Raw genomic sequence first — 72,089 nt, 5'->3', positions numbered from 1 at the left:
TATGCTGACAATGCACCTACTGGTGCAATGCTGTCTGACTATTGTGACCTTCCACCATTTTTAATATAAGAATGAACTTATATAAGTACAGTGTCTTTCACAACCTCACTCTGTCTCAAATTGCTTTACAGCCGATGAAGTAGTCGCTGTTGTAATGTAGGAAGCGCAACAGCCAATTTGCGCATAGCAAGCACCCACAAACAGCAATGAGATGACCAGATAATCTGCTCAAGTGATGTTGGTTGATGAATAAATATTTGCCAGAACACTGGTGAGAATTTCTCTGCACTTCTTCAGTATAGAACCATAGGATCTTTTAGCTCCACCTGAAAAGGCAGACAGAGCTTTGGTTTAACATGGTATCTGAAAAACAGCATATCCCACAGGGCAGTGCATCCTCAGCACTGCACTGCAAGGTCAAGTTATAACAGATAATAAGCAAAGTAAGCAACATTTATTCATTTGTATTGGCTGAAACAGGAATCACACCATATCTGCAGTTACAAAAGCCTCGATTTTAACTGGGGTGAATGTAGGCTGGTGACATAAGGTTTCATCATTTTAAATTCCAGGCTTTACTCCCGACTGAACCCAGTGCTCATGACTCAGCACAGTGTGTGTGGGAGCGGACAAGCACAGCAGCAAGCCAAAATTGGAACACGCTGGAATGGTCCCCGGTAAAGGTAAGTCATGGTGGGGAAGGGATGCTGGAAGCAGGGATGGAGGAAAGCCTGGCATTGGAGAGGTCACTGTTGTTTGATGTTGTATGTGCCTGCATGCCATTGTAATGTAAAGTTGCTTGGCAGAGTAAGGGTTAACATGGGAATGGAGAATAGCGCCGCCTATGGTATGATGTTCAGATCACATGATAATAGACTAAGAAAACAGTCTAGAAAGAACACTCTGGAACCAGCCTGCATGGAGGCAACAGTACCATGCATGACCGTAACCTGGGATTCGTAAATAGTTAAAGGTTAACAATAAGCAGTTCATGTTTAAATATACAAGTCTCAAGATCTCATCATTGAGACATCTAAGGAACCCATCATACAACATACTAGGTTTCTTGGCCCAGTGACTCCAACCAATGGAGATTATTCCCCCTGATTCCTATTGAATCCAGTTTTACTAGGGCTCCTTCATGCCACACTTGGTTAAATGCTACATCAATGTCAAGGGCAGTTACTCTCACTTCACCTCTGGTATTCAGCTCTTTTGTCCATGCTTGAACCAAGACTGTAATGAGGTCTAGAGCTGAGTGGCTTTGGTGGATCCCAACTGAGCATCAGTGGGCAGGTTATTGCTAAGCAAGTGCCAATTGATAGCACTGTTGATGACTCCTTCTATCAATTTACCGATGATGGAGAGTAGATGGGGCGATAATTGGCCAGGCTGGATTTGTCCTGCTTTTTGTGCACAGGACATACCTGGGCAATTTTCTACATTGCTGTGTGAATGCCAATGTTGTAGCTGATAATGTTCATTTGGACTAAAAGGAGATTTTTTTGTGCCAGATTTTCATGTGCAAAGTTATTTGCAGGGTGTCACACTGAAAATTTGAGAAATTAAGTCATACACGGTCACCCTGATCAAATAGCCACTAAACATTGATGAACCTGACAAGAAAGCAAAAACATTGCTGTTCCTGATTTTGTAGCCTGCTTTCTCTCAGGCACTGACATTACTTGCATCTATAGGCCCAAACCACCCCTGGCTACCTCACTTTACATTCTTGAAATTTCCATTTGTCATACATTAATGAAGAATGAATAATACTTTAAAGAACAAAGAATTGGTGAATAAATACTCCGATTCCTTTTACACTATTTTGGGTTCAGCTCGTTGTTATTGTTCCTTCTTATTGACAATTGTAGATTATGAAAGATGACTTAAAAACACTGAAGATATACATGGGAAACCAATGCTATCTGGCACACTTTACTGAATATTGTATTCTTCTGGAGTGTAACTTTAGCCAAGAGTGATGCCCTTGCAGAATAGTAGGGTTATGTATTTCCAGTTGAAGAGTTATGGGCCCTAATATTTATTCAAAATCTTGAGGAGAGCAAAGGATGGCGATTTCTGGATCGGAGATCCCAAAGTATGGGTTTGCCAGATGTCCTGCTGAAATTAACCACAGGTCATCTTTTAAATTATTTCAAAAGCAAAATACCGCAGATGCTGGAAATCTGAAATAAACATAAAATATGCTGGAAATACTCAGCAGGTCAGGTAACATTTTTGGAGAGAAACAGAGTTAACATTTCAGGCCGGTGACCTGTTCTGATGAAAGGTCGTCGACCTGCAATGTTAACTCTGTTTCTCTCCTAGGTGCTGTCTGACTTGCTGAATACTTCCAGCATATTTTGTTAGTATTTTAAATTGTTTCTGCAACTTTCCCATCCACCAGCCAGCCAGACTATTATGCTGCCTATGTGCTAGGCAAGAAAGCAGCCAGGGAGCTAGTGCCAGGTAAGTGGGTGTGCATGGTGGCTTGGGGAGTCAGAGATCATGTGGTTGGGGGGGGGAATCAGAGAGAGTGTAGTTGGGCAGAGTTGGAGATTGGGGGTGGAGAATTCCAGGTCATAAGGGGAGTGAGAGATTGGGGATGGGGACATTGACGATCAGGAGGGAACTCGGTGATTGCATGGTGGAGGAGTCATCGATCATGGGTTATGTAAAGAGACAAGCCTGTCGAGCCTAGAGGAAACATTCCTCCTTTTGGCCCATATACAATGCCATAAATTCATTCATGTCATGCAACTGATACATCTTGCTTCCTTTTACCTGCTGGGCTTCCCTAATTTCAAGAAACAAGGATTAGAAAGGCCTCTTAAAAGCTTTGATTGAATGAATCGTCTCTATAGAAAGGATTGGTCACCCACTCCCAACGATGTCTTAAAAAACAAAAAAGCCAGAAAGGGGTGTCAGTAACTGTGACAGAAAATAATAGACAGGCTAGTGATTCAGGCAAGAATCCCTGTCAGACACTGTGACACCAACCTCCCCACCTCCCCTGCGTACCCCCCCACAACCTGGTCAGGACTCGTAATGGCCCTTGTCAGAACCCCGACTCTCTCCCAACCCAGTCAGTCTCCTGTAAAACCAGAAGCGGGTGAGTTGGTGTCCAGTTTGGTTGAGACTTTATAAAGAAAGATTTGCATTTATATAGCACCTTTCATAAGCTCAGCATGTCCCAAAGTGCTTTACAGCAAATTAAATGCTGTTGAAGTCTAATCACTGTTGGAGTGCAAGGGAATCAATTTTCACACAGCAGGTTCCCACAACAGCGATATGGCAAAGACCAAATAATCTGTTTTTGTAAAGTTGACTGGAGCATAAATATTGGCCAGGCCACTGAGAATAACTCTCCTGCTCTTATTAGAATGCAGCACTTTGGACCATGTTCTTACACCCATTTTGTTTACAGCCAAGGTCTGATACAAAAGAATCCATGAACCCTATGCACCTCTGCCGTTACTGAAGGTTAATTGTTATACAGGTACTGATAATACCTTGTAAAAATCAACCTCAATTTTAACCTAATCCATTTCATGATAATTTGCACCCAGCTTGATTTCCAATTCCAATTAAGTCAGTAAAGTGTAAAATCAGCCAGGGTGTAAATTGGGTGCCCTTTTCCTGCAGTCTGTGTTAAATTCAAATTGGGGCTCAAGTTGCTGTGCAGATTTGGTTCTCAGATACATAGCATGGTTGAGCTTTTCTACGAAAAGGGTTTTGTTGAATGTCTACTATACAAAGCTGACAATTTATAAAAGTATGAACTGAGATTAGGGAACTTGCTTATTTTAAAAGCTGAACATTAAATTGTCATTTGTATGGGTGTTGTCAGGTAGTCAACTTACTGTGGAAACATGCACTTTTACACATGTTGCAGCTTGGACCTATGGATAGTCAAGACTCCCACATTCTATCCATCACATGGCTGACTAAGAATTCTCCCACTTTTACCACCTACAATTGGCATGCACTGGAAGGATTTGTAGGGTTGATACTCAACTGTTTGGCCATGTTGCAAACTCACCTTCCTTGGACATCAAGGCCTGGGGTGGGACTCAAACCCAGAGCTCCTGGCCCAGAAGCATTGAAGGTACCCACTGTGCCACAGGACCTCCTGGTTAATGATTTTGTTATCATTAAATATTTTTATATAAAAAATGTAACTCACGGTAGATTTCAAAAATCAATTTTCAGATAAAATCTTATATCTTGCTCCTCATCACTCTGAATAAACTAATGCAGCTTATAGAAAAGCGATTGCACTGTACAGTAATTCAATGTGTGAAAAGCTATTATATTTTTTCTGAGAACTGTAATAATGCCTTATGTAAATACAAAGCTTTTTGCTTTCTTTTGTGACATTGCATCAAGCAACAGTATTTTGGAGATGAAAGCAGGATGATTGTACTTGCAGATTTGATATCCATTGTACCTTTTGACTTTTCCCTCCTAGTGCACAGAATCACCTCAAATCCACAAGGACATATATCCAGACATAACCAGACTGAGACAGCAGAACCATCCTTTCATGTTCAACATCTAAGATAACATAATTGGTAGGTGGGTAGATTAAACCTGCCTCTGTCTACTTCACCAATTACTTATCAAAACTACTGACAACATTAAGCGCACCGTTTGGGAGATATTACTTCAATTGACTATCCTTTGGTATTGTATTAACACCAGAGATTTTTCAGAGGACGATGATGAGTATTCTAGAAGAATTAGAAGGGGGTCATCTGTCACATGGATGACATCCTGATCCATGAATCCACTATACCAGAGCATGATGCCAGAGCGAGAGTAGTGTTGCAATGCTTGTAAGAAGCGGAATGAACCCTTAATGTTAAATGTGAGTCCTCGCAACCAACCATTCAATTTCTGGGACACAGAAAAGTTCTTACTTAATCTGGCATATGTAAATGAGCCACTGCAACAATTGTTTAGGTAAAACCAAGCATGGTGTTGCAAAGTAAATGAAGAAATTTCATTCAAAAGGGTAAAAGAGATGTTCATTTCACCAGATATATTGGTTTACTAAGATCCAGATCTGTCAATGATAGTTGCCATGAATACATCATCAACTGGACCGGGAGCAGTAATCTTTAACATTAAGAGACATGGTAAATGCAGACGAGTGCACTACGCATCTCAATCATTGACTGAAACGGAACAATGATACACTGTAATTGAAAAAGAAGCATTAGCAGCAACGTGGACTTACGAGAAGTTTGCCAACTATGTCTTAGGCCTAAAGTTTACCATTGAGACAGACTACAAACCATTGGTTACGTTATTAAATGCTAAAGAATTGGCTGCCAAGATGCTGCCAAGAATGCAGAGATTTCATTTGCAATTGATGTTATAACCGAGTATGTCCAAGGTTGACAATATGAACTTGACACTGTTAAGCTACCATTCCACACTGCTCCAAAATGGTCTGGCTCCATGCAAACTTTCATGGGAAGACAACTATGGACTCAACTTCATGCTCTTCCGCATATGCTTATGCCATGCCTCAAGATAGCAAATACAGAGAAAGGGAGAAGGAGGATGAGCGTCATGCAACTCAAATCAGAAGTGATAATTACTTCCATTGAGTACATAACTTAGCAGAATTCCAGGCAGGGGAGTCAGTGTAGATTTGTAACCAAAATTATGAAGGCCAGGTTTTGGAAAAAAAAACACTACATCTGTGATCTTATCTTGAGGAAACTGAAAATGGAATTGAGAGAAGAACCAGAAGTGCACTTGTTTCTACAAGAAAACCTTCATAGAATGGACCAGTTACCCAGAAGATGAGGGAAACAGCCTCAACAGCGAGCTGGTATTCCCTGAAGATTCACATACTGCTCTATTGAGTTTGAGAGAGAACAATGAAGATCTTGAATTCTATATATCCCCCAAGAGAACTGAGAAGAAGATGGGGGAGATTTGTAAAACCACCACAATTGTTATCTTTGTGAACCAGGGACGTAGGCAGAGACCTTGGGTGGAGATGTAGGGGAATGTAATTAACGTATTGATAAAATCAGAGACCTGGGGAGAGATGTAGTGTAAAGGGTTAACTTTAAACGTGTGAAGTGTTAAACAGTCTACATCAGCAGTGATGTAAGATCACATGACAACAAAGCCTACTGAGGGAAGGTTCTTAGTGACAGAACCCACCTTGCCCTATGTATAGTTAAAACATAACATAAGAACTAGAAGCAAGGGTAGGAAATTCAGCCCCTTGAGCCTGCCCCACCATTCAGTACGATCATGGCTGATCTCATTTCAGCCTTAACTCCAATTTCCCATCCTCTCCCCATAACCTTTCAACCCACTACTAATTAAAAATCTGTCTATCACCTGCTTAAATTCATTCAGCCTCCTGGCATCCACTGCACTCTGAGGTAGTGAATTCCATAGATTCATGGCCCTATGAGAAAAGTACTTCCTCCCCATCTCTGATTTAAATCTACCACCTCTTAGCCTAAAACTATGGCCTCTTGTTCTAGAATGCCCCAGAAGGGGAAACATCTGCTCCATGTCTACTTTATCTATCCCCTTTAGCATCTTATATACCTCAATCAGATCTCCTCTCATCCTTCTAAACTCTAGCGAGTATAGGCCTAAACTGTTCAATCACTCCTCATAAGACAAGCCCTGCATCTCTGGAATCATTCTAGTGAACCTCCTCTGAACTGCCTCCAATGCAACTACATCTTACCTCAAGTAAGGAGACCAAAACTGTGCACAGTACTCCAGGTGCGGTCTCACCAATGCCTTGTACAGTTGCAACAACACTTCCCTAATTTGATACTCTATTCCTTTAGCAATAAATGCCAAAATTCCATTTGCCTTCCTTATTACCTGCTGTACCTGTACACTATATTTCAGCAATTCACGCACGAAGACATCCAGATCCCTCTGGCGCTCAAGCATTCTGAAGTTTCTCTCTATTTAAATAATAAGTCGCCCTTTTATTCTTCTGACCAAAATGGATAACCTCACACTTATCCACGTTAAACTCCTTCTTCCAGATTTAGCCCCATTCGCCTAACCTGTCCATATCCATTTGTAAATTTCTTATTCCTTCATTACAACTTACTTTCCCACCTATTTTAGTGTCACCTGCAAATTTAGCCACAGTACCTTCTATCCCTGAATCCAAGTCATTAATATAGATTGTAAAGAGTTGGGGCCCGAACCTGTGGCACCCCACTAGTTACAGCTTGCCATCCAGAAAAAGGCCCATTTATCCTGACTCTCTGCTTTCTGTTGGTTAGCCAATCCTCTATCCAAGCTAATATATAACCCCTAACTCTGTGTGATCTTACCTTGTGTATTAATCTTTTGTGGCGGCACCTTATCAAAGGCCTTCTGGAAGTCCAGATATACTACATCTACAGGATCCCCATTATCTACTTCGCTTGTCACATTTTCAAAGAACTCTAGCAAATTAGTCAAACACGATTTACTCTTCATAAAACCATGCTGACTTTGATGGTTTGCATTTTAACTTTCCAAATGCCCCATTACTACTCACTTATTGATGGATTCCAACAATTTCCCAATGACAGACGTTAAACTAACTGGTCTATAGTTTTCTACTTTCTGCCTCCCCATCTTTTTGAATAAGGGCATTATATTAGCATTTTTCTAATCCACTGGAACCTTGCCAGAATCCACGGAATTTTGGAATATAATAGCCAATGCATCCACTATCTCTGCTGCCACTTCCTTTAAGACCCTGGGATGTATGCCATTAGGATCTGGGGACTTGTCAACCTTTAATCCCAATAGTTTGCTCAGTACGTTTTCTCTAGTGATGGTGATTGTTCTAAGTTCCTCCCTTTCTATACCCTCTGCTCTACCTGTTACTATTGGGGTGGTACTAGTGGTCCTCCACCTTGAAAACTGAGGCAAAATATTGATTAAGCGTCTCTGCCATTTTTGCGTTCCCCACTATTAACTCCCCAGTCTCATCCTCCAAGGGACCAACATTCACTTTAGCTGCTCTCTTTCCTTTTATATACTTGTGGAAGCTTTTGCTATCAGTTTTTACATTTTGCGCTAGTTTTCTTTCATAATTTACCTTTGCTCTTTTTATTATATTATTAGTAACCCTTTATTGATCTTTAAAAGTTTCCCAATCTTCCAGCCTGCCGCTGACTTTCACAATTTTGTATGCCTTAATTTTTGCTTTTATGTTATTTTTAACTTCCTTGCTTAGCCATGGATGCTTTTTCCCCCTCTTACCATCTTTCCTCCTCTTTGCAATATATTTTACTTGGGAGGAATTGAATATCTCCTTAAATATCTGCCACTATTCATCAACTGTCCTACCTTGTAGCCTTCCTGCCCAGTCCACCAGGGCCAAATCTGCCCTCATGCTTATGTAGTTACCTTTGTTTAACTCCAGAACACTAGTGTGGGACTCAAGTTTCTCGCTCTCAAACTGAACTTGAAATTATAGCATGCTATGATCACTCTTCCTTAGAGGATCCTTTCCTCTGAGATCTTTAATTAATCAGTAATTAATTAAGAAGAATGTTTAATACAAGATAAAGTTTACCAACAGCCTTGTCTCCAGTAATAGCTATCAATCCTGACCATGACCAACCTAAGCTAACACCAACAACAATGATAACAGATTGACCAGTGGCCCTCAAGGTTATTGCAGCACTCAATTTCTATGCCAACGGTGGCTTCCAGGGAGTGATGGGTGAAATTTGTGGCATCTCACAGGTTACCACACATGGAAGGAGGATGAGTATCATGCAAATCACACATAGGTGCATAAAAGAGCATAACCAATGCCCTATTTAGTTGTGCCAATGTTTTTATCCACTTCACCACCGATGAAGTCAGCCAGATGACAAGCTCAGCTGCATTCGGTGTCAGCGCTGGGATTCCTTGAGAGCAAGGGGTCAATGACTGAACTCATATAGCCATAAAAGCTCCCTAGGAACAGCCAGCTGCATTTGTAAATCATAAAGAGCTTCACTCCTTGAATATACAACTGGTACAACCACAGGAGAAGAATTATGCAGGCCTATGCTTGTTTCCCAGTGAGCTGGCACAATACCTATATCCTGCACAACTTATGGCTCTCAGAGCTTTTTGAAGCCCCAGCCAAGGTTGATCAATGGATCCTCAGTGATAAGGTCTTCCCCTGTCAACATGACTGATGACACCAATGAGACATCCCCACAGTGAGGCAGTGGACTGCTCCAATTAAGCTCAGGCATCTACCAAATTCATCATCGAACATACCATTGGGCTTCTTAAAATGCTTCCACTGCCTTGACCAATCTGGAGGGACACTCAAATTGATACTCCAGAGGGTGTCATGAAAAGCAGTGGTCTGCTGTGCATTGCACAAGCTGGCACTGCAACACAGAGAGATGTTGCAAGGGGAAGACCACGAGGAACATCAGCCCCCCTCAGAAGAGGAGGATCTATTGTATCATGAGGATGAGCCCATAAATCCAAATGAGCCTTTCATAGGTGTCAGGGCCATGGAGTGCAAAGGATGCCAGGGACAAATATTCTCCACAATGTTCACAAAACAATAACTCATCTTTTTAACCATCGCTTATCGTCAGACCTCTACCAACTTCTTGGAATTTAGACCTAGCCCTGCCATCCTCCCTTGCCAAGTTAACTCTAAACCTGCATCCTCTACTACCTAGAATAGAATGAAGAGTGGAGCTTTGTCACACACACTCACTAGCGTGTGATAGTACCTTGAAAATCTTAGGGGTACATGGATATATATGTACAGCCTGCCTTGCCCAATTATTCTGATCCGGCATCACCTTTAAAGTTCTTTAATTGTAACTGCGCCTGTCTCATTTGTAGCCACTGAGGGAAAAATGGGCCAATATCCTCGAGAGTCACAGAAGGGGGGCCAGCTGTGGCTGCATTTTAAGCCACATTCCACAGAATTATCATTACAGAAATGACAATTCAAATGAACATTCCATAAAGAATGCGCAAAAACGCAAAACATCTCATTCAGGAATAATGCCTGTGTCCCTATCTCCTCTCAAGCCATCAAATTGTGAGAAACATGAGGCATGCCATGATCATTTAATATGATACAATGACAGGCCCCAACACTTTCCAATAATTATGAATGGTTGTATAAATTACATTGTGTTGTGCATATTTTTATAAGTGATAAACACATGGCTAAGTCACCTGTGTCAATTTGTGCTCATGCTTTTAACTTTTCTTTTTGTTCCACTATGTCTAGGGCAACCCTGACATCAGCAGCTGAGGTGGAGGCAGTCTACTCAGTGTGATGCCTTGTTGCCTTGGATGACTGTGGCGGCCATCCACTGGAGGCATGGGAGCTTGAGGGTTCCAGCCAACTGGAGGTCTCCTGCACTGGTGCAGCAGCGTCACCCTCAGCCTTGCCTACTGGAGCTATTGGGGTCAATGGTGGCGGGAGTGATGAGACACCGTTAGCTCTAGGAATGTCCTAAGAGGAAGGCATTAGGCAGCTGACACATCTTCTTCCTCCATCTGGGTACTCAATGGCATCTCCCTGTCTCTTTGAAGGGAAGGGGCTCTAGGAGGTAAATCCAAGGGACTTTTCCCCCTCTCACCTTGCCACCGCAGCACTAAGCCCATAGCTAGAGTGATGGAATGTAAGCCAGAGCACATACAGATTAAATAGCTTGTCCTGGCTCTCCATGGCAGTTGCCATCCTCTCAATGGATGAAGTCATGTGCTCAAAAGCCCAAGACATAGCAGAAGTCACGGCTAACATGGACTCCTCCATACCCCATTCAAAGCTGCACATAATCCCTGGCATCTCTGTTATATTTTCCTCTAGCCTCTGCTGCATGTCAGGCAGGCTTCTTGTGGCTGCGACCAGAGGCCTATCATCAGTGTGGGGCTTAGCAGCGCCTGACCCCCAGCAGTTCTCCAATTGTCTGGGAAAGAGCTGTCACATCCTCCCTCGGTTGCTGGGACATGCCTGCAGTGCGCTCAGCAGACTGTGCTCCGAATCAACATCTGAACCCTCCACGGACCATGTGGGTGTAACTGTGCTGGCAGAGGTTGATGATGAGCTAGATGTCAGTGCATCCTCTGGGGCACTGGCTGCTTCAGCCCCAGACGTGGATTCTTCCGGCTCCTTTTTTGACTGTGACCTGGTGCTTGGATGGTGATGACCTGTAGAGGAAAACAGAAAGAATCACATTAAGAATCATCATAGTTTGAGTACTTCACATTTCATTGCAACCATCCTGATTGCCCATTGGCCACCAATAGGATGGTTGCTTCTTCCTTCTTAACCCTGACTAGTCTCGCCTTACTGTCTGCAACTCCTTCCTCCCCAGTGATTTCCATCACCTTTCCTTCAGTGGCTGTCCAGAGTCTCAGGCCAGTAACTCCCCTTCCTGTGTGTCTCCTCTCCTTGATGTTGTGGGTCTGCTTGTCCTCCACAACAAAGTGCTGATTAGTGACATGTCAAGTAATACCTAACCCCCTTGCCCATCACAAATATTGGCTTGTCAGAGTTACATCGTGTCTGACTGCACACAAATGGCATACTTCCACACACTTTGGCCTCAATTGCCAGGTGTCACTAAGGATGATCATGCATTCACTCTTCTGGCATAGCCGCCTAATTGCAGATTTCACCAATGAAAAGCTTCCCCTGCTGCAGAATCACATGTGTTTCAGATGCCATCAGCACTTAGAATTTTCATTGTAATCGCATGGGATATGGCAGAAAGAGAGTGGAAGTGGTACATAATTCTGGTCACATTGGCAAGCTGTTGACAAAATCCCTTATTAAGTGGAAATGAGATCTTGCATTCAACGTTAAGTCAGCAGTGCATGGGGAACTCATGCCTCCTGTTTCCCAAGAGCTTAACGGTGGCATACACCAGGTGAGTTATTCATTCTTTGAATCTGAGGTGAGATTTTGTCTTTGTTTAGCTCAGTGGCACAGGGGAGGGGAGCAGGGGAAGCTGGATGGTCTGGTAGCAGCAAGGATGGGGTGGGCGGGAGGGAGAGGGTTATTGTTCTTGGCTCCTTAAACGCATAATGATTGGACCGGAAAGATTGCAATGGTGGTCGGGCCCTCAAATTGCAGTGCAGAAAGGCACTGGCACATGTGGGGGCAAGGGGAGAGGAGGTGTCTGAATGGAGTCAGGTTCCAGCCTATAGGGCCGGATCCAACATTGCAGAGATCTGGTCCTGTGTGGCTAAGGGAGGCAGCTGTATCACACATGGCAGGTCAACAGTCAGGAAAGGGATATCAAGCTTGAAGCAGGGCAGGTCCACCAGGAGAAGGGGCCATCATGATCTCTAAGGGAAGGTCAAGGGATACAGAGGGCCAGTCAAGAATGATGGAGGGAGGCTCCAAGCTGATGGCAGGAAGGTCAAGGGTGAGGAGTGGAGTGTCGAGGCTAAGAGATGGAAGCTCGAGGGTCACTGGCTCTGGATCAAAAATAATGGTTCAGGGCTGCAGGATGATTGGGGGTAAGGAGCAGGGTGATGTTTGGAGGTTCAATGGTGATGTGAGGAAGCTTGGGGGTGACAGAGGGAGCGTAGAGGTGGATGGGCTGCAGCTGCAGGCTCACGGTGTGCATGGCCACCGACATGGCTGCTAAAAATGTTTTGAGTTCACAGGAGATCAGGTTGTTGTGGGAGGAGGCTACTATGGGATGGGAGGAGTTCTGAGTGTGGCATATGGGGGTGTCATTCTTTCCTATTGGTCCGCTGCAGCTAATCTTGGGATGAAGGCCATGGAAGCAGAGTTGCTCACATCTTTGCATGCGTTCTCCACACAATCAACTTTGAGGATTTGCATTGGATCTCATGCATCCAATCTTTTCGCAACCCTGGGCAGGGGATTCACCAGATTAGGGCCATGGTTGCATAACAACACAGGCCATAAGACCATCAGCCAGCACCAGCCAACGGGGAGGGTGGTAAGGAGGAACCCACCCAGAGCCGTCTTCATTGATGCATTAGTGTGTTGTCACGGCTAGGTGAAGAGTGGTGGAATGGCTGCCCTCTCTTTCCACCTGTCAGTTGACGGCAACAGGTGTTTTTATAGAATTTTCTTACCAGTTCAGTTTAACTGTTTAATTTCTGCAACTGTAAAAGACACACACATACAGGTTTTCCTGTGTGTTTTAAAAGAAAATGGAAGCAAAGTTTATTGTCCTTAATTCATGATAGATAGAAATAATAAAAATGCTCCAACTTTCAACCACACATGCTTTCAAGAGGTACACACACACACACACACACACCCCTACAAAGAGGGAGACTAGCTTAAATTGTTTAAGAGCCCCAAAAGAAAGTCAATCATATACGAATCCTGTTGATTGATAGCTTTAATGGTTTCAGGCCGGATTCTGTGTCATGATGATTTAAAATGTTGATGGGCGATCTCTGTTTGGTTTATGTTGAAGACGCTACCTATGGAGTTTAACTGATCAAAATACAGGCAGGGCACAAGCTTGCAAAAATGGAGAGAGAGAGAGAAAGGGCCCATGAGTCTTCAACTTACTGTTACCTACTCATGGTCAACTAGGAGAGGATTGCCATGTGAGGACATGGAGGAGCTGCTTTCCTCCTCAGATGATAATGAGGAAGAGGACAGATATTTTGCTGCACCTCTCTTAGATGCCAGAGCCATAGAGAGACATGCCAGGGCTGACAGAGACAACCTCAAAATTGTTTTGCCCAGGAATGAGGCACTTATATGACCATCACCTCATCCTTTTCCTGCTCTGAATGCTGGCTCTGCCAGCCTTTATCTGCAGCTACTCACCACCTATATCCTCTCCCTGCTAGAAGGCCAAGAGTTATGAACCTTTATTACACATGATGAATGGAGATGACTGCCATGAGGATACAGGCTTTGTACTGGCACATCAATTACTGAAGCTATTATGAGCAAACTTTCCGCTCCTTGAACACAGTGGCAGGGCCATGAGTGCGTGAGCCGCACATCACTTCGCTAGTAAGTAACCTCGGCAATCCCTTGGCATGTCATTTATGGGAAGGTCAGCAGATGCTGCATGTTCAACCATGCTGCATTGCCTTGAGAATACACACTCATTATCATCCAATAAAGGCTGACCTCAGACACACTACCTACATAAGTGAGATGTCCCTCAATACCTTTCATTCAGCCAATCATGAAACATGACAGTACAATATACCCCCTGAATTTGGACATTCCAAGAAATGCGTATGATACACACAATAATCAAGTGAAACAAGTATAACCTGAACTTTACACGTGTAAAAATGTACAATGTCCCTACACCTGTACCACCATTGTGTCCTCAAAATATTTTAATTTTTCACTTCTGTCCACTATACGACCCCAACATCAACAATTGGTGAGGAGGCAGGCTGCTGAAACCAATGCCCATTGCATGCAATGCCTTGGTGGACATTGTCTAGCTGTTTGAGGCCTTCAGGGTCCCACCTACTGGAGGCTGTGGGGGTCACTCACCCTGTGAGTATTCTGAGAGGATGGTCCTTGGGCACTTGCTGGAGCTGCTCCCCCCTCTCAATGCACAATGGCACCTCCCTTCCTCCCTGAGGAGAAGGAGAACCTAGAAGGAGGTCCAAGTGCCTCATTTCCCTCTCGCCTAGCCACTAGTGCACAGAGCCTATAGCTAGAGCAATTGAATACAAGTCTGTGTGCATATGGGCCATATGATAGACTTGACTGTCCATGGCAGTCACCAAGCTCTCCATTGAGGAAGCCATGCACTCACATGCTAGAGCCAAGGTAGAACTTGACACTCGAATGGACTCCTCCATCGACTGCACAAGATTCCACATAATCCCTGGCACCTCTGCCAGATTTTCCCCTGCCTATTTTTGCATCTCCAGCCAGCTTATTGTAGTCAAAATGAGGGACTCAGTGTGGGCCTGTTCCCAAATAGATTTCCCACTGTCAGGGATCTTGGCTGACACAACCTCCCTCAGCATGTGCCATGAAGTGATCACCAGCATGTGCCCCAGATTCAATACACAAACCCTTTAAGACCTGTGTGAGTGTAATTGAGCTGGTGGAGGGTGAGGTAGAGGCAGATGATGGTGCATCCTTTGGTTGTTCTTGCTCTTCGTCATCTGAAGTGGAGTCATCACTTTCCTCAATGGGCTTTGATCTTCGCACCCTATGGTGACGACCTGCAATGGAGAACAAAAAGAAAGACACAAAGCAGAAGCTCGATCTATCAGGAAACCACAGCTCCATGCGTGTCTCCTGTATGCCCATGTCTCAACACTAGGTTGGCTGGTTGGCTAATCCAGCCTGCTATCTGCAATGGAATAGCTGCCCTGCTCTCCTGCATGCTCCATGGCTTCATCCTCACATGGCATTAGAACATTCAACTTGGCCACTTCTGCTCCCACTGTGGCCCTCTCCTTGGCAATGACAGAGTGGCGACTTGTCATGTTAAGAGATACCTAACACCCTTGTCCCAGTGCACCACCATGGCCATTTCCTGGCCACACATTCTAACTGGTGCTCCATCACCTGACCATAGTCTGGCCCCTTTTGCCATGTGGTACTGATGATGACCATGCATTTTCCAGCATGGCCTCCCTCCCCACTTGCAAAGTCCCATTGCTTGATACATTCATGTGAGGCCCTTTAATGCAGCAACACAATTGCTACTTAACCTGGCCAATTGGAATAGGTCATTCACCAGCACTGGACCCATGTTCATGTCTGGACCTCATGGCTGCTCACCTCCTCCATGGCCTCTGTCCAGGCTGCCAAGGTCAAGCAAGAGTGGCCTCCATTTCCATGGGCAATGGCACCTCCCGCCATTCCTGGACAGCCTGCAGGAAAACATGCAGGGAGGCATCACTAAGTTGTGGAGCTGCTCTTTATCTGTATCCTATCATGGCTGAATGAGGACAGCATATGGGGGTCCAAGGAGGTTTGACAGAGGAAAGGGGGGTGTGATGGGAATCCAAGAAGACAAATTGACAGAGGAGCAGTGGGGGCCAGTGGGATGCTGGGTGGGTGGTGGTGGAGAGTGGAGAGCAGTGGGGGCCCAGGAAAATGATTTGGCAGAGAAGGAGGGGAGTGATGGGTCTTACTTCCTGACAGCTGCTGAGGTGGGGTGCTGGCTGCGAATCGCTAAATAAATGTTTAATGGCCATGCAGGTGGTGGATTTGGCTGCAAACTTGTTACCAGCTGTCCCTGCCTGCAGAGAATGGATGCTTTGATTCAGCTGATGGCATGGTTGGACACTTACTACCCAGCCCTGCTGCATAATTGCACAATCCCCTTGCATGCCAGTCACGTGCACTTATGATTTGCATTATAACTAAGTGCGTTGCAACTCCCGACACATGAGCAGAAGTGGTATCCAGTTCCAGTCCTTGCCTGTAAAATGTAACCTAGTCAAATATTAACAATTTCTATATTTAAGCACTATCAATTGCTGTCATGTTTTCAGTTTGGAGAGCTACTGGGAGTAGCAGTTCTGAGGAGAAATTTGGGGATTTTGGGGGTCCTTGGATGCATTCCAGTTTTTAAATGTGTTTATAAATACTGGTCTGAGTTTACACAACTGCTAGTAAGAGTAAATTATTTATTTGGGGCATGCCTGGGCTCTTGATGCATTCCAGCTTTTATAATAGGATTTGTGAGTTCATGGGCAGAATTTTACGCTGATTGTTTGGATGCGCTCCCGACCCAAGCAGATGCGAAATGTCATCGAGCGAGCATCCCGACATCATCCCGCGCTCACACGATATTTCGGTTGGCGGGCAAATGCAAAAGTCAGAAGCGCGCCCCCCTGACAATTAAGAAGCCAATTAAGGTTATTAAAGGTGCAATTGTCTCTGGTTTTTCATGGTCTATCCAACCTTACAGTTGGTGGACGGGCGAATCGACCAGGCAGACTTTGCATTTTTCATGAAACCTCCTCCAAGGGCAGGATGAGGTTTCCATTATTAAATGAAAGAAAAATAAAGATCTATGGACAACATTTTTCATGCATATGTTCAGGTGACTGATTGCGATGCTTGGACATTTTTTCCTGATTTTAAAAACTTTATTTAATGCTTTTCAGGCCTTCAGCTCCCTGAGGCTGCTCTCTACCTTCAGAGAGCTTTCTGTCAGCGTTCCCCCCACGCCTGCACTGATGTCAGCGCCTGCCCTCCTCCCAGACCACTCGGCAATGCTGAGCTTCTCAGCGAGTGCTTCATGCTGGCTGGCCCTTAATTGGCCAGCCAGTGCGAAATTGCGGGCAGGGGCTGATCGCGGTCGGTGGTCCGTTCCTTGGCTGATCCTTGACCCACCGATCGCGCCCACCAGCTGACCTAAAAAGTCTGCCCCCATATGTTTATAAACTAGATAATAGATGGAGGTGGGTTGGTGGAGGGGTTGGCTGGGTGAATGGGTAGGCAATGTGATGAGTTTTAATTGTTTAGCAAGTTCACTCATTAATACATTATGAGGCCTTCCCGATACAGCTCAACATTCACCGCTAATTCCATCAGAAGATCTGAGCCAATGTATGTGGGAACAGAGGCAGATCTTTTAACCTGCCACCCTCCAGAGTCAGCCTGCCTCCACTCCCAGGATGGGTCTGCCAGTGAAGGCTAATTAAGGTCTTGAACCTGGGAAAATCCCACTTCTTCCTGGCAGGCTGATGATGGAGGCAGGATTGCAATGTGGGATCAGACCTACCTCTCGATTCCTCCCTCCATCAGGGAAATTCGGCCTGAGGTTTCAAAATGTGATTGGCTTATAGCTGCTGGTGCCCTCTGTTGTAGTATGGGTTCTTTTAATGTCTCAATGATGAGATCTTGAGATTTGTATATTTAAACATGAAAAATTTATTGTTAACCTTTAACTATTTACAGATCCCAAGTTACTGTCATGCATGGTGCTGTTACCTTCATGCAGGGTGGTTCCAGAATGTTCTTTCCAGATTGCTCTCTCAGACTTTTACCATGTGACTCAATACATCAAACCATGGGCAGTACTATTCTCTAGTCCCATATTAACCCTTGATCTGCCAAGCACCTTTACAATGGTATAGATGCACAACATGCAACATCATACATAGTCCCCTTTCTTTGCTAAGGAAAACTTTTCTCTCTTCCAACAGAGTAATGCAATGCAATCTTTACTTGCTACCCCCGTTCCCCATCTCAAGTCTCTGACATTATAAATTCAGACAGTCTTGAGGCTTGCCAGTTTTTCCACATCTTGGTCTGTCATGTTTGGAGGAATGTGAGTAGTACTCTGTTTCTGGTTGTGAAGATGGATGGTATTTTTAAAAAATATCTTTGGAAATATTGTGTGTGTTTCTGTGTCTGTGTGTGTCCATGGTTAATTAAACTGGGGGATGGTTAGTCAAGATAGCTTGTCTGTGGGAACTGAGAGATGAAAGGTAAAGGTGCTAGATGCACGCATTTTATAATGAGAGGCTCTGGAGTGGATTTATAAGTAAATAGGTTGGGTTTTAAATTTGCATTAGGTGATAGATAAGTACTTGACTTTTTAGCTACTAAATTTCAAAGGGAGTTTAAGGGACTTTTACAACATACAAAGATCTTGTAGGTAAACACAGGAAGGTTATTAAATTTTATTTGACCTGAAAGTGGAGGCAACAGGAAGACATGAAAGATTTTTATATTTTGGAGAAGCTGAGTCCAAAGAGGTTCTTAGGATAATGGACAAAAACAAAAATACCTGGAAAAACTCAGGAGGTTTGACAGCATCTGTGGAGAGGGATACAGTTAACATTTCGAGTCCGAATGACTCTTCATCCCGTTCTGATGAAGAGTCGCTCAGACTTGAAACGTTAACTGTAGCCCTCTCCGCAGATGCTGTCAGACCTGCTGGGTTTTTCCAGGTATTTTTGTTTTTGTTCAAGATTTCCAGCATCCGCAGTATTTTGCTTTTATCTTAGGATAATGGAGTCTAGGATGAAAAGATATAAAAAATATTTAAGGAAGATGTTTAGCTGAGCTGAGGAGGCTGTGTGGGGTAGAAGTCCTGAGACCAGCTCTGTGCTGAGAAAAGTTGTGAATTTGAAGCAGCCATCCAGTTTCAAGCCAGAAAAGTCTTTGTCTTCTGAGAGCAGTCTATTTCTGAACTTCCTTCGGATTTCCACAGCAGAATGGGAGAGAGTGAGAAGTCATGCAATATACTTTATTAAAATAGCAGCAGTTTCTGCCTCTGGTAATATTACTGCACTTCAATGGTTAAAAATCTAAAGGGAGTTGTTGCCAAGCAGTTTACTTGTGTGACAAAAACAAAAATACCTGGAAAAACTCAGCAGGTCTGACAGCATCTGCGGAGAGGGATACAGTTGACGTTTCGAGTCCGTGTGACCCTTCATCAGAACTAAGACATATAGAAATGAGATGAACTGGTAGAGGGGGGTGGATGGGACAGGTAGAGCTTGATAGGGGGTCAGTGATAGGTGGAAGCCAAGAAGAGACTGCCAAAGATGTCATAGACAAAAGGACAAAGGGGTGTTGATGGTGGTGATATCATCTAAAGGATGTGCTAATGGAGACATTAAGGGTAGAAAGCAGGACGAGCAAGTGGGAGATGGCCCTAGTGGGGTGGGGTGGGGGGAAGGGATCGAAATGGGCTTAAAAGATGGAGATGAAACAATAGATCGAAATAAATTTAAAAATAGGAGGGAAAAGAAAAATATGTTTGTAAAAAATTATAAATTATTGGAAAAAGGGGGATCAGAAAGATGGGGATGGAGGAGAGAGTTCATGATCTGAAATTGTTGAATCAATATTAAGTCTGGAAGGCTGTAAAGTGCCTAGTCGGAAGATGAGGTGCCGTTCCTCCAGTTTGCGTTGAGCTTCACTGGAGTTGAGTATACTTGTGTGTTCTGACCAAGTATATTTTTTGATGGGAATGTTTTGTGAGGCTGCTTTAACTGTGTAATTTTACTCTTGTGTACTTAAGTTTTTTTTCTTCTTGTTAATAAATATTTTAACTTTAAAATCCTAAAAGCATTGTGTGATTATATGCTTATAGGATCACTAGTTTTCCCCTTGTTTTCAAATTTCAAAACAAAGAAAAAGATATGGTCAGTAAGAAAAGTTTTCCTCTGGGATTTGGCTTGCTCAGTGAATAACATTGGCCATGGTCATAACAGTGGTACTTGGTTATCTCCATTTGATTCACTTTTTTCACCCCCTCAAGTTGCGTTTCTCTTTATTAACAACCTGTCCGCTTTTATCGGACACTGTAAGTTTGTCCTGTTCCTTCCAAGGGGAATGTGCACTCTGTTCATTCCAAGAGTGGACCCACATTTTTTTCCCATGGTGTCCACCATGTTCTTGCTAGACATATACTTTTTGCAAATAGAACTTTCATTTCCACTTGTTACACACTCTCAGCCAAACATTTGTTTGGTGTTTTATTTTCAAATTGTTTTGCAAGCGTGTGGATCTTTTCATTTAGCTCAATGGTTCTCAGTAAGTCTGAGACATCCAATGTTATTTCCTCTTCTAGTTACTTGCATTTCAGTGTCGGATTTACATTTTCCGATATTATTCCTGTCTTTTGTTTCTCTGTCTGCAACAGAACTTTGACCTTGTACATCATTTTGGATTCACTGTTGGCCAGGTCTATCTCCGGCGAAGTCTTAACTTGATTCAGTGCTGTAATTGTGCAACTCATGGCTTCATTATCTGCTTGCAGCTTGAAAAGTCCTACAGCCTTTACTTTTAATGCTTCCTCTTTTCCATTCAACTGCTTCTTCAGCTCTTCCATCTGTTTCTTGGAGCTTATGGCTTCCTCCTGGAGTATTGAATATTGCTGTGTCTTCCCTGCCAACAGTTCTTCAGTTGGTTCAAAGTGACATTGCATTCATTTTGCTTCTCTTCATAATTTTCCAGAAGACTAAACTTTGTCCTGAAGGATTCTTGTAACATGTGAAGGCTTTTCAACAGGTTTTCCTTTTCTTTGCCAAACTCACTGGTTTCATCTGGAGCTTTCCTGTAATTCAATAGAGTCTCTTTGAGTTCCTTCTGCTATGCTTCCATTCTGCTGTTTAAAACAGGTTTCATTTCTTCATGGGTTGCTGAATTGTTACGCATTCCTTCTGCATTTGATCTTGAAGGACAATCAGCTGTTCTTTCAACTGTTTATTTTCTCATTGACCTCTTGCCAACTCACTCTGGGTTTCAGTGCATCATTTCATTGCTACTGATAGCTCTAATGCAACTTTTTCTGAAGTAATATTCAATGTCCTTTTTAGCTCCTCGTGTTTTTCCATGGCTACATATTGATTCTTCAAAGAGTCCTTCAGGGTTGCAACTTTTTTGCGTGCCTTTTCTGCCTGCTGTTTTTCCTGGCTGTACATCTGGCTGTGTTTTCCCAACTCCTGCTTTGATCTGCCAATAGTGGAATTGAGGGTCATTAACTCCTGCTAGTACCTTTGTGTCATCTCTGAAATTTGTTTATTCAGATCTCAAACAACTTGGTTCATTAAAGATTTCAGCTTATCATGAGTTTTCAAAGCTATATACTCAGCTTGAATCTTGCACTTCAAGTCTTCCAGTTCAGCTCTAATATGAACATTTTCCCGTAGAACAGTTTCATTTACTTTTTGCATGTTTTGCTTCTTTTGAGCTACCTCAGATAGCTTTCCTTCATTCATAGCCATTTGCTCACTCTGCATTGCTATCTGGCTGCCTAGGCTCTGGGGTCTTTTGGTTCCTTCTCATAGTTATAGAGTCATAGAGTTTTACAGCACAGAAAGAGGCCCTTCAGCCCATTGTGTCCACACCGGTCATCAAGCCCCTATCAACTCTAATCCCAGTTTCCAGCACTTATGGGCCCCTCTGTGGGGTTGTCTGTAGCCCTCACTCTGGAGTCTTTATTTTCCCTTGCTCTGGGGTCTTTAGCTTCCCTTCCTCTTGGGTCTTTTGGTACCCTCTCCCTGAGATCTTTTGTCGCCTTCAGCACTTTATTGTGAGTTGCCCTGTCTCTGGGGTCTCTTGTAATTTTATGTCCATGGCCTTTTTTTTTGCTTGTAATGTCATTGCCCCTTTAAGGCTATCCGTGCAGTAACCATTTTTTTTATCCATTCAGGCCGTAGTTGCTAAGATACAGTTGGCTTCTCCAGTGCTTTTTTTGAGACTTGCTGCTCGGGAGATTTTTGGCTCAACTTTGAAAGAAAAGCTTTGCAGATGTTGCAATTTTCAACAAATGTATCAATGCAGGTACAGAGTGTTCCAACTTTTGGTACAGTCTTGTATTGCACTGGGCTGGAAGCCTGAGTCTGCTCTACTTATTTTAAAATTAGGTTGTTTGAAGCTATTTATTTTTAGTTTAGAGTGCTTTTAAAACTGAGATTTCAGCATTTTGCTTTATGCAAGAAGACAGGGACCTAACTGAAAAGGCTTCCCTCTCTCTTAAACTTTGTTGATTTTTTCCTTTTTTCTAACTGTGCTCTGCCAGCCTTTCTTTTGTTTTTTTTTTAAACCTTTGTTTTTAACTTGCAGCACTCTTTCAACTGCCTTCTGGATGTTGAGCCATTGGGACCGTCACCTATTCTAAAATGTAAGCACAGGTAATTTTTTGTAGTTTTGCTCGCCACCTTGTGAACTGTGTCACTTAGGTTCTTGCAATTTTCTGTAATGGACTTGCACTCATTCTGGTGGATTCCTCACTTCCAAGGCTGCAGTGAAGCTTCCTCAACATTCCTTCATGCTTTCTCCTTAGGTTCATGTCTCTAGTTAGGCTTCAGTTGCTTTTAGTTTTTCATATCTTGGAATGCTGTTCTGGGTTCATGCATTTAGCTGTCACCTTTCATATCATCACAGATCACCATGTCAGATTATCGTACTATCTCTGATGTGGTAATTTGTAGAAGTGACCATTGCTGCCAACTGTGTTGTACTATCCTGATAGCGCTTGATATCCCACCGCTGCCAAACATTTTGTATTATGATGCGTGGTTGTGTCTCAATGATGAGATCTTGAGATTTGTATATTTAAACATGAACCATTTTATTGCTAACCGTTAACTATTTATAGACTCCTGGTTACTGTCATGCATGATGCTGTTACCTCCATGCCAGCTGGTTCCAGAATGTCCTTTCTAGATTGTTCTCTCAGACTATTAGCATGTGAGTTTATTCATACCATGGGTGGTGCTGTTCTACAGTACCACATTAACCCTTGCTCTGCTGAGCACCTTTACATTACAGTGGCATGTAGGCACATCATACATCATCATATTGTACTTTCCAACACTGATTCTGTGAGAAGACACAGAGGCAGGGATAGGGGGACTAATGTGCATTGAGCTGGCGAATGCTTGAGCCACCGCAGACACATTTCAGGACAGTTGTCAGGCAAGTTGCCTACCTCACATTACTAGAAAACTACTGGTTCCAGCTAGGGGTTGACCCCCTCCCACAGGGGATGAGACAGCTACATTCAGCCCTGTGATTTTTAGAGTGCTGCTCCCGCTGGAAGAGGCTGTGAAAATCATCCTCAATGTTTACAATGTGGTGTTAATGGTGATATCATTGGGATGATTAATTATTCTATTTCTGTGTCACTGTTACTGAGGTCTAATCTCATGTGTTTAGTGGCTATTTTATGTTTTTATGGAACATTTATATTAATTTAAAAGTGGTGCAGTTGACCCAAAGAAAATTATAGAGGATTAATTACTTAATGTGTGCCTAGTCTACTGTCAAAATCTGATTTTATATACTAATTTAGCTAATTAATTATCTGATGCCAGGCCCGTATTTAGGGCAGACATATTTAATTTATTCAAAAGTAAAATACTGCAGATTCTGGGAATCTGAAATAAAACAGGAAATGTTGAAAATGTTCAGCAGGCAGCATCTATGGACAGAGAAAAAACATTAACAGGCTGAACTTTTAGGCCTTGATAGGGGTGAGCACAGAGGCGGGTGGGCATGTCAATTCAAGCCGCCAACTGGTCCTTGATTTGATCCCTCCATATGTTCAAACCGCTCATGTAGCATCAATTTAGGATCCATGGCTTTTCTAAGGTTTTAGGTGGTTTACCTGAAGTGTTAAAGTTTCCTTCCAGTGTTTGCAGCTTTCTACACTGTTCAGACTCTCACCGATACCTGCTGCAGTAACTGCCTGCCCCTGGGGGATCTCTTAGCTAGACTTGACATTTATTTCTTGAAGGTTGCAAAGCAGTTAAAAACTGCTTTGTTTTAAGTTATTTCCATAATCTCTTCACTCCCTTTCCCTGGAACATCGAGTATTTGCAGCCCCTTTCTTTTTCTTTTCTTTTGTGCTGCCTCACAGTCGCCATGTGTAATGGCGCTGACCTTGGACCCGGACTGCAGGGTTTACTGAAACTTACCCTTGCTAGGGATCTTGTTTTCCCAGTTCTCCCTGCCCAGTGTACCATTAAAATTGATTTCTTAAACCCTTTTTAAGGCTTGCTCACCAGTTTCACAATCTTTGCTTAGTTTTCGGACTCGAAGGCTGTGATTGCTGGTTTGGGGTTCCCTTCAAGACCACTATGTGCCGTGGTGTAGCCCTGAATGACTTTGAAAGTTGATTTTTTGACTATTCCTGTCTCCATTTCATATGTGGAGTACCTTTGGAGTTCATCAACTGTCTTACAGAGATCTGCACTTTTGGTGCCACTTTAATAGGTTTGACATTTAATCTTCTTTAAAGTTGAATTTCAGCATCCCACAGGTTTGTGCACGGTTCCCAAGAAGTGTCCACGACTCCTACATTCTCAGTAGGTTTCAGATCCCTGATGTCTTCCAGGGTCCACAGAGGCTGTAGGATTGGCTCCTTGGGGGAAAGGGTTACCCACTGAGGGCGTGGCTGATCACAGCCATGCAGCAGCCTCAGACTGCAGCAGAGAGAATGTATAACAAGGCTCATGCTGCAACTTACAACTTGTGGAACAAACCATCGGGATATTAAAAATGAGGTTTCATGGCCTAGTGGTAGAACCCTGCAATGCAGTCCACAAAGGATGTCATGCATTGCCATCATCTACTGCACCTTTCACAACCTGGCGCTGCAACAAGGAGAAGAGCTGGCTGAGGAGGAGATGCAGGAGCGGAGGTCTCCTCCAATGAGGAGGGCATCGATGGGGATGAAGGTGAAGAGGTCCTCAAAGGCGAGGATAAAGTGATGAGGCTATCACACTAGCCAGACAAGGCAGACACGCTCAGTAGGTCATCAAAGCTGCTAGATTCATGGAGGATGATGACGACATGCAGTGAGGAGACACCATAGATCTATTGCATTTGACCGTTTTGACTCCTGTCTGGCTGATGGCAGTGCACATACTCTTTGCAATAAGGCCCTTGTTATGGGTGCACAGTGGATGCCCATAGTCCCTACATTCCAGGAGGATGATGACAACATGCAGTGGGGACACTCCATAGATCCTCACATAGCTTATGTGAATGTCTGACTCCTCTCTGTCTGATGGCAGATCATTTGTGCTCTGTGAACAGGGTCATATCATGGAGATGCAGTGGGGAAACTTTAACTTCTCCTGACCCTATGGCATCCTTTGTGAACGGAACCCTTCAGGACCACACTGTCACCGGACACAGGTGCTGAAGAGAGGGAGGGACCAGCCGCACCTCAAAGGTGCTGGGAGCACACGGAGAGAATGATGGAACTCTGTGACACCTGGCCAGGACATTCTGGCAGCAATGATAAGTCCCACTGAGGGGCTTGATTGGTGTGTCCAGTGACAATGAAGGTGTACCATGAGTGCATTGAGAAGGTTGCACAAAGCACAGGGAATAGGCGCTGGACTGAGATAACTGCCTTTATCTTGTATATGAACCAAGGTTTCAAATCTGAGTGACATGAACACTGCTCTCATACTAAGCAGCATTTTGAACAGAGATGAGTGAAGGTTATACAATAAGTCCTCACTTAAAGTTGTGGATGCGTTCCTGGAAATCACGATTTTAAGTGAGACAACTTCAAGTGAATCATAGGTTCCCATAGGAATCGATTTTAAAAATGGAGTTATCTTCCTTCGAAATATTGTACCGTACATGTGCAGCACTGTGCATTCATAGCTGAGATAACTTGCAAGTTAAAATAAATCACTGAATATTAGCAGAAATACTATATACATTCAAATTAGGTAACACCAAATCACCCAAACAAGACCTGTGTAGCACAGCTTCTCTGTCTCACCCACAGCACTTTTGAAACTCAGCTCAATTTTTTACTTGCTTTCCATTCCCACTCTCTCTCTCTCTCCTTTGCCACTCTGACTCTCTCTCTTTTTCTCCTTTTTCACTTTCTCTCTCTCACTCTTTCTCCCCATCCCTCTCCCTCTCTCTCTCCTTTGCCACTCTGTCTCTTTTTCCCTCTCTGGAGCCCGGTCTCCTTTCTGACAGTTTGCAGGGACCAAGCTCCTGTTCTGGGCTGTGGTTTGAGCCAGTGGGAACCACAGATTGAGGGGAGTGATGGTGGATGGGGGGTGGGGGGAGTGGGGAGACCATGGATTGAGCTGGGATGGAGTGCCGTTAATTGGCCAGCCAGCGTGAAATCGTGGTCGGGGACGATCGCGGTCGGCAGTCCATTCCCCGACTGATCCCGGGCCCATCAATCACACCCGCCCGCCTACCTAAAAATTCTGCCCCATGTTATTTTGATCAAATAGGTTAGTTGATTTTAGTGTGTTTTTTCTGAAGCTGTTATCCTCTCCAAATTAAGTGTCAATGCACAGACTGACTGTTATTTGCACTGGATTGACCAGATTATTTACATGCTTAAATTCGCACACTGGCTTGCTTCCAACATCTTTTCTTAAAGTTGCAGTATTAGCATCAGCTCTCACTTCTCAATAAACATGGAGCAAAACCTAAAAAGCCCTTGGTGTCAAATCAGAAATAGCTTCTAAAGAAATATAAAAATTTCTTCAGAAGTCTCCAGAGATGTGATCCAGTTAGGTTATGGGACTCTTATCTGTAGGGATCAAACAAGTTTACTTCATTCTGATATCCTTTGCACTTATGAGTGATATTCGCAAATACAGTGTCCAAAAATGTCGTTTTAAGATCAGTAGTTTTGAGTCATTGAGAATGATTTAAAATAAATGAAAGACCAACTAATTTATTGTTTTCTGTAATTTTGACACTTGAGCAACATGATGAAATTTACCTTTCAAAACAAAATGTTGACAATTATTCATATCTGAATTTCTGTCATTGTGGATTAGGAATTGTTAAAATTGACATCTGATATTAAAGAAGTAAGAGCCAAAATTCTCCAGGGTCTGATCTCAGAGGTATTGATGGGATTGTTTCCATCAGTGTCCTCCAGTGACAACCCCACCACAGTTCTCAGTGTCATAGGGAGGGCACCTCATTTTCATGCCACAGGTGGGCACAAGTGCAACTTTGGGAACATCAGTGGTAATTATTTGTCCAATGTCCCCTCAAAATTCAGCCACTACCTACCTATGGCAAGGAGTGGGTTTCCCAATTCCCTCTATCCCACCCCCAATCCCCTAACCTCAGCCATTGCTCCTTCAGGATCCCCTACCCAACCCCTCCCCACCCCGAGCAATGGGGGTCTGATCCCTTTAATTTTTTTAATGACGTGTCTGACCTGCAACACATGTGCCCTTGTGGAAGTTGGAACATCTTACACAGTGCATAGGCCTTCACTGGTGTGCTAGATCCCTGTCCAGCCTGAAGGCAGGAACTCCCAGTGTAGGAAATCACAACTGCTGGCTCTACCCTGCTTTTTTCATTTGCCTTTTAAGAGGTGGAGGGTGGTTCTACCCCTTAAAGAGCAAGAAAGAAACCCTGGGGAATAACAGGGAGAGAAATGGGACTCTGATGGAATCCTCGAGCAATGTTATAGCTATAAAATTTGAAAGCTCTAATACTCAGTTAAATATACAGGACATTGAAAAATGCAGATAACAAAGACCTAATACTTAATTCCTTGCAGGTGCAAAGCGAGGGGATCAGTTAACTTAGATGTTTAGAGCATGGTGCAGAGTGATGCCAACAGTGTAGGGTCAATCCTTATAATGGCTGTGTCATTTTATGGAATGCTGCCTCCTTGCCTTACCCCATGTTCAATGTTGAGTGACACCTCTCAAAGCTTAATAAGCACTTGTTTCTCTCTAACAGAGATATACTTAGAGACTCTTTTGTGGACCAAGGCTAATTACTTTACCTTACACATGAAGAGAGAAAACCAGAAAAACACCAAAAGTATTTTGGGTTTTGTAAAAAAAAAGAAATCAAGTTCACAAATGAACAGATACATTGTAAGGCAAAATTGTTCGACCATCGTGCAGTTAGAATGCAGTCTTAAGTATCCCATGATAGAAAGGACATTCAAGTCAAAATGAAAATCAAGTGGAGATTTACCAGAGTGATACCAGGGATGAGGAAGTGGCGCAATGAGGAAAAATTTGTGATTCCAGGGCTATTTTCAGTGGAGCTAAGAAGGAGTTTTAATCATTTTGTTCTTAAATTATGAAGGGTTTTAATAGAATGAATGGTAAAAGATTGAGGAGTGTAGGGGTGGAGTTTTTATGACATGTTCAGGTGCTAAAGAGACTCTAAGATGGCCAAATTGGAGTCTTTAGCACAAGGGTTATATTAGCCCATATTTAATGCAAGTTGCTATCTTGGTAAAGGAGTTGAAGCATGCGCTAGGAACAGCCCCCACAGAGGCTTAAGGGACTAATTGACACTTTAATTACCGCTAGCGTTTATTAAAGAGGTTGCATGATATTTTGGTGGCTAGCACTCAACAAACTCAGTGTCCTAACAGCAACCAGCTACTCGAGAGTAAGTCGTTGCTGAGGATTTCACGCACAATTTAGAGTTACATCACCTTTCACTGAACAGTGCTGGAGCTTTGAAACACATTAGGAGATTTCCTCAGACATTTTGTCAAGATTTCATCAACACGCAGACAATATTTATTCTGGAAATTCTCTGATGATTTCACCAAAACAAGTAAGTGCTGTGATACCTGACCTTATTGAAGATCTTATAGGATTGATCAGGAGAAAGGGAGTGTTTGGTCATCAGTATCTTGCAAGGGTTCTCCCTGGTCTTGGCAAGGATTTGAAGGAAGACATGAGTGAAATCAGGATGGAGGGAGATGAGGGCTAGGAGGGTGAGGAGGACTCACTCTCCCCATGTGGATGCAGACATCCACATTCCGATGGCTCTCCTCCACCAGAACCTCCAGTGCCACATTTGTGCGCCCTCTCACTTAGCCTTTGAAAACATTATGAAAGTTGCCACTGCATTGTTATCCAGCAGTCTTTTTTTTTATATTTGACTTGGGATGTGAGCAGCATTGGCAAGGCCAGCAATTGATGTCCATCCTAATTACCCTTAAGGAGGTGGTGGTGATTCGCCTTCTTGAATTGCTGCACTCCATGTGGTGTAGGTATACACCTGGTGCTGTAAGGATGAAAGTTCCAGGATTTTGACCCAGAAGGAACAGTGATATAGCTCCAAGTCAGGATGGTGTGTGACTTGGAGGGGTACTTGCAGGTGCTGGTGTTTCCAAGCATCTGCTACCCTTGTCCTTCAAGATGGTACATGTCGCGGGTTTGGAAGGTGCTGTTGAAGGAGGCTTGGTTAGTTGCTCCTCAATTTCAGTAGAAGTGGGTGCATGGAACCCACACAGGCTGACACATGAAAATCGGATCTAATCAGCATTTGAGTCCTAAACCTGTAGGTATCAGTTCTAACACGTTCAAGCTAGTTCAAATTATGATAATCAGCAGTTAGGACCAAATTGTGTATTCAATCCACATTTGCAAACAGGCATGTCTTATTCATTTAGAACTTATTTTATCCTTTTGACAAAATAACGGCCTATTTCTTCTGCTTTTGGAGTCAGGAATGAGGAATTACTTATTTAAAATTGCCATTAAGAGATTGAAGAGAAAGGTCAGAAGTAACTGGGAGAATTTTATCCCTGTCAAGCCCACTTATTAGGCACCTAGTAAGAGGCTGGGGGACCAATTCCCAAATGCGATTTTGTTTGCTTCATCTCTCTGCCCCCCAGGTGGGCCCAGAATACCTGCACAGAGTCCTCAAATACACCAATCAGTGGCCACTTGGAAAATAGAGCAGGATCTGAGCCAAGTGGTACCTGAATTGGCTAATTTTGAGAACATATTGACCGATCAGCTGCAAACATTGTTTTATCTCTACCTTTTAGCCTATCTCGATACCTTCCCCCCACCCCACCCCCACTAGGGATACTGTACCTTGCTCGGCCTGCTTTCTACCCCTAATGTCACCTATTATCACATTCCTTAGATAATATCACCACCCTCAACATCTCTTTGTCCTTCTGTCTATGACATCTTTTGGTTATCTCCACCTATCACTGGCCCTCTATCCAGCTCTACTTGTCCCACCCCCCCTTAAATCAGCTTATATTTCACCTCTTTTCTATTTTTCCTTAGTTCTGTTGAAGAGTCATTCGGACTCGAAGTGTTAACTGTATCCCTCTCCGCAGATGGTGTCAGACCTGCTGAGGTTTTCCAGGTATTTTTGTTTTTGTTTTGGCTGCAAGCAGCAACTGGATACCATGCTGCATCATTCTCTGTGCTGAGAAACCTTAAGCTGACAGATGTCAGGCCTGATTCATGCTTACTTATCATTTTTATCCCTCTTCTATTTGAGTTTCTCATGATTGGCTTTAACAAACTAAAGGTATTTTTCACCTTACTTATATTTGTGAACTCATTTTAGGATGGCAGTGTTAGTCAGGGTAGGATTACAAATGGTAAGTAGTGAATTACTGCTTTTTTCAGGTATTGCGCCTCTGCTTACACATATTTGAGTTTTCCTGAAAATTAACTTCCAGAGGAAAATATGACTGATAGAGTTAAATTATTTTATATAGTTCAACGTTATAACTTTCAAAATTGGAAGTCTGCCAGAGTGGGCATTTTATTTCATGGACATCAAAAACCTCTCACTGATATTTCAAACCTGTGAAACTGAAACTCTGATTGAAGATTTGTGGAAAAGCAATATTTCAAACAGAACACAAGATGAAACAGTATGCAGTGAGAGTGCAGACGTTCAGGTCACATCATCCATGTGGAAGAGATGTAAAAAACTGTGAATCTATAAATGGGGCACACGTCACACTTTATATACGTAGAAGGAAATATTTATGTAACATACAGTAGCTGAATTTACAAATACACTAAATGCTACATATTTCAAAGCAATTCCAATCAAAGTTTGAGTAGCCCAGCAAGAAAATTTATTACTGGTCAATCACGTCAGACCAGGCTCTAATCATACACCTTGCTATAAGTGCATCATAACAAAATTTTGTCTCTCTCATTTCTATTCAAGTGAACCATGTGCAGTAAACTAATGATGTACGATGAATAAGCATTACAGAAATCATAAATATTACTGACATTGAAAACCTATTCTCTCCAGGTTATTGACTTCATTGTTGAGCAGGTCATAGGGTGAGTTGCCAAACATTAACACAATGTTGTCCCTATACTTTGAATATTATACATTTACAGAATATTCTAATTGGGCTCCATTTGGTCTTCACTTCCACATGGCAATTTGCAAGATTGAATGCTACCCTGTCTAGAAGATACACTGCTTTGTTCCAGTTGTGTAACATGGTGTGAACATATGTTCTCACACTTTCTTCCAAAACTTCATGCCTGGCACTGTCACATTAATTTAATGCCAAGAGTGACTGGAGAGAAGCTGCATTTATTCTTTCAGAAGAGGTGGACACAGCTAATTTATTGCAGCAAATTCTGTGCAGCAAAAGAAATTTGGTTTTCTATTTTGTAAGATTGCTCTCACTGGTGGGAATTCCATCCCTTGAGATTAAATAGCCATTCCCTGACCTAATCTACTTCTTTGATTTTTGTTTTCCCTTTTCCAGTCTGCAGCTGTAGAGTTTCTCTTTCTTTGAGCAGAAGCTAATGCCACCCTACTGCCCAGCACCAATTTGGAGCGGCTGGGGGGCGGGGGGGTGGGGAAGTGGTGTTGGGGGGGTTGCGGGGGTCAGTTAATTTGGCAGGTGGGTGCAGGATGAGGACTCCTGCCTCCATCTGATTAAGTCTGAGATGGAAGGCACATGGAAAGCCTTCCCATTTGGATGCTGATTGATGCCCTTAAGTGGGTAATTAATGCCCACTGAAGTGCCTCACCCCACTGCTGGTATTCAAATGAGAAGCATGAAAAGCAAACCCGGTCAAGTTTGCTTGCAAGCTGCAGAGGGGGCTCCCTCATTCTAAGGCACTCAGTGCCTGATAGACTCGGCATCTGGAAGTGGGGGAGGCACTAAGAGGCGTCCCTGCCCTTTCTTCCAACCCCCTTCTCCCCCTAGTCGGTGACCACCTCCCCACAGCCCCCACCCCGCCCTCACTCACCTGTAGGTTGCGCCCCTCGGCAATTCTAGGCCACTGGCGGGTACATTGCACCGTTCCTGAAGGCACTGTCTGTAATGGAGAGCTGCTGTCCTCTGATTGGCCAACAGCTCTCGGGCATCAGCATTTCCACATTTGGGTTCCTAAATCCTGGGAAAGGCCCACTAATGACCAGGCAAGTGAGAGGCACTTACTACGGTGGGTATTCCCCAATGGAAGTGAGGTAGTGCTCTCGTTGGCTCTCCAGCGGGTGTGCGAGACTCCCGTCACCTGGATTAAATTCCGCTCTTTATTTCTATTGCACTACAAATCTTTGGTACCTCCCTCGATTCCAATGTACCTAACTATACTCCTCCCTCTGTCCCTATGATTCTCCTTGTCCATGTGTATGTGCCTGTGCTTTTGTGTGCAAGTTTGAAACTAGAAGTATTTGAGTGTTGGCATGATTTCCCATCCTTCCTCAAAGGTTTCACGCCCACCTCTTTCTTTGATGCCAGCCCTGAATCCATCCTCCTCTTTCAATAGGAAGGATCTAAGTTTTGTTGTATACTCTCCAGAGTCAGTCTGTCTCTCCTATACAGTAGTAAGTAATCAAACTATTTTAGCGTCTGGGTGAGTGCACTGATCAAATCACTGCTTATGAATAATACAGAACGTCTGCTGGGAGAAAGAATGAAGCCAACACAATTGGAAATTAAGAATCAAGAAAACCTGTAATTTATGTCAGGTGTTTTTAAACTCCTTGGGTTGGATTTTCAACCTACAGGTGGGTATTGGGAGTTCGGGAAATGTCCCGGTTTGGCCAGCCCACCTCAGAAGAAAGTTTTAGCAAAGAGGGGATTTTGGTTCCACCAGTGGATGATGTTGGTGCTAGTCCCAGAACGAGTTCAGAGGTAGCCACAGGGACTGCCATGTGCTGAGGTGGACTGGTTAAAAGGCATGCCTCGATGCGTTGGGACTTCATCCCAGAAGTAATAATGACAGGAAAACAAAGAACAGCCCTCTAGCCCTCACCCCTCACAACCCCTCACTCTCCCATCCACTCTCCATGTCCCATTCATGCCACCTCATTCCCCCACCCAAACCCCATGGCCCCACATACCCTCCATGCCTGGCTATGGCACTGCCATGTCTATTCACCCACTTTTCACTTTGTACAGAATCGATAAACCTTATAACAGTAGGATGTGTGAAAAAGCTTTAAAAAAAGTCATTCATTCATAAATTTCTACTTTCTTAAAAGAAATCTCCTTTCACTACAGCCCTATAAAAGTGTCAATCATCCAGACCCTTTAAAGTATTGACAGGTGAAAGTGCAAGCACTTAAAACATTATTATCTCATGTAAATAAACATTGTGCTCCTTAAAAGAGGATAACGAGCAAATAGATTCCTCCACATGGTAGGAGGATCTGTGGAATTGGGGCTCAAGTGTACAAAAAACCCACGGATTCGGATTATCTCCCGTGCCCTGGTTGTGATTCAGCTGATATTAGTTATATATTTAACATACATGATTCATCATACCCAAAGGTGGCAAAAGAGGTGGCACTGGGAGAATTTTAACAGGTGGAGAAGAGGTTTAGCAAGGCAGAGGCCTGAATTGAAGGGCCAGATGATACAGATGGTCTGACCTAGTACCTTTACAATCCAAAGCTGGATACCTGGGCAGTATCAGTGGGTGGTGGTACATAAAGGAACGGACAGTACCACTATAGTTGGTCAAAAGGGGAGACTTAGGGAGAATACGGTGGAATTTATTGAAAGGGAATTACTTAGAATCTCCAGGCAGACAATGCCATCAAGTACATTAAGAGTTAAGGGTTACCAGATGAACTTTGCACACCCTTAGAGCCTGCAATCACCAGAAAGGCCCTGGGAATAGACTAGAGACGGAGGATGAAAACAAATAGATTAAGTGTGCTCTTCAATAGATAGGGAAAGGACAGATGGTCCCAACTCAGATGGGGGGAGAAGGCTGTGGCTGGGTGAAGGGTGATGTATGTATCTAGAACAGAGATAGCTGTTTAATGTAAACCTATATGCTAACAAAGTTGGAATTTGAACAATGTGCTTGTACTTGATCAGTGATGTATAAATAAGCTGTATGCTTGTAGTTTGGTAGAGTGCTACTTCAAGCTGCTTTGAGGTAGTTCTCTACTTGCAATTGCTCAAATAAACAATTGTATCCTGTACCTGAGCCTCCTGGAGTTCGTTTGTCAAAGGTACCACAACATAGGTATGACTCAATTGGAGATTGCTAATTCTGAATTGACTTCTGCTTTGTTGTATGCATTGTTCTTACCTTCCTTTGAAATACTGTGATACATATGCATCCTGATAACATAGGAATTTAAATATATATTTTCACTTAAGTCAAAAGGAAATTTTACAAAAAATAATTCTCAAACAAATTTTTGAACAATGACACATTACTTGGGAAACCATACAAAACACTTTAATTTTGTTATGACATGGCAGATGATGTGGGCCGGGTGGACCAAATCCATAAGGGAAACTTGGGGCAAAATTTTCCCTCTGTCAGGGGGGATGTGCGGCAGTGGGCACAGGTGGGTAGGTTCCTGATCAGGGCGCAACGCCATTTTACGTGGGCGGGCCAATTAAGGCCCGCCCAGCGTGACGTCCGCTTGGAAGCATGCACTTCCTGTGCAGGGATTGGGGGGGGGGATTTCCCTGAGCCTGGATTGCGCTCTTCCCCGCATGCGTGCAACAGAGCGCACAGATCTCCCTGAGGCAATATGCCACCTCAGGGAAATCGCTGGAAGTTTAAAAAATTTTTGGAAGTTTAAAAAAAATTCCTGACATGTCCCCTCATCTGCCACTATCACATGAGCTGGGCCATGTCAATTTCTTTTATTTCAACGTTTTGTAAACATTTAAAATCCCTCATGAAACCTCATCTCGCCCATGGATGAGGTTTCATGTTTTTTCTGAAGCCCGCCTGGGCTCCAGGCCTGCCCGCCAACTTTAAGGTTGGACAGGCAGGTCCATTGATTACCTCAATTACTTTATTAATGGCCTTAAGTGGCCATTGACAGGTCGGCGGGTGTGCAGCTGACTCGGCTCCGCGCGCACCGGCCTGAATATTTAAATAATGCGGACGCTGGCCCAACGTCACCCTGCGTCATTTTACGTGTCGGCAAGCAGGCCCCGCCCCCGCTTGCAACCGGAAGATGCAGCCCTTGGTCATGCTATCACAGCAGTTTTGCGATTTGTATTTATTACGAGAAGATGTGTGCAATGAATTCAGAAGTGTTGTGGTCACTTTGACAAACAGACCACAGGAGTCTCAGGTACAGGTCACGATCTTTATTTGAGCAATTGTAAGGGGAGAACCATCTCAATGCAGCTTGAGTTAGCACTTTGCTAAATTACAAGTATTCAGCATATTTATACATTATTGATCACGTACAAGAACAGTTTCCAGATTCCGATCTCGTCAACATGTAGGTTTACATTAAACTGGCAACTCAGGTAACAAGTACATGCACCATATGTCCCTATTTGTTTTCACCCAGGCAGTGACCTTCCCTCCTACTTAAACTAGGACCATCTGTTCTTCCCCTATCTGTTGAAGAGCACACTTAATCTTAGTTGTTATTGCCAATGCTTTGACTCCAGTCTGGCTCCCAGGCCTTTCTGTTGTTTGCAGGCCCTAAGGCTGTGCAAGGTTCATCTGATAACCTTTAACTGCCAATGTACTTGGTAGCACTGGCTGCTTGGAGTAATTCATTCCCTTTCAATAAGTTCTTACTGTACTCCTATATTCACCCTAACAGAAGTAATGAGTCCACTAAGACCTTTAGAGATTTTAAAAACTAAATTAAAATATTTATTAACAAAATAAAAGATTTCAAGCACATACATAAGATTATAATTACTTAATACTATAAGGACTTCTAAAATTCCTAATTAACCTGACTCCCAGTTACACCCCCTCTAAGGCAACATTCCAAAATAGATTTTAGATTTTTTTTTTAAAAAGCAAGTTAACACAGTACCCACTTGACAGTGGAATTCCACTGTCTAACTTTAGTTAAAGGATGCAACAGACTTATGCACAAATGGCTGGAAGCTTTTTCAAGGCTGTTTCACACACTCCTGTTAGATCTTACATGGTCCCCCAACATAGCCTTCCATTCTCCTTTATATATTTTTCTCTCTCTTTAATATGTAAATTCCATTGTTCCATTTATCTTTGGAACTGTACCTTCCACATAATATAACAGCTTTCATGTTGCCAATATAGTCAGTAACGTTTGGGAAAAATAAACACATTGCTTAGCCTTGGTAAAGATACCAACATCTCTTTGAAATCCAAACACCCCATCTCTTTTCTAAAAATGCAAATTCCCTTCACACCTTATATGCTAAGACATTGTCTATGCTTACTCATTAGAATTTCAAGTACATTTCTACATCTAGCTTATTTTGATAATTTCAAGCTTGCAGTCTACCTGACTCCACATGTAATTAAATCACACAGACAGAACCATCTATACTCACACCCACAAACTTACTTTACAACAAACCAGAAAAAATTATGAAAATTATCATACTTTCATAACAATATTAGAACTGTCTGAGTTATTTTTCCCATCTGTAATTCAATATTATTCCATTTTGGTATATTTCCCTGGTAGGAGCTGTATGAAAGTAATTTACCTGCCAAGCACTCAGTAGCATTAACACAAAACTCTAACTCAAAAGTCTGTTGATTTGTCATGTGTATAGCAGAGGAAGACACACTCTCAAGTTATTGCTCTATATTGTTCCATTCAGCATTTTTACTTTTAAAACTGCATGTTTAAATTTGATCATTCTGTTAAATAATAAATACAACCCTGTCTATGAGTTTAGGCTGCCAGCATAAACAAAATGAATGCCATACTTTGAAATGCTGTTTTATCAACCATATTTAGTTCTGGTGATTTCAGAGTATATATATAAAAATATTTTTTATTTTGTTTACTAGCCATGTGGAATATTACCAAACTGCCACCAGAGTCATTCTTACAGAAAATGTGAAATTGTCAATTTTGGCAGGATGAATGAAAGAGAGGCACATTATCTAAATGGTGAGAGATTGCAGAGCCCAGAGATGCAGAGGGATCAGGGTGTCTTAATGCATGAATTGTAAAAGGCTAGTATGCAGGTACAGCAAGTAATTAGGAAACCTAATAGAACGTTATCATTTATTGCAGAGGGAATTGAATACAAAATAAGGGAGGTTATGCTTCAGTTACAGAGAGCACTAGTGAGGCCACATCTGGAGTACTGTTTACAATATTGGTCACCTTATTTAAAGAAGGATGTAAATGCATTGGAAGCAGTTCAGAGAAGGTTTACCAGACTAATACCTGGAATAGGTGGGTTTTTTATGAGGAAAAGTTGGACAGACTAGGCTTGTACCCGCTGGAGTTTAGAAGAGTAAGAGACGACTTGATTGAAACATAGAATATTCTGAGGGGACTCGACAGGGTGGATGTGGAGAGGATGTTTCCTGTTGTGGGAGAATCTAGAATTAGAGGTCACTGATTAAAAATAAGGGGTCACCCATTTAAAACAGAGATGAGGTGAATTTTTTTCTCTCAAGTGTGTCGTGAGTCTTTGGAATTCTCTTCCTGAAAAGGCAGTGGAAGCAGAGTTTTTGAACATTTTTAAGGCAGAGCTAGATAGATTCTCAGTAAACAAGGCGGTGATAGGTTAGTGGGGGTAGGTGGCATGCAGGTTTGAGGTTACTGTCAGATCATCCATGATCTTATTAAAAGATGGAGCAGACCCGAGGGGCTGAATGACCTACTGCTCCTTGTTCGTATGTTCATATACAGTATATTGCAACAATGTCATACTACATATTCAAATTCACCACACTCACTGTTAACATATGTTCTAAATTTATCTTAATGAATTTAGTAAATATTTAGTAACACAATTTCTATACACATAAATAATGCCTGATTTTAAGTAATTTCACCAGAAAGCCAACATAATGTTGTAAGCTCTTTCATTCACCTTCACTTGGATGATTAACATGTTGATAGGAGTGTTTAAAAACAAAGTTGGTTATATGTTTTGTTCTAGAGAGCAGCTCTGAATTTGAAACATGGTCAACACCATGTCATTTCATGGAGAGATGCATCCTGTCTGGAAAGCTAATATTGACTTATCATTTGCAGCAATTAATTCAAATATAGGTTTATATACATCATCAATATTCCATTATTCAAAATAGAAATGTTCATGATTTTCTTACACCAGCGTACATACGGGGATAAATCAAACAGTCCCCAAAAATGGCCAAGATCAGCAAAGAGTGCAAGTTTGTGAATGCTAGCACCTTGTAAAGCAAACCTGTAGCTCTTAAAGGAGAGGTCTGGATGGAGCAGGTGCTAGAAATGTTTGTGGGAGGAAGCCTGCAGGAAGAACAATGAATTATGGTGCAACAAGAAAGACAACATGCCTCAAGGTTCTCTGATGCTGCACTGTATACTTTGGTGAGGGAGGTGGATCTATCCACAGGAGGCTAAAAGACCCTCCACTCAAACTTTGTGAAGGCAGTGGGACTGGATTGCCTTGACCATTAATGTGAGGTGTCTAGCCCTGAGGACCTGGATGCAGTACCACAAAATTCTTAGTGATCTCACACAATTGGTTGTCATTCAAATGCCATAGCTAACCAACTGTACCACCTGCCTTGCATACTACTCACCCCATCACTCAACTACTGTCATGAAAATATAATAATTTTTATAATGTTATTGTGATTTATTGTAAAGTTGGTTAATAGTGGGGTTTGGATTAGTTTCTCTGTGGTGGATTAATTGAATTTTGGGCAGCTGGTCTGGAGCTTTTGAGTCATCAAAAGCGAAGCTAGGTTTGATAATAAACATCGCTGAAGTTTTAGAATGTGAAGTGTGAGGAACATTTACATTTTTAGATAAATTAGGTTGGTTTGAATTTCTAAGAGATGGTAAGATGTTACACCTAGCCATAAGAAGCTAAGCCAAACTGTATTTATTTTTGCCAAAGGTTACTGAAAAATGAGTACTATGAAAAATTTATATTATGAGAGAAGTAAAGTTTCAAAGATATATTGGAACAATAGAATTTACATGAAAAGGGGAGAAATATGCATTAAGGAGATGAGGTTATGCATAAGGGAGAAGGCATTCTAAGATCCAACAAGTGTGAAAAGCCCCGAGCCTCAATGCATCAAGTTGCTGTCTACAGGAACAGAAGCTAAGAAAACCCTCCATGAATATCACTGTCCAGGGTATTGTGTTGTTTGCCTGGGTCTGTTGAAACTTATTTGCTTTACTGTTGCCTTAATTGAGGTGTAACCAGGAGTCAAATTAATTAAGGAATTTAGGATTTATTGTAGTAGTAATTTGTAGACCTATGTATATGCTTAAAATCTTTTCTTCTATTAATAAATGTTTAATTTAGTTTTGTAAAAAACCTCTAAGACTCAGGGGACTTATTACTTCTGAATTCAAAAACACATCTAGAAATGAAATACAAATTGCGAAACAGTTGTGGCAGATGTTTCAAGTTTTATTCTGGGATTTGAGCAGCTCAGCATTTACCATCCACTCTGCCATAATACCTACCAACAAACTCTATCAAGTATGACTCATACCGAAAATTCATTTTTTCTCCTCACCCCAACAAAGATAACATTGCTGCAAGCCTCACAGGTATATGTCATAGCTTGTACACACTGCCAGATATCCAGTCATGACAAAGACATCACTCAACCAGAGTTAGCAGGAGCAGGATCCTCTTTCTCATATCTTATTTCCCCTCATCCCATAATTTCTTCTGATTTAAAAGCTGAAAATGGTGTAAGTAAGCATCACATTTCTCCCTACTACCTGCACCCCACCTGACTGCAATCCAACCCTTCTGCTTTTCTCCTTTCAAATGGACCGACCACTCAGCATTGACCTAGGCACTGGAAATGACAATGGCAAACACAGCCCTGTCAAACCTGCAAAGTTCTCCTTTCTAACATCTGGGGGCTTATGCCAAAATTGGGAGAGCTGTCTCACAGACTAGTCAAGCAACAGCCTGATATAGTCATCCTCACAAAATCATACCTTACAGATAATGTCCCAGATGCCACCATCACCTGGTATGTTGGTATGACCTGTACCAACAGCAGGACAGATCCAGCAGATGTGGTGGTACACATTCAGGAGGGAGTTTCCCTGGGAGTCCTCAACATCAACTCCGGACCTCATGAAGTCTCATGGCATCAGGTCAAACAAAGACAAGGAAACCTCCTGCTGATTACCACGTAACGCCCTCTCTCAGCTGATGAATCAGTGCTCCTCCATGTTGAACAGCACTTGGAGGAAACACCGAGGATGGCAAGGGTGCAGAATGTAGTCTGGGTGGGGGACTTCAATGCCCATCATCAAGAGTATCTCGGTAGCACCACTGCAGATCGAGCTGGCCGAGTCCTAAAGAAACTAGCTGCTAGACTGGGTCTGTGGCAGGTTGTGAGGGAACCAACAAAACAGAAAGACATATCTGACCTCATCCTCACAATCCGCCTGCCGCAGATGCATTCACCCATGACAATATTGGTAGGATTGACCACCACACAGTCCTTGGGAGATGAAGTCCCATCTTTACATTGAGGATATTCTCCATCCTGTTTTGTGGCACTACCACTGTGCTAAATGGGATAAATTTTCAACAAATCTAGCAACTCAAGACTGGGCATCCATGAGGTGCTGTGGGCCATCAGTAGCATAATTGTATACAACCACAATCTGTAACCTCATGGTAAGGCATATCCCCCACTCTACCATTACTATCAAGCCAGTGGATCAACCCTGATTCAATGAAGAGTGCAGGAGGGCATGTCAGGAGTAGCACCAGGCATACCTAAAAATGAGGTATCAACCTGGTGAAGCTACAACACAGGACTACTTGTGTGCCAAATAGCGTAAACAGCAAGTGATAAGCAAGCTAAGCGATCCCACAACCAATGATCGGACCTAAGCGTTGTAGTCCTACCACATCCAGTCCTGAATGGTGGTGGGCAATTAACCAACTCACTAGAGAAGGAGGCTCCACAAATATCTCCATCCTCAATGATGGGGGAGCCCAGCACAACAGTGCAAAAGATAAGTCTGAAGCATTTGTAGCAATCTTCAGCCCAGAAGTGCCGAATGGATGATCCATCTCAGCCTCCTCCAGAGGTCCCCATCATCACAGATGTCAATCCTCAGCCAATTCGATTCACTCCATGTGATATTAAGAAATGGCTGAGGGCACAGGGTACTGCAAAGGCTATAAGCCCTGACAATATTTCGGCAACAGTACTGAAGACTTGTGCTCCAGAACTTGCCACACCCCTAGTCAAGCTCTTTCAGTACAGCTACAACACTGGCATCTACCCGGCTATGTGGAAAATTGCCCAGGTATGCCCTGTGCACAGTCTACTCATGATCATTAAAGTAAAGGAAGGGGTCATCAGCAGTGCTATCAAGTGGCATTTGCTTAGCAATAACCTGCTCACCGGTGCCTGGTTTGGGTCCTCCAGGGCCACTCAGCTCCTGACCTAATTACAGCCTTGCTTCAAGCATGGACAAAAGAGCTGAACTCTAGAGGTGAGGTGAGAGTGACTGCCCTTGACATCAAGGTAGCATTTGACCAAGCATGGCATCAGGGAGCCCTAGTGAAGCTGGAGTCAGTGGGAATCAGGAGGAAAACTCTCTTCTGGTTGGAGTCATACCTAGCACAAAGGAAGGCAGTTGTGCTTTTTGGAGGTCAATCATCTCAGTTCCAGTTCATCACTGCAGGAGTTCCTTAGGATAGTGTCCTGGGCCCAACCATCTTCAACTACTTCATCAATGATCTTCCTTTCATCATATAGTCAGAAGCAGGGATGTTTTCTGATGATTGCACAATGTTTGTGACTCCTCAGATAATGAAACAGTCCATTTCCAAATGCAGCAAGACCTGGACAATATCCAAGTTTGGGCTGACAATTGGCAAGTAATAATTGTGCCATGCAAGTGCCAGGCATTGACCATCTCCACCAAAACAGAATGTAACCATCGCCCCTTGATATTCAATGGCATCACCATCACTGAATCCCCCATTATCAACATCCATTGACCAGAAACTGAACTGGACTAGCCATATAAATACTGTGGCTACAAGAGCGGGTCAGAGGCTAGGAATCCTGTGGCAAGTAACTCACCTCATGACTCCCAAAGCCTGTCCACAGCCTGCAAGGCACAAGTGAGGAGTGTGATGAAATACTCTCCACTTAACTGGATGAGTGCAGCTCCAACAAGAAGCTCGACACCATCCAGGAGAAAGCAGCCGGCTTGATTGGCCCACAAATCTTCACACCCACAACCACCAACAAACAGTGGCAGCAGTATGAACCATCTACAAGATGCACTGCAGCAACTCACCAAGACTTCTCAGGCAGCACCTTCCAAACCCATAACCACTACCATCTGGAAGGACAAGGGCATCAGATGGATGGGAACACCACCACCTGGTATTTCCCCTCAGAGTCACCCACCATCCTGACTTGGAAATATATCTCCGTTCCTTCACCGCCGCTGGGTCAAACTCCTGGAACTCCCTCCCTAACAACACTGTGGGTGTACCTACACCACATGGACTGCAGCAGTTCAAGAAGGCAGCTCACCACCTTCTCAAGGCCAATTAGGGATGGGCAATAAATGCTGGTCTAGCCAGCGATGCCCACATCCCATGAATGAATATAAATAAAAAGATACTTAAGAACTGCTACTTGGTTCGATAGTGGTAGAGGACCAAGAGATGGAAGAGCAGAATGATGGTGATAAAAAAGAAACACCATTGCTCGCTCTCACACTCACCAACTCAGATATAGATGCTACTTGTAACCTGGAGGTTACATGGTGCATGGTGAGACATTAGCATAAGGGAGAAAAACAGTGTACATGCTAACACACCAGAGGGCAAGTATGCACATGAGTGCTGTTGCAGAGGACTCAGATGAGCAATTCGAGAAGAAGGCTGATGGGTAAACATAATGACATGCTTGGATCATTGTCAGGCCTGCCTGAAAGCTTGTCGCTGTCAAGGAGCAAGGAGTCCAGCATCAACTTGGTAGAGGGCTTTGTAAGAGCTTGTAGCCCATCCTTTCCAACATGGAGACATGGCCAATTCCATTTGAACACCTGTCACATGGAATCACTTTCATCCCATAGCTGCTCTGTCAGCTTCCTTGCAGCACAGGCAGATGCTTTGCAACATCTGGCTGCTGCAGTGCAAATGCAGACTGCTGTCCTGCAAGATTATTTTGCTGTCATGGACACCTAGATTGCTCTCATTCAAGCTGTACTGCCACAACCCAAGCTACTGCCATCATGATTGCGGATACCAAGTTCAAAGGGGATGGAAGGATTTCACACAATCTTTCCTCCAGCCGATTACTAGGATTACTGATTGCTGGGGTGCTGCCCAAGGGGAATTGCATTCGCTCCAGGGAGCATGAACATGCTTGCTCTCCCAGCATTGTGCTCCCACCACCAGCACTCCACCAGTACTTTACTGTTGCCTGTCAGCCAGCCAGCTCAGAATGTTATCACCCATGCTGAGGTGGTGCAGTCCCAAGCCAGGCCTTCTAAGGCCAGAACTGCTTGAGGTTATCCTCTAAGGCCATGTACAATCTCCTCCATTAAGAGTCAGCAACCTTCCGCTAGCTTTGCAGCAGCCGCTGTGGCACAACAGAGTAGGAGCGCTATGAGAGGCAGAAACACACGGAAGTCAGACACTAAGGGGATGCACAAGGGTAATTAGTTGACATTTATAAGCAATTTGGCACAATGTAATTTATAATGTACAATGTGATTTACAAATTTGGTTTGGAATGTTTATTTTGTTATGGCTTTTACTTTTGCATTACAGTCAAATGGACACTGTCATGGTCAGTGACAGAGGAAAGGTAAGCTCTGGGATTGTTGGTCAATGGGGAATTGGGGTTGCGGTTATTGGTATTGCAGTTGGATGAGTGGATCATGGACAGGCCAGCCAGAAAAGGGCTGTGTTGGTTGTTTTCTCTTACTCTTTCTCTTTTTCCCCTCTTCCTACTCGTCTTCCTCCTCCTCCTTCTCATCCTCTTCCTGATCTTCAGCTGTTCACTGTATAGCCAATAGCTAGACTTGAGCGCACGTGATGGTAAGGTTGTACATCATGCAGCAGCCCACCACAGATCTCTGTTGAGTACTGCAGGACTCCACCAGAGTGGCCTAGGCAGCAGAAGTGTTGTTTCAGCATGCCAATGGTCTGTACTATCACATTTCATGTGGTGACATGACTTTCATTTTACACACGCTGCTTACATTTGAATGGGTTGCACACTGGAATCTTGATCCATGTTATTAAAGGATTGCCCTTGACATGCAGTGACCACCCTCTGGTTTGTAATTTTTGGTTCAAATTCAAATGGCACAATGGACTGTCACGAAATGAAGGCATCAGGAGTGTTACGAGGATACTGGTCACTTACCTGCATGATGTGCAGCATATGGTAGCACAACAACTGGACCTTAAGGGGATAAAATCCCTTTTGCGTGGGGAGCAGCTCAGAGCTGACAGACGGCATGTGTAAAACCATGTGTGTGCAGTCAATGGCTCCTTGCACCATGTGGAAGCTGCAATCCTCAAAAAGGCATGTGCACACTGTGCCTGTTTTTATTTTATCTAGTAAGAGAGAATGAATTGTATTCATCTCTCTTGGAATATAGAGCTTTATTTACCTTCCTTATGAAACAGTGGGCAGCAAATATATCCAGCTCCAGCTGGAAGGAACCGCACATAAAGGTTCATGTCCCCAGTCACCTGCACAGTCATTGGCAATGCTGTCCTCTCCCAGCTCTGAAGTTGAAGGTCTTGCTGCAGCAAGTGTCACATTTCAATGAGGATATCCTACTGAGGCACAGATTTCTGACACTCTTGTTGTTACTAATTGGTTCAGACAGGAGAATTACTCTCTGAACGACTGGGCAGATATAGCCTCCTGCTGAAATCCTTTTACCCTTTCCTCCTCTTCCATCTGTCAGCAGCTGTGTCACCTCTGTTTATTCTCCTTGTCATGTTGTAATCCAAAGGCAATGCAAACTCCTCCACTTATACCTGGGAGAAAGTGGTTTGCACAGAATCCTTGAAGTCAGCATCACGCTCTTCAGCATGTGCCATGTGCAAATTAGAGTCTTCCAGAAACCACCAAAAACTTACACAATTGCTGCAAGTTCCAGTAGAAACCAGCCAGCAACTAAGTAGCGCTGTTGGGGTGTCCTTCCTGCTGTTGAGTGCATGTTCAGCTGTGAGTGTTTGAGTGACAAGTTAGCTGGAGCATTAAGCTCTAAAATAACAGCACTGGTGTAGAATCAGGATTACATTTTGACTGATCTGCCTACGCTTCATACTTCTGATGGACTCTCCCTACATGCATGCTAAGAGCCATACTAAGATGGCGTCCTATATGGCTCATGCCTGGAGAACTGAATTTAATGGCTGGTTCACTGGCTGGAAAACCGGTGACAACCCAACTGGTGCCATTTCCGGGAGTCTCAGTTGAATTAAGTGCCTAACAGGCAGTTAACTGCCTGCTGGTGGAGTTCCCAGGCCTTTCAAGGCGGAGAGCTCACCTCTATGTCCAATCTTCCCTTCAAGCTTCAAACTGTTGACAATGCATCTGCAATCAGAGTTTCTCATCCAGCCACATGTATAATTTATAGATTAAATGGTTGCAGTAATAAACTCCATCTGAATAGCCTTGCACTTGTCTCAAAATTTGTCCAGAAACATTAAAGGATTGTGGCCTATAAACAGTTGTTTCTGATGAATTGTTTGCAATATAAATTTCAAAATGCTGCAATGCTAACATCAATCCCAAAGTTTCCTTTTCGATTGTTGAATATCTTCTCTGTTGTACATTCAACTTCCGTGAAAAATACCTACCAATGCCATCTTCTTGTAACAATATGGCCCCAATAGCTATATCGCTTGCCTCAATAGCCAACTTAAAGTGCTCGGCATAATTGGATACTGCCAAAATTGGTGTCATAGTTAATACAGTTTTCAAATTGTTAAATGCTGTTTGACACTCCTATGTCCGTTGAAACTTTTTGTTCTTTATTAATAGTTCAATCAATGGAGCAACCACACTGCTAAAATTTGGGACAAATTTCTGATGAAACTCACTCATGCCCAGAAATCTCAAAACTTCTCATTTTGTTGTAGGAACAGGGAAATCCACGATAGCCTTGACTTTCTCGGAGGCATTTTGCCATGTCCAATCATATGGCCTAAATACCTAACCTGCGCTTTTGCAAATTCACTTTTAGCCAAGTTCATCACCAAATTAGCTTTTTGTAATCAACAAAACACTTCTTCTAGGTGTTGTAAATGCTCCTTCCGCGTCTGACTGAAAACTATCAAGTCATCAATATAACCAGCACAATTGCTCAGATCTAAAATTACTTGGTTTGTCAGTCTTTGAAATGTTGCAGGTGCATTTTTCATAGCAAATAGCATGACTTTAAACTGATATAGTCTATCTGACATCACAAAAGCTGATATCTCCTTTGCTCTCTCTGATAACAGTACTGGCCAATATCCTTTTAACAAGTCAATCTTTGTGATAAATTTTGATTGTCCCACTTTCTCAATGCAATTTTCCAACCATGGTATAGGATACATATCTGCTTTTGTGACCGCATTCACCTTTCGATAGCTCACACACAGTCTTTGTGTTCCATTCGGTTTTGGTATTAGTACCATAGGAGAACTCCAGTTACTGCAACTAGACTCAATGATGGCATTTTGAAGAATGAATTCAATTTCTTTCTGTACCTGTGATAACTTTGCCAGCTTTAATCTGAAAGGATGTTGCCTCTCAGAAATGAAACTTCTACATATACATCATGTATAGCTAAATTTGTCCTCTCCAGCTTATTCCCACAAATAGCTTTGTATGACTGCAATAGCTTCCCCAAATCACTTTGACACTTAACTGGAAGGTAACTCAATATCACATTCAAATTTTCAAGTACTCCTTCATTATCCAATTTGATCAGAGGAAAATCAATTTCAGAATTCTACATTTCTACCTCTTTCTCATTATCTACCACCACTAATACCTCCTTTTGGCCCTCTTCCCTGTCAAAGTACTTTTAAAGCATATTTACATGACACACTATCTGCTTCTTCCTTCTATCTGGAGTATTTATTAAATAATTTACTTCACTCAGCTTCTTTTCAATCCTGAAAGGCCTACTAAACCTTGCCTTTAATGAGTCTCTCAGTACTGGTAACAGAACTAGCACTTTTCTCCCAGCAACAAAATTACGATCTATCTGCCCTCACTTTCATCACTTGCTATGATATCAATAAATGTTCCCTAGCCAACACACATGCTCTATCCAATCATGCTTTGAAGTTTGATACATAATCCAGGAGAATAGTTTCTGAATTTTGACCCAGCAATTTCTCATGAATCAATTTGTGGTCCCCTTACCTCATGACCATAAACTAGTTCAAAACGACTAAAACCAGTTGATACATTAGGAGTGTCACTAATAGTAAATAACAAGAGTGGAATTCCCCCATTCCAATCTTGTGGATAATCCTGACTATGCACCCTCATCATATTTTTAGAGTTTGATGCTATCTTTCCAAAGCCCCTTGGGACTCAGGATGGTAAACTGTTGAATTAAATTGTTTTATCTCCAAACTGTTCAGTACGTCCTTAAACAGCTGTGACATGAAATTTGAACCCTGGTCTGATTGCATTTCTTTAGGTAATCCATCTCTTGTAAAAACATTAGTCAATTCTTCCACAATTTTCTTGTTGTAATATTCCTCAAAGATATTGCTTCATGAAACTTTGTAGATACAGCCGTTATTGTAAGTATTGATTTCCACTTTTAGTCTTAGGGAAGGGTACTACATAATCAACCATGATGCTAATAAAAGGTTTTTCAAATGCTGGAATTGGAATTAAAAGTGCTGGCTTAATCACTGTTGGTGGTTTCCCTATCACCAGGCATGTATGACATGTTCTACATGTATGACAATTTGACTATGCCCCTATGCAATCCAGGCCAATAAAAATGTTTTTGTATTTTCACCTGTGTCTTTCTAATTACTAAATGTACCCCATTAGAATTTCATGGGCAATTCTCAGAATCTTATTTCTATATCCAAAGGGTATTATAATCTGATGCACCTTCCTCCAGCTTTTATTCGCTGAAACATGATAAGGCCTCTATTTTCTCATTAAAAAATTGCTCTTAAGGTAATAACATTCTGGAATATATTCTGCCTCTGTTTCTGAGTAAGCTGGCTGATAGAGCTGCTTCGTTTATGAATCATTTTTCTATAACTCCACTAAATTTCTTGAGTTAAACACCTCAGCTGCATTGTCTTCCAGCCTTTCTTCCTGAACAACCTTATCAAACACAGTGCCAGCTAATTGGACTTCCACATCTTCTTTCTGCTTTTGAACTTCCTATTCTTGTGTTTCAGCCTATGAGCCCGTGATCTGGTTATCACATAATCTGGAAACAATCCAGGATGCTTCTCTGCAACAGTTCTGTTGTAAAAAAAATTTCTACAGGCTGCTGAACTACCATAGGTATCACCCACACCTGGGACCCAGCTATATCATTACCAAAATTAAATTGGACCCCTCCAATTGGCAATTTTTCCACTGCTACAACAATCGCTTCACCTGTTTTCCACTTACTTTTTAAATTTACCTCTCATAATGGAGTAGGTTTAGCATCTTCATGAAGCCAACTTATTACCACCTGTTCCTGCAATGCTCCCTCTGAACAACAAATATCACTATTCAACATTAAGGATGACTAGCCACTGTGTCTCTTAAAATGTTAACATCTTTACCTGCTCCATCCTATGCATATGGAAAGATTTCCCCTTCACATACAAAACCTTTAAAAAATTCTGCAACCTGCTCCTCAGAATTCTGTTGGGTATATTGTGAAAACATTCTCATTTCTTTACCTATCACTGATTCTTCCTGTTTTACCTGTACACAAACCCTTGTTTTTTTTCCTGTGCCTGAACCACAGAACCCACAGAATGTTTACTTCCAGAACGTTTCTGTACCCCAATAATCTCAAAAGATTTCCCCTGCAATTTCCAACACACTGACAATGAAAACACCTCAAATTTAGAGTGACACTTCTACCCTCAGCACCTTCCTTTTTATTCTGGGAAAAAACTTCCTGGGAATTTCCACCTGCTCCTTCTCTTCCCTAACTACCCACCTTCCTTTCACATTCCCACTTTCTATCCTTCTCTGATTTAAAAGGGGGATGAAAAGAAGGTTTAACTTCATGAACTAACTCATAATCATCAGATATCACTGCTGCTTGTCTTACAGTTTTAACCCTCTGTTCCTCCACATGGGTTCTCACTACCAAAGGAATTGAATCTTTAAATTACTCAAAAAAATTACTTCTCCAAGCATTGCATATGTCATCTCTATCTTTAATGCCCGTATCTACCAGTTTTACTCTTTCAAACTCAATATAAGTTTGCCCAGGCTGTTTTCTCATATTCCTAAATTTCTGCCTGTACGCCTCAGGAACCAACTCATACACACTCAAAATGGCCATTTTTTTTATCACATCATAGTTCACTGACATTTCTTCTGACAATGAAGCATAAACCTCATGTGCTCTACCCACCAACCTGGATTGTAACAACAATGTCCAGTTTTTCTGTGCCCAATTCAGTTGTTTAGCTATCTTCTCAAATGAAATAAAGAATGCTTCAACATCTCTTTGTTCAAACTTTGGAAGAGCTTGTGCAAATTTAAACATCTCCCCACTGGGTTCTGATCTGGAAATAAGTCCTTCTGCACCGCCTGGTGTTTCTTTTTTAACTGCCAGCAGTTTAAGCTGGAATTCTCTCTCTCTCTTGTTTTCTCTTTCCTCCTTTTCTAACTTCGTCATTTCTAATTCCCTTTCCTGTTTTCTTTCTCTCTCCTGCCTTTCTGCCTTTTGCCCTTTGGAATGCCCTTTCTCTTTCCTTTTCTTTTCCTTTCTCTGCCCTTTCTTTTTCTGCTGCCTATGGTTCCAAATTTTTCAATTGCGACTGAATTTGAGCCCATTCCAATGAACCACCCTTTGGAGAACTTGGTCTCTCAGGTATTCCTTCCAATTTCAAATGCTGTGCTATACCTTCAATTAAGTCTGATTTCCTCACCCCTGCAGCTAACCCTAATTGTAACTTATTCGCCAATGCCATTAACTTAGCTTTATTTGCCCTTTGTAAACCAACCAAAGCTATCATTTCAATGCCCAGACAAATCTTAGCAACTGCCAAAGCCATATTGCAGTCTCACCAATTTAAAAAAAAACCTCACATCAGCTCCTGAATTCAGTGTGCTTCTCGTACTCGTAACCTGACAGCTACTGAGAAATAAAGTGGCAGACAAAAACAAATTGACTACTTAAATTGATTCATCACCCATGATAGTGGATGTTAACATCAGAAAATTGACTGGGAAATAATTTATAATTGAAAATTTCTAAGCAAAACATGATAATAAGAAGTAAAGTTTGTAGACAAACAGTGTGCACGGACCATACATCTTGGAACTAATGATCTTAAAAATGATGCATTTCCCTTTTCCTACACTGCCTGAAGTTTACAGGCCATTTATTGGTCTCAACCTGACTTCAGTATATTTCCAAGCTGCTATGTTTATCCAGATTTTGACATAGACTGGAATAGGATTGGAAAAGCATCACACACATATTCCAAACCTCAGTTTGCCTATGAGAAATGGGAGATACATTCCAATTGTAATCCATCTCAAAAAACTTATTTGGTAGAATTTTCCACTCCAGGGACTAAGTGTGGTGACGGGTGGGAAAGGCAGCTGTGTGGCCTCTTGCTGTGCCGGATGGTCTGATTTTTAGCTTATTACTTATGCATAAACGTGCAGTATGCTGTATGCCATGACGGGGCGGGCTAGGATTTGCCCACCCTGCCATTACCTCACTGGCTCTTACTTCCAAGTGCTATATTTAAATGGCAACTGCACACACATTCACTCTCTGCAGCCCAGGATTTGTTATGGCGCGTGACGGCCACTAGAAGAGACAAATGCTGTTTGCCCAAGTTTAGTGACAAAGCACTGGCACTCTAACTAGTTGAGGACCAGCGAAAAATCCTTTACCCCTGTGATGGGAGACGGAGGTTCACCAACATCACCAACAAGGCTTGGGAGGAGGTTGCCAGGGAAGTCAGCACCAATGCCCTGCAGAAGAGGACCACTACCGAGTGCAGGAAGAGGATTAATGATCTCATCCACTCAGCCAGATTAAGTAAAACTTCCCCTCAATCTCAACTCACATTCTCATAAGGCCATCAGGAGTTCGCAGGGTTACAGTCCACAGGGACCTCAGCCTCTATCAGAACAAAGGACATCACCACTGATTTTCTCATGATTTTCTTCATCTCTTGTCACTCCAGCACAACTCATCTCTTCAGCCCTTACAGTGGTCCACTCAGCACATACAGAAATCAGGCATGCTTATCATTTGCGTTGGCATCCGTCCTGCTCACAGTCTGTCCATCTGCCTTTATGCAGAAAAAGATAACCCACAGCAACAGGGAGAGATCTCAGACTGGAGGAGGGATGCCAGAGCTCATGCATCAGAGCAGGCAGCAGAACTGGTTGGTGAGGAGTGGGACTGTGCCTGCACCGAAGATGAGCTTGAAGTCCGCACAAGCCAGTGAGGCATCATCCATTAGTCTTTGACTACCCACCGAAACTGAGTGGTCTGTAACGTAGGTGACCATCCAGACAATCACTAATTATCTCTTCTTTCTATTGTAGGCACCAGCAAGGAAAGGAGAAGGAACACCCCCAGCCAGCCCTTCAGCCTCAGCCCTAGATGAGGGTTCTGAGGACTCTGTAGGGCCATCATAGTGTTCACCTGTATCCTACACTAGAGACATACCCCTTGGTGGTACAATTTTAGGGCAGTCTTGGGCCAAGTGAAGGGGCACCATACTAAGTTGTGTTTAACCAAGTGGAGATCACTGCACATTGGAGACATGTGAGGAATACTCAAATGCCATTGGAGGATTTGGACACTAAAATAAAAGCAAAATACTGCAGATACTGGAAATCTGAAATAAAAACAGAATATGCTGGATAAACTCAGCAGGCCTGGCAGCATCTGTGGAGTGAGAAATAGAGTTAACATTTCAAGTCCGTATGATTCTAAAGGACTTGGGCACTTTAACTTATGGTGCACATTCTTGTGAGCTTCTATTCCACCCTGGGGCAATGTTTTGATTGTATTCCAATGACTGTTTGTTCCTGTCATACAAAAACGCAACCATCAGAAGGATCCAGCTGTGATGGCACAATGGCCAAACAGCACATAATTAATTGTAAGTTTTAGATAATATTTCTAAGTTTTAGGGTTCATTGTTGGTCTGATGTAACATCTATGGATTTTATTTTTTAACCACTTTTTAAAAAGCTCAGTTTGAATTTCTGTTAGTGAGACAATGGGCAGTCAAGGCAGTTGGGGACCAGGAAGGCAGTTGCTTGTGAGAAACTACACAATGGATTTATGGCTTTATGTTGCCTGGGGGTCTGGGTTTGGCAGTTATATGTTGTTTTAATTGTATTATGGACAATTAAGAGTATTTTTATTAGCTTTGAAGAAATGGCTGAAAGGTAGCTTGACCTTAGGATGACACCTTATCTTTAAACAAAATCCATACATTGATTTAATTGATTAACCGTATATTTAGGGAAGAACATCAGCTTTAGAGGGAAACTTTTATCATTATGGTGGGAAGTGTTATTAACATTTGTTCTTAATGGTTTTAGTATTTGTGCAAATGGGTTAGAGTATGTTGATCTGAATGTTTAAGATTGGTACACTATTGACAAGAGGATGTTACATTGTTGTAACTGCTCTGTATCTAAAAAAAAGTGTCATTTGCTCACAATGGAATGTAAACTCTGGGGGCCTAGGGATAAGAGATGGACATTTGTCTTTGGTCTACATTACTCTAGTTACAGAGTTAGGGTGACACCAGATGACCCCCACCCTAAGCCAATGGAAGAGGTGAATTTGAACTATTTCCAAATTGGGGATTCCAGAATAATAAGGTAGGGATAAAAGTTCGAAAATCATAATCTTTGCTAGCACACAGTTACCATGGCTTCTGTGGTATGATTCTGCTGTGACACAGTTCAACATCACTTCTGAGGTAGAAGAAGAGAAAGACATTGCCTTTGCTGGCAACACTCAAGGAATCCTCGGGACTTGAGGGATGAGAGAATTCCAAGTTGTCTTTACTGATTTTTGTTAAGTACATCTGCAGGTTGGAGTCATGCCTAGCACAAAGGAAGATGGTTGTGGTTGTTGGAGGTCAGTCATCTCACCTCCAGGACATCACATCAGGAGTTCCTCAGGGCAGTGTCCTTGGACCAACCATCTCCAACTGCTTCATCAATGACCTTCCTTCCATCATAAGGTCGGAAGTGGGGATGTTTGCACAATGTTCAGCACCATTTGTGACTCCTCAGATACTGAAGCAGTCCATGTCCAAATTCAGCAAGACCTGGAAAATATCCAGGCTTGGGCTGACAAGTGGCAACTAACATTCACGCCACACAAGTGTCAGGCAATGACTATCTCCAACAAGAGAGAATCTACCCATCGCCCCTTAACATTCAATGGCGTTATCATCACTGAAACCCTCAATATCAACATCCTGGGGGTTACCATTGACCAGAAACTGAACTGGACTAGCCATGGCTACAAGAGCAGGTCAGAGCCTGTCCACCATCTACAATGCACAAGTCAGGAATGCTATGGAATACTCCCCACTTGCCTGGATGAGTGCAGCTCCCACAACACTCAAGAAGCTTGACACTGTCTTGGACAAAGCAGCCCATTTGATTGGCACCACATCCACAAACATTCACTCCCTCCAACACCGATGCACAGTAGCAGCAGTGTTTACCATCTACAAGATGCACTGCAGGAATTTACCAAGGCTCCTTCGACATCATCTTCCAAACCCACGGCCACTACCATCTAGAAGGACAAGGGCTGCAGATGGATGGGAACACCACCAACTGGAAGTTCCTCTCCATGCCACTCATCATCCTGACTTGGAAATATATCGCAGTTATTTCACTGTTGCTGGCTCAAGATCCTGGAACTCCCTTCCTAACAGCTCTATGGGTGTACCTACACTACATGGACTGCAGCGGTTCAAGAAGGCAGCTCACCACCACCTTCACAAGGGCAATTAACATATGAGGGACATTTGAGGACTCTGGGTCTATACTCGATGGAATTTAGAAGGATGAAGGGCAATCTGATTGAAACTTACAGAATACTGAAAGGCCTGTATAGAGTGGGCGTGGGGAAGATGTTTCCATTAGTAGGAGAGACTAGGATATGAGGGCACAGTCTCAGAGTAAAGGGAAGACCTTTTAGAACAGAGATGAGGAGAAACTTCTTTAACCAGAGAGTGGTGAATCTATGGAATTGATTGCCACAGAAGGCTGTAGAGGCCAGGTCATTGAGTGTATTTAAGACCAAGATAGATAGGTTCTTAAAAACAAAAAAACTGCGGATGCTGGAAATCCAAAACAAAAACAGAATTACCTGGAAAAACTCAGCAGGTCTGGCAGCATCGGCGGAGAAGAAAAGAGTTGACGTTTCGAGTCCTCATGACCCTTCGACAGAACTTGAGTTCGAGTCCAAGAAAGAGTTAAAATATAAGCTGGTTTAAGGTGTGTGGGGGGGGCAGAGAGAGAGAGAAGTGGAGTGGGGGGGTGTGTGGTTGTAGGGACAAACAAGCAGTGATAGAAGCAGATCATCAAAAGATGTCAACACAATAGAACACATAGGTGTTAAAGTTGGTGATATTATCTAAACGAATGTGCTAATTAAGAATGGATGGTAGGGCACTCAAGGTATAGCTCTAGTGGGGGTGGAGGGAGCATAATAGATTTTAAAATATTTAAAAATAATGGAAATAGGTGGGAAAAGAAAAATCTATATAATTTATTGGAAAAAAAAGGAAGGGGGAAACAGAAAGGGGGTGGGGATGGAGGAGGGAGCTCAAGACCTAAAGTTGTTGAATTCAATATTCAGTCCGGAAGGTTGTAAAGTGCCTAGTCGGAAGATGAGGTGTTGTTCCTCCAGTTTGCGTTGGGCTTCACTGGAACAATGCAGCAAGCCAAGGACAGACATGTGGGCAAGAGAGCAGGGTGGAGTGTTAAAATGGCAAGCGACAGGGAGGTTTGGGTCATTCTTGCGGACAGACCGCAGGTGTTCTGCGAAGCGGTCGCCCAGTTTACGTTTGGTCTCTCCAATGTAGAGGAGACCACAATGGGAGCAACGAATGCAGTAGACTAAGTTGGGGGAAATGCAAGTGAAATGCTGCTTCACTTGAAAGGAGTGTTTGGGCCCTTGGACGGTGAGGAGAGAGGAAGTGAAGGGGCAGGTGTTGCATCTTTTGCGTGGGCATGGGGTGGTGCCACAGGAGGGGGTTGAGGAGTAGGGGGTGATGGAGGAGTGGACCAGGGTGTCCCGGAGGGAGTGATCCCTACGGAATGCCGATAGGGGGGGGGTGAAGGGAAGATGTGTTTGGTGGTGGCATCATGCTGGAGTTGGCAGAAATGGCGGAGGATGATCCTTTGAATGACTTGTCCTCACTTATCACCCCACCAGCCTCCGCATTCAAAGGATCATCCTCCGCCATTTCCGCCAACTCCAGCATGATGCCACCACCAAACACATCTTCCCTTCACCCCCCCTATCAGCATTCCGTAGGGATCGCTCCCTCCGGGACACCCTGGTCCACTCCTCCATCACCCCCTACTCCTCAACCCCCTCCTGTGGCACCACCCCATGCCCACGCAAAAGATGCAACACCTGCCCCTTCACTTCCTCTCTCCTCACCGTCCAAGGGCCCAAACACTCCTTTCAATTGAAGCAGCATTTCACTTGCCTATCCCCCAACTTAGTCTACTGCATTCGTTGCTCCCAATGTGGTCTCCTCTACATTGGAGGGACCAAACGTAAATTGGGCGACCGCTTCGCAGAACACCTGCGGTCTGTGCGCAAGAATGACCCAAACCTCCCTGTCGCTTGCCATTTTAACACTCCACCCTGCTCTCTTGCCCACATGTCTGTCCTTGGCTTGCTGCATTGTTCCAGTGAAGCCCAACGCAAACTGGAGGAACAACACCTCATCTTCCGACTAGGCACTTTACAACCTTCCGGACTGAATATTGAATTCAACAACTTTAGGTCTTGAGCTCCCTCCTCCATCCCCACCCCCTTTCTGTTTCCCCCTTCCTTTTTTTTTCCAATAAATTATATAGATTTTTCTTTTCCCACCTATTTCCATTATTTTTAAATATTTTAAAATCTTTTATGCTCCCTCCACCCCCACTAGAGCTATACCTTGAGTGCCCTACCATCCATTCTTAATTAGCACATTCGTTTAGATAATATCACCAACTTTAACACCTATGTGTTCTTTTGTTTTATTGTTGTTGACATCCTTTGATGATCTGCTTCTATCACTGCTTGTTTGTCCCTACAACCACACCCCCCCCACTTCTCTCTCTCTCTCTCCACCCCCCCCCACACACCTTAAACCAGCTTATATTTTAACTCTTTCTTGGACTGGAACTCAAGTTCTGTCGAAGGGTCATGAGGACTCGAAACGTCAACTTTTTTCTTCTCCGCCGATGCTGCCAGACCTGCTGAGTTTTTCCAGGTAATTCTGTTTTTGTTATAGATAGGTTCTTGATTGGTAAGGGGATCAAAGGTTACGGGGTGAAGGGGGAGAATGGGGTTGAGAAACTTATCAGCCATGATTAAATGGCGGAGCAGACTCGATGGCCGAATGGCCTAATTTCTGCTCCTATGCTTTATGGTCTAATTAGGGGTGGGCAATAAATGCTGGCCAGCCAGCGAAGCCCACATCCCATGAAAGAATAAAAAAAAATTAAAACTATTTTCAAACTGGCAAGAAATTGGCTTTTGGCTGCACTGAAAATTTTCCTGTCCCACCCACCATGATGCCTGCCGCTGGTGGGACCGGGCCCGCTCATTGTAACAATATCATCTCTGTGGACTTAAAACAAACATTTACATTGATTGAATTGCTATTCTCACTTTCCCACTATTGGTTATGTGTCTTTGACAAATGGATGTACGCCAACTCTTCAAACTAAAGGGTACCTCCTGGCCTGTTACCCAAGGAATTACATTGAATGGCAATCCAAGAAGTCTTGTTCAGTTCATTTCTATCAGTGAACAAAAATATGACAGTGCAATATTTTTCACGAGGGTCAATGGAGTAATTGCTGTGATACATCAAAGTCATGCCATAATTCACACAGACACAAAATGCTTCAAAAGCTGTAGCATATGACAAACATATCTCAAATATAATATCACCGCCCTCAGTACATTGTGAAAAATGAAAGGTTTTCCTATTTTGGACATCAAGCAAGGAGTTGCTCGGTCACTTGTTTATTTTCTGCTATACCGTTGAGTGAGATGCACAAGTTCATTTCAGAACCTTTCTCTGTGATGCATGGGCATTCTGATTTCAGCTCAGCTATCTGAGAAACAGGAGATGAAGCATTGCTGCAAAAAGTCAGAGGCTGGCTGCAGTGCAGCATGAGATACCTGGCTATCTTCCAAACTGCGAAGAGACCCGAGGAGAAGAGGGAGAGAAAGAAAGTGTTCAAATAATTGGGTGAATCCTACATAGACTTGATTTTATTTTCAACATGTATTAAATGCAACATTATTTCATCTCATAGAATTCCCAGTTGATTTTGAATCTTCCTCCAAGTTAAGATGTAATTTTATTAGATTGCTTGTACCACTTCACAAACTGATGGATGTGATTGTAGAGAATTTGTTGCATTGAATTCAATTGGAAACAGATAAATGCTTTTAGACAACAGCCACTCAACGCACAGTAAAACACTTACAGCCAAGGAGTTAGGATTAACAGTAGCATTATTTACATTACACCTCTTTCAAGCAAATTTAGGCTAGTTGGGCTAAAAGCCAAGTTTTAATTGTTAAGGTAGTTTTGGCTTGATAAAATATATGAGCCCAAAACTCCTGCTGACAGAAGCATTATTTAAGTGGAAACTCAGTGATTTAACTTCTGACAGGAATAATGTCTATAAAGGGGCTGAACAATACAGGGATTGCATTCGGCTCCAAATCAGCACTGTTGGGAGTGTGGTACAATGCTCATATACTGTACTTTTCCTCACACAAGCTAATTGATTGCAAGGTGAAAACTGTGATTATCCTGCCCAGATGATACATGTTAAAGAGAAATGCTACAGTGATAAAGCTGGAAGATTCACTTAAGATAAATTGATTCAACATTTTTCTAAGTTCCAAGGTTGCTGACCTTAATTGCATTCAATGCTTCAGTGTCAGGGGACTTAATACTGGGTCACTTGGCTTCTGGCCTCGTTGCAACCTTGGCTCAGACATGGACAAAAGCGCTGAACTTAAGAGATAAAGTGAGAGTGACTGCCCCTGACATCAAGGCAGCAACCGAGTGTGGCAATAAGGAGCCCTGGCAAAATATGAAGTCAATGGAAATCAGGGGGTAAACTCTCCACTGGTTGGGGTCATACCCAACACAAAAGAAGATGGTTGTGCTGTTGGACGTCAGTCAGGACATGGCTACAAAGTTCCTTAGGCCAGGATTTTATGGCCCCGCCGCGACACGTCTCTCCCAGCACATGCAGCGAGCCAGTTAAATCTCCCTTCAGTTCGGCGGGACTGTAATATCCCGCTGGGCAGGAGGGGCTGTAAAATCTTGGCCTTAGAGTAGCGTTTGTGGCCCAGCCATCTTCAGCTGCTTCATCAATGGCCTTCCCTCCATTATATGGTCAGAAATGGGGATGTTCACTGATGATTGCACAAAGTTCAGCGCTATTTGTGGCTCCTTAGATACTGGAGCAGTCCATTTCCATGTGCTTCCCAATTCATTCCTGCCATTGGGAAGGTTTTCTGGAGAGGGCTGAGAAATAGGTTAGCTGCAGGGGCAGAGCAACGAATTATGCTTGTTAAGGCTGCAGTTGGGGGGTGATTTTGTGGCCTCACCAGAAGCTCAATGGAAGCATCCACTATTGGCAGGCCAGAAACTCCATTGATGGGGAGGGAATATGAAAGGTTGCAATCATGGCTGATCTCAATCCAGCAGAGTATTCCCTCATCAGTACGAACCTACCACCCTATATTTTGTTTATCTTTGTATTGTTGTGTAGACCAGTGAGGGCACTTCCATGTTGAGGTGTTCTCATGGCCTCCTATCTACCTCAGCAGCACCCACCTCTCCTGTTGGGGCTGTCGAAGACTCCAGAGCTGCCAACTCTCTGATTGAAGCTGCAGAATTAAGCATCCTTAACAGGATGACAAGCAAGGAGACAGATGTTTTGTGTTGCACTAAGATTAACAATACTCAACTGCAGGCAGCCATTGGCTGAAATTTTCGGTGCCCGCTGGCACCAGGAATGTTCGCTGGTGTGAATGGACAATATGGCATGATTGGTTTCATGACCTTGTGAAACCAATTAGCAATCATCCGCTCCGCCCGCTGTTGGCAGGCCGCATTCCCCAGCATCGGACATCGGCAACCTCATTGTAATATATCAGCATATTATTATAAGGCCAGCCCACCAGACTCATCCTCCCCACTGGATTGTCCGCCCATGTCAGCTTGTTGAGAGAGCAATATAACAAAATGCTCAGTTTTTCCAATATGCTACACTCCCTTCACATTTAAGAAAGCAAGTTATACATTAAAATGTGAATAGTACATGTGCATAATTTCCCAAATACAATATGACTAAGCCAACATCAACAACACCTGAAATTTAATGGATTTGGTTGTTTATTTATTTCTACTGTAATCGCAACCAAAACATTTAGTATTCTTTGATCAAAGACCACTCTGCTCACTTAGCACTTCCTCAATGTCAGACATACTTACTGATTCCAACTGTAATTAACTTGGTCCAGTTTAACCGTATCCTCTTAAGCCAATTCCTTTCCATCAGGGAGACTTTGTTCCCTCCTCCTACTACGAGTGGCAAATCTTCAGCTCTGAAGAAGGGTCATACAGACTCAAAACGTTAACTCTGTCTTTCTCTCCACAGATGCTGTTAGACCTGCTGAGTTTTTCCAGCATTTTCTCTTTTTGTGTTGTTTGCAATACTGTTATTGGAATAACTAGTTAGTTTCACACCAGTTTTTCATAAAGGAATGTGACTCGAAGCCTTCTTGTACCCTCTAAGATAACAGACACGGCTGCAGCTGGATTAATGATGAAAGTAAGTTGTGAATCTCTGACTTTTATTTCTGCTGAGTGCTGGACTTTTACCTTCTGTCCTATTACTCTCATTTTCCATATGCTTTTTTTCTTGCTCTCTGACTGAGTACAACCCTTAATCTTCCATTGAGGAAGTGCTAAGTGAGCACAAAGTGGTCTTTGAGCAAGGAGAGCTAAATAACTAAATAACTCGATAACATCAACTTCTGTTTCCACACCTATATTATGTGCATTTGGGGATTTGCATACTCCTGAACCAGCTTAAGATATACCGCAAGCTTGACCTGGTGCATGGTTGCAATCTGGAGTTTTACCACAACCTGGAGCACTACTTTTCCTCTACTCCTACATACCTTCTGGATATGACTGACTTTTCCACAGGCATAACACTTTGACTGGAAATGGGGTTATTTAAATGGTTGGTGGCTACTATGGCAACAGTAGCTAAATTTCTAACTCTGAGGCTGGGACTTGGTTGCTGTGACCTGAATCTCATTGAAATCCAGTGGACCTCCTCTCTCAGCTCAGGGAAACAATTCCCTTGCAATTTGCAAATGTCTCTTTCTGCCATTTCCATGGCCGTGCTGTCATTGCAGACCCACCACCCCCCCACCTCCCAGAGGATTATGCTGCCCCCATTCTATCCCAGTGTTGGGATCCCAAGGTCTGCAGTAAAAGGATGACTCCAAGGAGACAAAATCTACCATAAGCAGGCATTGCTCATGATACTGATGTGCCAACTACAGAATGACACAAATACAAGTGCAATGATGCTACCACGACAGCCAAAATTGTTATCAAAGACTCATAGTAAAATTACATCCTTAGTATTCCAGAATAGTTGCTGTCTGCTACATCCTACTTAACTTTGCCCAAGAAGAGGCTGTGCATGCAATTCAATAATCATGATGCCATGCCAGAGTAAGGCATTAAAAATGCTAGTGAGGAATTAGCAACAGTTTCAGCAGTGCAGAAATGAAGAATAGCACACCAGGAACTAACTGCAGGTGCATTACTTGAAGAGCCACTGCTGCACCATTCTTTAAAGGGAAAGATGTTAAGGAGAGGTACTCAAGCTACTTTGCCCATAATCAGCTCCTGTCAGCCATCATCCTATGTGGAGCTGCAGCTATATCGCAGCTAATGACAGGTAAATCACAACTAGCAGAATTTCTAGACTGGCACCATGCATTTTCTGTGCTGTTCAGAACAAAGCTTCTAAGTGTATCAGCAGTTTACTTCTGGAACCTCAGCCTTTTGAGTGATTATAGGCTTCCAATAAGTCTGACATAACATAATGACCTACAGTAATGCAACTTGGCAATCTTAGTTTGTTAATTTAAAGTTGAGGGACTCTCGTCCAGGTTGTCCTTCATATATAATTAATAATTTGCCAAATGAATTGATATTCATTGTCCAAATTAGCTTGAATTTGTGAAGAAATAGCAGGTCTTATGATTTGAAAATGCATAAAATTTAAATTCAGTAAAAATCTATTGCAAAATATACTGAAGGATAGAAATATCACCAAGTCCCTTGCTTCTTTGGCACAATGTGGATCTCCCACCGGCAATCTGAATACCTGTACTGTCAGCATTCAATGGTGGCCATGATTAAATAATGTTGATACAATTTCTGGATTCCTTGAAGAGTTGCTCAGTCATCGAACAATGTCCCAGTAAACTAGAGAGCAGTACAGAATGAAAATGACACTGAGCTTCATTTGTGCATCAATCATCACTCAGTTTTTCATGTCAAAGGGACATTCTAATTCAAAAACCTGCTTCCATAGAAGCATGTCAAAATAAATTAATCTTTTGCATTTTGCATGGAAGAATTCTTTCTACTTACAATATGCATAAAAATTACATTTGTTTTAAGTTGAGATGTTTTGAATGAGTTTGTTTGTTGGAGCACAGAGTGAACTACTCTCTTGTGTCAGTAAAGCTTATGATGCATTTTGTTTCTTATCCAGAACCATTCAAGAAGAAAAGTGTTTGAAACTGTTTATAATATAAAAACAGAAAATGATGGAAACACTCAGCAGGTCAGGTAGCATATTTGGAGAGAAACAGGGTTAACGTTTCAGGATATTACATCAGAACTGAATTTAAAATTGTGACATGATTTGTTAGAATTGCATATATTTGCTTCTTATAGTGACCACGTTGACAATCAAAGAAATTTCATAGAAAGGTTACACTGCAGAAGGAGGCCATCCAGCCTGTGACGTCTGTGCTGGCGCCCTGCAAGGGCAACACACCTAGTCCCATTCTCCCACCTATTCCGCACTGTCCTGGAATTTTTTTCGCCAGATAATTATCCAATTCTCAATTAAAAGCTTCAGTTGAATCTGCCTCCACCAGACTTGCAGGCAGAAAATTCCAGATCCTAACCAATCACTGCATAAAAAAGACATTCCTCACGTCGCCGTTGTTTCTTTTGCCAATCATCTTAAATTGGTGTCCTCTGGTTCTTGATCTTTCCACCAATGGAAACAGTTTCTCCCCATCTACTGTGTCCAGACCCATCATGATTTTGAACAGCTCTATCAAATCTCCTTTCAACTTTCTCTTCTCTGAAGAAACAGCCCCAACTTCTCCAAACTGTCTGAGTAGCTGAAGTTCTTCATCCCTGGAACCATTCTTGTAAATCTTTTCTGCAACCTCTCTAAAGCCTTCAAATCCTTCCTAAAGTGTGAGACCCAGAACTGGACACAATACTCCAGTAGAGGTCGAACCATTGTTTTATAGAGGATGATCATGACTTCCTTGCTTTTGTACCTTATGCCCCTATTTATAAACCCCTGGATCCTGTAAGTTTTCTCAACTTGCTCTGCTACTTTCAAGGATTTGTGCACAAATGTCCCTCTGCTTTTGCACCTTCTTTAGAATTGCCCCCTATATTCTATGTTGCCTCCCCTCATGCTTCCTACCAAAATGAATCACTTTACACTCCTCTGGGTTAAATTTCATCTGTCACTTGTCTGCCCATTCCAAGCCTGTCTATGTCCGTTTGATGTTTAACACTATTCTCCTCACGGTTCACTATACTTACAAGTTTTGTGTCACCCACAAACGTTGAAATTGCTCTTTGTACGCACAAGTCTAGGTCATTAATGTATAATTAAGAAAAGCAGGAGTCCTAACACTGAACCCTGGGGAACCCCACTAAGAACATTTCTCCAGTCTGAAAAATAACCATTCACCGTTACCCTCTTTTTCTTGTAACTCAGCCAAGTGGCACTTCAACAAATGCCTTTTGGAAGTTCAAGCACGCCATACCAACAGCAATTCTTTCATCCACACTGTCCTCCCTCATCAAAAAATTCAAGCAACATGATTTGCCCTTAACAAACCTGTGTTGGCTTTTCTGAATTAATCCACAATTGCCCATTTTCTCCAGTGCTCTGATACCATCCTTATATCTAAGGAAGATTGGGAAATTATGGCCACTTTCTCCACAATTTTCACTCTTGCTTCCTTGACTGCAACTCATCAGATCCTGGCTACTTATCAATTTTAAGCTCAGCTAGCCAATCTAATTTTTAGCCCATCAAATGTCTCAACTATCTATGTATTGGGCTGATTACAGGCCAAATTCACATTATAACTCATCCATGGCAATCTTACTGCCTTTAAAGATTTTCATACGAACATACAAATTTACAAAATAGGAGTAGAAGTAGGCCACCTGGCCCCTCGAGTCTGCTCTGCCATTCAATAAGATCACGGCTAATCAGTTTGCATTTTGAATTCCACATTCCCAGCTACCCAAGATAACCTTTGATTCTCTTGCCTAACAAGAATCTATCTACCTTTACCTTAACAATATTCAATGACCCCACCTCTATCACCTTCGGAGGCAGAGAGTTCCAAAGTTGCACAACTCTCTGCGAGAAAAAATTAACCCTCAACTCTGTCCTAAAAGGGCAACCCCTAACTTTAAAACAGTGCTCCTAGTCCTGGACTTACCCACAAGAGGAAACATCATTTTCATGACACCCTTGTCAATGCCATTCAGGATCTTATATACTTCAATCAGGTTATCCCTCCCTCACTCTTCTAAACTCCAGTGAAAACAAGCCCAGTCTGTGTAACCTTTCCTCATAAGACAACCCATTAATTCCAGGTATCAATCTAGTAAGCCTCCTCTGAACCGCCTCCAATGCATTTACATCCTTCCTTAAATAGGGAAACCAAAACTGCACACAGTACTCAAGATGTGGTTTCACCAATGTCCTGTATAACTGAAGCATAACATCCTTACTTTTATGTTCAATTCCTCCCATAAAGGATAGCATTCTATTAGCCTTCTTAATTAGTTGCTCTACCTGCATATGAACATCTTGTGACTTATGCATCAGGACATTTTAGATCCCTCTGCAACTCAGAATTCTGTAGCCATTCCCCATTTAAGTAATACTCTGATTTTTTATTCTTCCTGCCAAAGTGAACAACTTCACATTTTGCCACATTATACTCCATCTGCCAGATTTCTGCCCACCCACTCAACCTATCTATATCTGTCTGCAATCTCCTTATGCCCTCTTCACAACATACCTTCCCACCTATCTTTGTGTCATCTGCAAATTTAGCTACCATGTCTTCACTCCCCTCATCTAGTCATTGATTAAATTGTAAAAGGTTGAGGCCCCAGCTCAAGACCCCTGTGGGATTTCACTTGTCACATCCTGTCAATCAGAAAAAGACCCATTTATGCATATTTTCTGTTTTCTGCCAGCCAGCCAATCTTCGAACATGTTATTCCCTATACCATGAGCTTTTATTTTCCTCAATAACCTTTGATGTGGCACCTTATCAAATGCCTTCTGGAAATCCAAGTACAGTATGTCTACAGGCTCCCCTTTATCCACGGTGCATGTACTCCTTCAAAGAACTCCAATAAAATGTTTAAGCATGATTTCTCTTTCACAAAACCATGCTAACTCTTCCTGATTACCTTGAGTTTCGCAAAGTGCCTAGCTATGAGCTCCTTAATGATCAGTTCTAACAGCTTCCCCACAACAGACATTAAGCTAACTGGCCTATAGCTTCCTGTTTTGTGTTTCCCTCCCTTCTTGAATAGAGGGGTTATATTTTCTACTTTCCAGTCTGATGGAACTTTCCAGAAACTAGCGAATTTTGGAAAAGTAATACCAATGCATCTACTACCTCATTAATCACCTTTTTTAAGATCCTAGGATGAAATTCATCAGGACCCGAAGACTTGTCAGCTCGCAGCTCCATCAGTTTGCTCAGTACCGCTTCCCTAGTGATTGTAATTTCAACAAGTTCCTCTCTCCCTTCTACCTTCTGATTTACAGCTATTACTGGAATGTTTTTTGTATCCTCTATATTGAAGACAGGAGCAAAATATTAGTTCATTTCATTCACCATTTCCTTATTATCTACTATTAACTCTCCACTGTCACTTTCTAGAGAACCAACACTCACTTTACTTACTCTTTTCCTTTCTACTTGTAGAAACTCTTGCTATCTGTTTTCACATTTCTAGCCAGCTTCCTCTCATGCTCGAATTTCTTTCTCCTGACTAACCTCTCAGTCCACTCTCTGCCATTCCTTATATTTTGACCAATCATCTCACCTACACTCATCCTACGCTTATATACGGTTTTTCCTTAAGTTTCTTGCTTTCCTTAACTTCTTTAGTTAACCATGGATAATGGGTCCTCCCCTTAAATTTTTTCTTTATAGCAGGGATATGCTTATTCTGAGTATTCTGAAATATCCCCTTAAATGTCTGCCACTACTTCTCTATTGATTTATCTCCTAGCCTAGCATTCTAATTCACTTTAGCTAGCTCAGCTTTCATGCCCACATAGTAGCCCTTATTAAAGTTTAAAATATTAGTCTTAGACCCACTCTTTTCCCTTTCAAACTGGATGTAAAATTCAATCATATTGTGGTTACTGCTGCCCAGGTGTGCCTTTACTCTGAGGTCATTAATTAATCCTGCCACATTATACAATACTAAGTCTAATATAACCTGCTCTCTGTTTGGTTCCAGAATGTGCTGCTCTAAAAAGCTATCTTGAATACATTCTACAAAACCCTCAACCAGGCTAATAGCCAGACTGCCAGTCTGATTTTTCCAATTTATATGTAGATTAAAATCACCCATGATTATTGCTATCTCTCTATCACTTGCACCCAATATTGCTTCTTGTATACTTTGACCTACATTGTGGTTACTGTTAGGGGGCCTTAGTGCCTTCTTTCCCTACCATTTCTCATCTCCACCCAAACCGATTCTATATCCTGATCTCCTGAACCAAGGTCATCCCTAATTATTGTGTCAATGCCATCTTTGATCAACAGTGCTACCCCTCCACCTTTACCTGGCTTCCTATTCTTCTTGAATATTATATACCGCTCAATATTCAGGACCCAATCCTTGCCATCCTGCAGCTACGTCTCTGTAATGGCTATCAATGTATGCTATCAATTCATTTACTTTGTTTGAATGCTAGACACATTCAGATACAGAGCCTTTAGTTTTGTCTTTTGTTAACTTTGTAACATCTAGTCTTGACTATTGTTGCATTTTAGGTTTTATCTCTCTGTCCCTTCCTGCTAATCTATGACCCTCATTTACCATATTATTATTATGGCCTCCTACTTTGAATCTACCCTTTGATTTGCCACATCTACCCAAGCTACCCTCATCCCCCTTGGTTAGCTTAAAGCCCTCTCTATTTCCCTAGTTATGCAATTTTCAAGAACACAAGACCCAGCATGGTTCAGATGTAAACTGTCCCAACGGTATAGACCCCACTTTCCCCAGTAATGGTGCCAGTGCCCCATGAATCGGACTTCTTCTTCCAAACCAGTCTTTGAGCCGCATTTATCTCTATAATATTATTTTCCCTATGTCAATTTGCATGTAGCTCAGGTAATAATCCAGAGATTATTACCTTTGAGGTTCTGCTTCTTAATTTGGTACCTAGCTTCTCACACTGACAATGCAGAACCTCTTTCCTTGTCCTGCGTATGTTGGACCATGATGACTGGATCCTCCCCCTCCCACTGCAGACAACACAGCCTTCTGCACTCTTGCTCGTTGCTGCAGAGAACAGTATCAGAGGTTAGGATGTTGACGCTGCTGGTGATTATTGGTTGCCTGCCTGTTCAATCTTATTGGAGCAGGCCATTGAAGAGCTTGCCTCTGGGAACGGTGGGACAGGCACCCAGTTAGGCCAATAGGTGGGGCTCATAGCAATGTCCTGTCAGCAGCCCCACTGGGAGAGAAGTACGATGGGGAGATATGTGAAATTATTCAAATTATTTGTAGCCACAGCTGCAAGGCCTTCATTGTGGAGAGGATTTCCTCCATAAGATGGTCTGCAGCTGCAGCTATGGCACGATGGCAGAAGTGGCTTTGGGTGGGGTAGGAACCAGAGGGTAGTTGGTTGGGGCGGGGGTTGCAGGATTGGGGCAGGGGGGTCGGTTAAATGAAAGAGGCCTCACTGGCTCCCTGGCCTACAGTCAGGAGATCTTCTCTGTGGATCTATCAGGCTTCATTTACATCGGGGGGTCAGTAAGATCCCAGTGGCATCCCCATTCTGGCCCTGCGAAGACTGTCCCCCAAGTCTCCCACTCTGACCTGTAGATCCACCTTGGGGAGCTGAGGGGCTGCAGGAGGCAGAGGGCACCCCCTTGAACCAAGCAGGCATAGTTGGAAGTGGCTGAGGAAGTGAGCAGTAGTGGTGCAGCCTATTCTGACAAGCTAAGCCACATGCAGCACTGGTGCTCACACATGGCTGAATAGCTGGCCCTCTGCATGTAGACCCCTTCTTGGGGGCCTCGCCCTCCTCCACCTGCATCTTGGTGGCCATCCCCTCTGCCCTGGGGAGGGGCATGTGGCTGTGGAGAAGGCAGCTGCTATTGGTGTTGCTTCAGCTGCAGCTGGAACATGTTGCAGTGGAAAACCCCTACCTTAGACCCTCAGCAGAGGGGATGGTATAGCTGCAGAAACTGGTCCTGTTCCAATCCGAAGTCTGGCAGCAGGGAAACGCAGCTGAGGGTTAGTGGAGTGCTTATGCAGGTGGAATGCCTGCAGGCAGTTGGGATTCATCTGCCAAGCAGTGATAACACTCTCTGACAGGAAGCGTGCTTTGCAATGCAGCATCGCAGCCTGGCCATTTCTGCAGTTCTTTAATGCAACTGATCAAAGCTTTCACAGTTTGTCAATTTCACTGATTCAGTCCCTCACACTGTGCTCCCGCCTTCTCCTAACTGCTGAGTTGAAAACACAGGGTGAGGCTGCTCCCCTGTTGGGAAAGAATTCCACTGAGAAAATCCCTCTTAATTTCCCCCTTCATTGCCTTCCTTCCTCAGCCACAGGAGTTCCTGACATCTTCCTGGGAAAAAAACAGCAGGAAGCAGGAACATGCTGGCAAACCAATTCAACACATTTTTGTCTAATTTTCAAGACCCCTCCTCCAAACTCAACTGTAAGAACCTTGAGTAATCTGTCACAGAAAAATCAGAGATTTTACTGGCCTTGAGGGTTCCCATTATTTTTACTTTGCTTTTCGTGTTAGAATGTTGGGTTTTCATGAAGTTATTTTTTCTGTCAATGAACACATCGCAGCTCCCATAAGTGAATCTTATCATTAGACGCTGCATTTGTATTAACAATCTGCATTACGTTTAATTGTATGACCAAAGGGCCAGCAATTGCTCTAGTTAATATAGTTTGTTCCCACATTATACGTACTCCTATCAGGCAGGGGTGCCCAAAGTCTCAAGCAGCACTTGCTAGGTAATCACAAATGCATCCATGATTATATTGAAAGGACAATTATGGACTATGTCACAATCATCTCCCAAATGCATTCCATGCAAATGAGAATCCTGATCGTAAGGAATTGATTGCATAACCAATCAATCATTTAAAACTGGGTAGGTATTGAACCCAGAACAAGCTTTACAGGCTAAGCCACTTAATATACTCACTTGCAGCTAAATAGAATATTGGAGTAGATTTTTGATGTTACTGCATGGGTAGGAAGAAGAATGCAAAACCTGATGGGATATTAATACATCTGTAACAGAGCCCATTGTATTTTCCTTTTATGAATTTTGCTGGAAGGAAAATGATTTGGGTTCTGTTATCAGCCTGTAATTATTAGATTTCATTATCCGATTTCCCTTTCTATGCTCACTTGAGATATTGCTCAGCCTGGCGATGAGGAGAAAATCTATTGTTGCAGACAAGAGGGGATTTAATTTAAAAAGCACAAATTTCTCTGCTCATCGCCCGCTTGTAAACAGAAAGGTGTTTTTGATTTGCTTCCCCCTTTATAAGTAGTGACATATTTCCCAACCCCTCGGTTTCGGTGTGATCCAATTTCCTATTAATAACCCCACAGCAAACTAGAGATAAGATGAACTCAAAGGGTAAGTTTATTTGCACACACTCAAAACACAAGGGGAGGGTCACAATATTGCCTCTTTTGCATTCACTCTGTAAAAAAGAGCTGGAGAAAGGAAAGATTTACAGTGCAGAGACCACAGAGAAAAGAAATACTGTTTCACATGAGTCCCAGAGTCCAGAATCAAAGTCCAATGATGTATTCCTTCATGAAGGTCAGTAAGCTGAAAACAGATACTGGTTAATTCATATTTTCCATTGATGTTGACTTCACACAGAGATAGGCATGCAGAGATGAATCAGTGTTATTGTGATGGTGCAGAATTCCCATTAGAAGCAGTGTAGGTGTAGAGCGCAGGTGTCCAACCTGGGCCAGAGCTCCTGGTCTGTGATGCTGCAAGTGAGATGGTAAAATGGCAAACTGACTTTGTAGTAGAGCAAGGCAATATTACTAGTTCCATCAACTAGAGGTCCATGTCATATGACTCCCACCTCTTCACACTGTCTTAGACAAAGGGTGCATATCCCTCATCTGGGTCCCCAAGATTGTTAAATGTCTCAGTCATTAAGAATTGACAGGAAGGTTGTGGGGCCTTTTGTCTTAGCAGACAAGCAGACTCTGGTTAGCCAGCCTGGGTTATGAAATGTAAATGACCTTTGTCTAGCTCTCTTTGAATGGGTGACCATGACCATAGTGGTCATTAGTGGCTCTTTAGGGAAAATGAGATGCAAGTGTCTTCAATACTGCCAGGTAGTTCCTTTTGTTTGGGTGTCACAGACAGACATACATTCAGTCATTTTAGGTCTTTACCCAGTTTGAGATTTTTAGAGATAGCAATGAGCACACCTCTATATATTTTATAAGAAAAATATACAGGGTGAGATCTTAGTCCTGCACACTATCCTAAATGTTCACATGTTTAATGAATACTAACAGTGCAAAGAGGCAAAAGTTCATAATGGTCAATTAGCTTACATCAACTAAATTATGTTTCTATTCATTAATACAATGTGGTAATGTAATAGCACAGAATGTCTCACCAGGTGAATAAAAAAATTATGAAGAATCTAAACTCTAACAAACATGAAATAGTCAGTTACCAAAATTAAACATATTGAACATAAGATAAATATCTTTAATTGAAGAAACAGCTTGATTTATAAAGTGGCTAGCATGTGCTCAGCATTACTCTAAATGATTCCCAATCAATAAAACATTTCTTACACATATCCATTAATTGAAACATTTAAGATTCTGAGGGATCTTGACAGGGTGGCTGTAGAGAGGATGTTTCCTATTGTGGAAGAATCTAGAACTAGGGGTTACTGTCTAAAAATAAGGTGTCGCCCATTTAAAACAGAGATGAGGAAGATGTGGGGAAGATGTTTCCATTAGTAGGAGAGATTAGGATCCGAGGGCACAGACTTAGAGTAAAGGGAAGACCTTTTAGAACAGAGTTGAGGAGAAACTTCTTTAACCAGAGAGTAGTGAATCTATGGAATTCATTGCCACAGAAGGCTGTGGAGGCCAGGTCATTGAGTGTATTTAACACTGAGATAGATAGGTTCTTGATTGGTAAGGGGATCGAAAGTTACGGGGAGAAGGCGGGAGAATGGGGTTGAGAAACATATCAGCCATGAGCAGACTCGATGGGCCGAATGGCCTAATTTCTGCTCCTATTTCGTATGGTCTTATGGTCTTATGAGATTAAATTTTTTCTCTCAGAGGGCCGTGAACTTTTGGAACTCTCTTCCTGAAAAGGTGATGGATGCAGAGTTTTTGAATATTTTTAAGGCAAAGTTAGA

This window comes from Carcharodon carcharias, chromosome 6 (genome assembly GCF_017639515.1).
Source record: "Carcharodon carcharias isolate sCarCar2 chromosome 6, sCarCar2.pri, whole genome shotgun sequence".
Taxonomy (NCBI): Eukaryota; Metazoa; Chordata; class Chondrichthyes; order Lamniformes; family Lamnidae; genus Carcharodon; species Carcharodon carcharias.
The sequence above is the reverse complement of the archived record's forward strand: the minus strand, read 5'-3'. Positions refer to the sequence as shown.